Consider the following 71,710-nt stretch of genomic DNA (forward strand, 5'->3'; position numbering starts at 1 on the left):
TTCAACTGTATATAGTTGCAGTCTATCTTTCCTGAGGTCCTAATTTCTGCATTACCTCTCCACTAGCTATTCTCAAAGTTCTCAGTTGTTTCAGTCAAAGACTTAGTCAACTCCCCTAACCTAGGAATCTGTGGATGTCAGATGCCACAGCTCTGAGAAACCTCATGCCTACCTTTTGTGATCAGACATTGGAGCTTAATTATGGCCTCTCTTTGTTATCATTTATTGGCCCTTCCCCAAAATACAGCCTAAATACTTAAATTTCCTTTTGACACAGCTGAAACATGGATAGAGATGCACTCTGTTCCCTTTCTGCTAGGGCAACATAATCTAGTATTCCAACCATTCTTTCTCATCACAATTTTCTTATGACAAGTTATTTTCATGAACTGTTTGTATAAGAGCTGATTCCAGTAATTTTGTATCTTAATTGCAGTGCAGTAAGTGCCAAAGTCTCTGCTGATTCAAGGGGCCTAACATACCTCCTAAAAGTAAAAATACTTTCTCATTCACAATTTTTTTTTTTACAGCAGCTTTTCCTTTTGTTTTCCACCAAAGGGGCAATACAAAACACTAGGCAACAGAGACAGTTTCTTGCTAAGGCAGTACTCTTTGCATATTATCCTTCTGGAAGAAAATGAAACATAATTCCCCAAATTAATAGATATAATATTATTTTGAATACTAAAAAGATTTTCTGCTCCCGTAACTCCACCAGTAAACCAGGCCACTGAGAATGCCCTTTGTTTATGAATAGCAAATCTTACCAGACAACTGCAACAGTTCTCCATATTCTGGAGGAAGTCTTCAAATATTATTTGCATGTTTACCATTCTTATACTTAAAATAAATGTACATATAGAAAAATGTGAGTTTATAACTGCGGCGTGGGTTTTTGCTCTCCCCGGCTGCACGCGGCTCTTGGGAGCCCGGCTGTGGCGTAGCTTCCATGTGCTGCCGGGGTTTGCTGCCGCGGGTTCCTGGACACGGCTCCGTGTCTCGGGTGTGTGGGCTGGCCAACCGCTGTTACCGTGCGCTAGGGACCCAGCAAAGAGGAAGGAATTTGTCCATTTACTCCATGCTTGGCAGGAACGGTTTATTGGTCACGTGGCGCGGTTCGATGGAAAGACGCGACCGCTCCGGGCGCTCGCATGGGAGAAAATGGCGTCTGACTGCCGGCGGGATAGGGCTTTATGGAGGGGCGGGGCGAGAGGATCCACGGCCTGCCGGCCAATAGGAGCGGCTGCCGTGGCGGTGACGCCAGCAACAGCGACCAACCAGAGAACCCCGCAGGGGCGGGCACCGAGCCGCGGGCTGAGCGGGATCCTGTGGCCAGCACGAGGTTTCCCGGGGCCGGATGGCAGGGTGGTTACAGGAGCGGCAGAGGGGTAAGATCCGGCAACAGGCAACATGGGGCCAGAAACCGCGGGGGGGGGAACAACGCGGGATTACAGAATTTGACTTATTTTAACATAAATTAAAAACCCTAATCTAAACCCAAACTCCGGGATGCAACATCTCCCCGCTTAATAAAATATAAAAAGAAAGCAGTGGCGTTGATTCAGTCTCTCAAGCGGTGGCCTCTTCTCCCAGCTTCTGCTGCTGCAACTGTGGTGACTGCTACGCAGGTGGAGAGGGCCTGGAGATGGTGCTGGGGCTGGTTCTTCTCAGGGTGTTTAGGGATAGGGAAACTGGGACAACTTTATTACAAACACAGGAACTGGGCTGAGGTAGCTGTAAGGGAAGCATTGGTTAGAGAGAGGTAGAATCTTTTCCTTCCTTGCGGCGTCTGCGATTGGATGCAACCCCTAGGTTGGTGGGATCACAGGTTGCATCCACTGGCACCGTATCACTCTGACTCACTGACTGCTCTGTTGTGTAGGGTTTAACATGCCTCCTGGGGATCCACCTGACTCCTGAAGGCGTAGACACGCAGGCGTATCCCCGTCCCCAAGTCAAAAGTGGAAATGGACCCTGGATTTCTTTAGAGTCCGGATCCCTCACTAACACTGGAGGCTGCTCCTCTGGCTGGAGCTCCTGATGTTGATTGAAATGTCTCAGGGCTGGCGGTTCTGGTCTGTCAAAGGAACAGTTTAGGAAATTGATGGTAAACAATGCTTTACAGAGCCTCTCGTGCGGTGACAGCACTCGCACATCCTTTCGCTGCTTTTTGAGGACTTGCTTTAGAGTCTGGTGGGTTCTCTCTATTATGGCCTGGCCGGTGGGGGAGTGGGGAATCCCGGTCTTATGCTGAACCCCCCAATCTTGCAGGAAGTTGCGGAACACCTTGGAAGTATAGGCTGGACCATTGTCTGTTTTAATCGTGGTTGGGACCCCTAAGGTGGCAAAGGCCTGGACAAGATGTTTTCTGACGTCTGTGGCCCTTTCCCCTATGTGTGCTGAAGCAAAAACTGCCCCCGAGAAGGTGTCTACAGTTACATGGACATTCTTGAGCTTACCGAACTCAGGGACTTTGGTGACATCCATTTGCCACACCTCACAACTGCAGAGACCTCTGGGATTCACACCTGCTCCCAGTGTTGGTAAAGCCGCCTCCTGACAGTTGGGGCATGAGGCCACAATTTCCCTGGCTTGGTCACGCCGTAGATTAAACTGGCGTACCAGCCCCGGGGCATTCTGATGGAACTGCTGGTGGCTCAGCTTGGCCTGCTCGACTATGCTCGGCTGGCCTCCCAGCTGTACTGGGGCTGCCAGGGCATCTGCTCTGCGGTTCCCTTCGGCAATAAAGCCTGGGAGATCCGTGTGTGATCTCACATGTACTACATAAAAGGGATGCTCACGGTTAGAAACCAGGTGTACTAATTTTGAGAGCAACCCAAAGATGACCTGATTTGGCACCTCTTTTACAACTGCATGTTCAGCTCTAGACACTGCTCCAGCTACGTATGCCGAATCTGTTACTAAATTAAACGATTGTTCAAACCTCTCAAAAGCTCTCACTACAGCATCCAACTCAGCCACCTGTGGGGAACCTTCTACTACCTTAATATCTGATTCCCACACCTGAGTCTCTGGGTCCCTCCAAGTCACCACTGACTTGTGGGACTTCCCTGACCCATCCGTGAATACTGTTAGTGCTCGGAGGGGTTTTTTGCTCTGTAATTCTTTGGGTAACAATTTGAATTCAGTATTGAACAAATAATGGCCAGGATGTCCGATCTTAATTTGGCCTGAGAAGCTGTCTAGAGCGAACTGCAAGTTCTCATTCTGCCTTAGCAGGTGTTCAAAAGCCTCTTTGGTCATCTTCCCGTGGATGTTTTGATGGGGAGATGGATACATGTAAAGTCACAGCCAGCTAGTACTTGCAGACGAGCCCTGGCCCGTATTATGAGCTGCGCCATCAGCTCCTGTGGCCTGGTGATACTCTTGGACTGCCTGTGGCCAAGGAACACCCACTCTATTATTAAGAGGGGGTCCCGTTGACCCTTGTCCCACTGAAATATCACACCATACAAATGGGGCAACTCACCCAAGACGATGAATCGGAAAGGCAGCCCTGGTTGGCAGCGGTGGGCCTGCCTGCTCGTGATGGCTTTCTGGACCTTCTCGAGCGCTGCTCTGGCCTCTTGGGTCAGGACTCTCGGGGAACCTAAACCCTCATCCCCCTCCCTTTCTGCTAACAAATCAAAGAGAGGGGATAATTCCCCCGTAGTGAGTCCTAGCCACGGCCTGATCCAATTTAATGATCCGCACAGGCGCTGGAGATCATTCAGCGTCTTGGGGTTATCATTTATCTGTATCTGTTGGGGTCTGATTGTCTGGTTGTTAATTTCCAAGCCCAGATACTTCCAGGGTGGCAGCAACTGTACCTTTTCTTTCTGTAACTCAAATCCGCCATCGACAAGGCCCTAACAGTGTCCTCCAGTGCTACTTGCAGGATCTCGCTGTCAGGGGCACAAATCAGCACATCATCCATGTAATGATAGAAAATACAGGATGTCCACTTGGCACGCATTGGGGATAGAACCCTAGCAACATACCACTGGCATGTAGTAGGGGAACATTTGAAACCCTGTGGTAGTACCGTCCAGTGGTAGCGCTTCATTGGGGCTTCTCTGTTGATGGAAGGCACAGAGAATGCGAAACGGGGAGCATCATCCGGATGGAGTGGGATTTGGAAGAAACAATCTTTAATGTCAATTACAGCCAAATTGTAATTCTGGGGTAGCATAGATGGAGATGGCATACCCGGTTGGAGGGAACCCATATCTTGCACTGCCTCATTAATTTTTCTCAAATCGTGGAGGAGTCGCCACTTGTCTCTCCCCGGTTTTTTTATTACAAACACAGGAGAGTTCCAGGGGCTGTTTGTTTCTACAAGGTGTCCTTTTTTTAACTCTTCGTTAACTAATTTGGTGAGCGCCTGCAGCTTTTGCTTACTCAGCGGCCACTGCTCCACCCAGATAGGCTTATCTGTGAGCCATGTTACTTTCTGTGTGGGGCGCTCTTCAGTGGCCGCACCAAAAAATGCTGGGGGACCGGAAATTCTAATTTGGCTCCCCACTGCGACATGGCATCCCTCCCCCATAATGTAAATTTGCAGTCGATTACGAACGGACGCACTGAGGCCAGCAGCCCATTCGGACCCTGAATTTGGACAATGTTTTTGGATTGTCTTGCCGGCCGTGGCCCGCCTAGTCCTAAGACTGGTGTGGCCACGCTTTGCAGATCCCAGTGTGACGGCCACTTGTGTGGTGGAATGACTGTCACGTCTGCCCCTGTGTCCAACATCCCCTGTAGGTGTACAGATCGCCCCTCGCATTTGAGTTTGCACCATACCAGGGGCTTTTCCTCTCCCAACTTCCCAGCATAAAACACAGAGAGCTCCAGGTCATTGCACAGAGCACGAGGAATGGGAATTGCTTGTGCAATTACCTGGCCCTTAGGCAGGAAGAGGGGGGGGTGGACACAGCGTGCTGCGAGATAGAAGAGCCTCGGATTGAGGGTGGAGATTACTGGAGGGACTTCTATCTCCAGTGGAGTGCTCTTTGTGTCCCCTACAACGAGGTACCTGCAATTTAAGAGATCTTCTTTTTTCCTGGTCTCACAGCGGCAGATGTGCGATAGAAGCTCTGCATCTGCTATGAAAAACTGCCAGTCCTGGGAACGGAAATGAACAGAGTTAGTGAGTCGGAGTCGATAAGGCTCCCGGTTGTCACTAGTTGAGAGGCAGCCGCTTACTGATGGTACTAGATGGTGCATTGCGGCTCCTCTTGCAGCACTGCGACTTGCCTCATTTTTGTCTGAATGCGCGGCAAGTGCGCGTTCATGGATCAGTTTTTTTGGACCGCGGGGTTCCCATTCCCCCTCCCCCCTCCCGCAACTCTGGGTAGCGTAGTCCCTAGAAGTGGGCATTGAGCCTGGAAGTGTCCCTCCTGATGGCAATGGTAACACCGGCGTGTGAATGGAAGTCGCTTCAGTGCTGGGTTCCTCAAAGGAGCAGCGGCCGAGGCAACTTGCTTGTCCTTTTTCTTTGGAGCCTCCTCCTCTTCCATCAGGTGCGCCTTCAGTGTGCATTCCTCGATGATCTGGCTGAGGGTTGGCGGTGGTGAGGCCGGCATTGACATGATGACTCTTTTGCACATGGCGTTGGCATTCATGTGCACCACTTCTAGGATCATTCCTTCCCGGCGTTCAGGTACTTCTATGCGTCTCTCCACGGCTGCCCGGACCCGATCTACAAAATCTAACATAGGCTCCCCCACGGCTTGCTTGACTGCCGTGTAGGGTATCCCCGGATCCCTGGCGGGCATGCCCAGGAACGCACGCTCTGCTGCATTCCTGGACATGTCCAACACTGCTGTGGGAATTCCCCGAGCTTGCAGTTGCCCCTCACTCCATTCTCCCTCGCCCACAAGATGGTCTAGGGTGATTTGCTCTTCCGCGAAATCCAGGCCATAAGGACCCTCGTGGATTTCGGGAAGCAGGTCTGCTGCTAGCCTTTTCCACCTCCTCTCCCACAGGTCATATTCAGAAGGGAGAAGCAGGCAGTTGAATAAACGCTTAAGGTCAGCCGGCACTACAGTTTTAGATGTTAAAGTGGCTTTTAGAATCCCTTTAAAAAAGGACTCTTTTTGCCAAATTTTTGCAATGTCTTGCAGACCTCTTTGAGGGAATCGTAGGAGAGGGGTGTCCACGCAGGGTTTTCCCCTCCCCTTGTGTAGGGGACTGGCGTGTGGATCGACTGCTCGACTTCATGGACCGGGCTCCGTTGCACCCCCCTCCTCCCCCCACCCCAGGTCTCCGAGGAGCGGGAGGACGCGGGGGTGGAGCGCGAGGGAGAGGACGGACAGGGCGGGGAGAATCCTCCTCTTCGGAAGGTGGGAAGGAGGCTACTGAGCCCTCCCGGCTGGGAGAGGGCGGGGCTGCTGACACGGCAGGTAGAACATGCAAGGAGGGAACGCCTACGCGTACCCGAGGAGGGACAGGGGGAGGGGTGGTAACCCGATGCCTTGAGTGGGCAGTTCCCGCGCCCACCGGGAAGCAGGAGGGGATGGGGTCATAGGGAACAAAGGGAAGAAAGGGATTGTGGGAAGGGGAAGCCTTGCCATGTGGCCGCCCTCCATCTTGGGAAGACAAAGAGATCGACCACGTGGCCTCGGCCTCCTCAGGGGGGCAAAGAAAGGGGTTTAAAGAAACAGAACTGCGCGGGGTAGCGCCGAAACTGGGATTTTCAACTGGGAAAAAGGGATTGGAAAAGGGGTTTAGGGTCGTGGCCTCAGCGAATCGACTGATATCGCTAAGGCAGGGACGCCGGGATGGCTTGGGGGAGCCAGGCGCGCGGTCCACATTTGTGGAGCTGCCCTGCGTCTTAGATCGACGGGGTGCTCCCCCTTGCCCACCCGGGTTAGGGGAAGAAGGGGTAGGAGAAGGGGATGGGGAAACAGATTCAGAGGGAGTAACAGATTTTCTGGATGGTTCTTTCCTTTCCCCAACCCAGTTTCGCGCGGGGTCTGATTGTATCACATCCGTGATCAACAAATGGAATTTAGGGAAGCAGTCATCTATGGAGGGATCCCTACCGATCCCCTCTGCTAGCCTTTTTCCCACTTGCTCCCAAAATTCTGTTTTGCGCGCGTCCTCGGTAGACAGATGGGGGAAAGCAAAGAACAACCACCGGACAAATTTCTTAACTAAATTTTTTGGGTATCGGCCCTTCACCAAAAAGATTTCTTTATCTTGGGAATAAAATTCCTTTTGTTGGGCAGATAGCACGGTCCCCATGCTTCTTCCACCCAAACCACCTCACCCCTGGGGCAGTAAAAAGGAGAAAAAAAGCAAAAAAACGCAGGCGACTCCAGCGGCTGCCGTTCGTGCTGCGCGCCGCATGTCCCAACCTCGGGAACACGGCCAGCCCTCCCCGTATTAGCTGGACACGTTTCCACGACTAATACTTACCAGACTGAAGTCTCTGCAAAGAAAAGCTGCCACCAGGGTCCGGGAGTCCCGGGAAGTGTTCTTTCTGCTGCCCTCCTGGCTGCGAAAGTTTGCACTTCCTGTCCCACGCAGGACACACTGTCTGGTCCCTCGTGGGCGACGGAGACTTCACTGACGTACTTTGGAGAGCCCCTGCTCTCGGTTTCCGTCCGGCACGGAGCTGTGGTCCGGCGCGGACCGCTGCCCGCTCTGGCTTGGCGGCGGCGCTCCCCCCTTGGCGGCGGCGCGGCCCTGGCCGGCGGCGGCGGCTCCCGGCGCTGTTCCTGGAGCTCCGCGGTGAACCTCCGTCCACGCGATCAGCTCAGCGCTGGCCTTGGCACCACGTTGGGCGCCAATTGCGGCATGGGTTTTTGCTCTCCCCGGCTGCACGCGGCTCTTGGGAGCCCGGCTGTGGCGTAGCTTCCACGTGCTGCCGGGGTTTGCTGCCGCGGGTTCCCGGACACGGCTCCGTGTCTCGGGTGCGTGGGCTGGCCAACCGCTGTTACCGTGCGCTAGGGACCCGGCAAAGAGGAAGGAATTTGTCCATTTACTCCGTGCTTGGCAGGAACGGTTTATTGGTCACGTGGCGCGGTTCGATGGAAAGACGCGACCGCTCCCGGCGCTCGCATGGGAGAAAATGGCGTCTGACTGCCGGCGGGATAGGGCTTTATGGAGGGGCGGGGCGAGAGGATCCACGGCCTGCCGGCCAATAGGGGCGGCTGCCGTGGCGGTGACGCCAGCAACAGCGACCAACCAGAGAACCCCGCAGGGGCGGGCACCGAGCCGCGGGCTGAGCGGGATCCTGTGGCCAGCACGGGGTTTCCCGGGGCCGGATGGCAGGGTGGTTACAGGAGCGGCAGAGGGGTAAGATCCGGCAACAGGCAACATGGGGCCAGAAACCGCGGGGGGGGGAACAACGCGGGATTACAGAATTTGACTTATTTTAACATAAATTAAAAACCCTAATCTAAACCCAAACTCCGGGATGCAACATCAACTATTTTTTGGACATATATGCAGAATTACCACCATTACAAGCAAGTACTAGTCATACATATACAAAAAATAAAGCAGCACTTCAGCATAACTTCTGAATAACCTCCTTTTGGCACAGTATGTCAAATTTACACGACAAAAATCAATTCAGATAGTCACAAACATGGTTTGATGCTGCTGTGTCCACCCAAAGTCTACTTTGGTCAGCCTGACCAGCGATGACACAGCTGGCGGCAACAGACACTCTCCTATATTCCTGTGGAATTTGGAGAGCCTCTCAGGGCGGAGCGCTCATGCTGTGAGCCCAGTTTGGAGGAGCGGCTGGCAATGACTGTGGAAGGAAAACAGGCTGACTCTCTTCTGGGGCAAAGTCCAAGGTTATTTGAACGCTCGGAGGAGCTGTGAATCTCAGGACCTCAGGAGAGCAACCAGACAAGAGCCCTGAGCGGCAAGGTGCAACAGTTTATAAATCAGAGAGGAGACAAGGGAGGGAATCACCCCACGACCAATAAGGGATTTTAAGGGAGTGGAAACTGGGGAGACAGATGGATACAATCCCCAGTGGAAAAGGCAGGGAGGAGGGATCCCTGGCCCTTGCCCAATCACTCAACACCCTTAGTGGAAGGTTCCAGATAGATGTGATGGGGAGCTGAGTGATGGACAAGGCACCAGGGAGGGGACAGGGGAATGATTCAGCAGTTTTCTGCTGATTGACTCCAGAGGAGGAGGCGAGAGACATATAAGGAATGGGACAGTTAAGGGTAAAATCATCGGCGAATATGGGGGTACAGGGGCAAACCATTACAGAAATAGGATACGAAAACACAATACACCAGTTTGAAGATGAGTGTACTTCTACATCAGATCTTTGTGGGTCCCCCTCTTTGAAGAGACTGTATGCACATAGCAGCAATCTAGACTTAACAACTCCTTCAGTGTGTGTGGTGCTTTCCAGAGATGTGGTCCATCTGTGCACCAATTGCCTATTTGTTAGTTGCAAAATAAACTCTTGAAATGTGTTCAAGGAATCACCACACACTAAAACACTGCCACTTACACATGATACAGCACAGGTTTTTAATAATTTCCTACTTAATCTTTTAAAATATTTAAACAACTATCCTATCAATCTTTTCTTGCTATACCAAGTTTAGTTAATCCCTCAAATCATCCGTCAATGTTCATAGAGCAATGCTGGGATATGGGCAGTTCACCTTGGAGACATTCTGTGAATATGGGTCCAGTCTGACATGGACTTTCCCTTCCCCTGGATGGCCACAGGCTGTTGAGAACTCACTGGGCACTGTCAGAACTCTCCCTGGAGCTCCTGATGGCTTCTCTGGGATGGGTTACATCAGCACACTGGGTGCCTTGTGACACCCATTTGTGCCACTCTGGATTTGGTTATCTGAGTCCATCACTCCACTCTAGCTGGTGAAGAGCAGCAGAGATCACGAACCTGTTCTGAACAGCTGTTCACAAATCTGTTCTGAACAACTTTTGCCTGTTGTTTAGGACTGACTGATCTTGTTCAACAGCTGACCCCAAACCTCAACCCTTGCAGGCCTTTTGAGGAACCCCAGCCCCTGTGTGCCTTACTAGGGACTCCAAACTCCCTGGATGATTTCTGAGTTGTGAGGACCCTGGGGGGCTTCTCCTAAGTTAAGGAGACAGAAGAAGCTTCCCTCAAAGCTGTTAAAACCCCATTGGCTCCTTCCCCTGTTCCTATGTCTGTTCCTATGTCCCTGAACCACTCCCTCCCTATTCCCTGATTGACCCTCATCTTTGTACTGCCCTGAGACCAGGTTCATCTCCAGACCACTCCGGAGAGGGAGGGAGAGCTGAGACATATGTCTGCTGGGGGAAGTCTGAACATCTCACCGGGTGGCTGAATCAAACATCTGTAGATTTTATGCAAAGGCCCTTTCTGCTTCTTTACCATAGACTTTACTTGTAGCAGTTCAGGCTGCTACAGAACCCGAACCCATGGGTGCCTTACTAGGGACTCCAAACCCCCTGCATGATTTACAGGGGACTATAGCCCCCACATGCTTTAGGAGAGACCTCAATCTCCCCTGCACACCTAACAGGTGACCTCAGTCCCCTGTGCAACTTGGGAGAGACCCTAAAAACCCCTTTAAGTGTGCCTTTTGCTGATCAGGCTGTGCACCTGTCACAATCCGCTTAGAGAAGTAGGGTGTCGTGATGGTTCATTAACCGATCCCAGAAGTGCAAAAAGGCAAACAGCAGGGTACTATCAGTTTAATCACAACAAATGCACCTTTATTTTGGTACCAACAGAGGTAATAGAGGGGACAGAAAAAGAAATAAAGAATAGAGAGAAAAGAGGGGCTAGGGGATTATAGCTACCACCATCTGAGATGAGGTCCTCAGTTATCCAGCCACATGGATTCGTCGTTGTCTGTGGGGGTTAACCAAAGTCTTGGTTAACACAGGGGTCTTTTATAGTCATCTGCCAAGTGGGGGGAACAGGTACAGAAAGTCCATGTTCTGAAGCAGGGCAAGTCAATTTCAGCAGTGAGAGGGACCCATTGTTTTCTTGGTCCAGTGAACATACTTGCAGGCAACAATTGGCAAACATCCTGCTTCAGTCAGGCCAGCCCTCCTGTGTTAGGATTATAGAGGTCTCAGTCCTTAGGAGGGAGCTTCAATCTCTGTCCATCACGGTGGTTGTGAGGCAGATGAGGGATCTTCCGTGGGAGATCACCAAAGTTACTCCAGAAAGGTCATTTGGCCAAGAGGTGGAAAAATTCGTGGATTGAGCAGGTATTGTGAAGCAGGTGTAAGCATGTAGAACAAGCCACTCCTTGCCAGGTCCTTGCCAGGCCCTGCTTGAAGCAGTGGTCTGTGGCAGTACAGCAAACACACCTGCGAACAATCACTTGGCAAGCATCCACCTCAACGAGGCCATAACTCTTAATTGGGGTCTTTAGGATCTTAGTCTCTGCCATTGCGACAATCGTGACGCAAAAATGAGGGGAACTTCAGACTGTCTCTTACAGCACCCTCACCTTAGTACTCAACGCACTAACCTAATTTCACCAACTATGTACATAATGCTGCAGGAAGGAAAAGTCTGAAATAATTAAGAGAAATTTATTAAAAATAGTTTGAGATCCTTGTAGTTTATGTTGAATATACTTGGGGAATTTTAGCATTCATCCTTTGTATCCTCCCTGCTTCAAGGATCTCTGGTGAACTCACACAGTTCCCCAAGAACTCCATGGCAGTTGGATGTTTGAAGAAGGGAGGCTGTAAAGGTGGTGCCTAGGGTCCCATTTTGATTGCTAAACTGTTAAGAAACCTTCCCTATTGGACCATATCATGACCCATTTGGCTGGGGATGTGACATTCACTGTAAATTCTTTGTTCCCTTGAACAAAGACAACAGGCCACATGTCAGGGACTTTTATCCTTTTACCATACAGTCACCTAAAATCCAGCAACCAGCCCTTCCAGCAATTCTATATAATTGCAGAAGTGTTGGCTAGCAAGCTCTCAATTTTTACAACTAACACCTGCCAGTCCTCACCACAGACTTTGGTACGGAGCAAGGGGTAGAATATGTTAGCCATACTTTGCCAAGACTTAAGAAGAAAGGAGAGAAATAAAGACAGAAAAGAGAGAGAGAAAGAGAAGGAAAATCTTGATGACTCCGTAAAACATTCAAAACAACAAGGCTGAGGACTGCAATATTACCACCTACACTGAACGTTATTCAATGAAATCGCATGATACCTGACAGGTATCAGCGCTGCTCTTCAGTCACGGCCGACTGTGAGACTATTGCGCAACACCGATTCGACGACACAGTCTGTAAAACCCTGTCGGGGCCAAAACCACCCCAGGCACTCCTTCCGTGTGCGGGGCGGCTCCGCCCCCCGCAGCGGCCGCGCCGGTGCGATCTCCGCCCACAGCCTCCCGGCGCTGGGCATACGTCACGGCGCCGGGCCCGCCCGGCCCTGCTGCTCGGGGGCAGCGTCGGGGGCAGCGCCTGTCGTCTCCGCGTGTGGCAGAGCCCCCGCTCTATGCCGGAGCCATGTCGCGGCCCAGGAGCGTCCCGCCGCGGCAGCACGGCGCGGGCACAGCGGGCTCGGCCGCTCCCGCCGCGCCGGGCCGCGGCCGAGGCGGCAAAGGTCTGAGGGATATCCGCGTGGACGAGGAAGTGGAGATCGCGGTGAACCTCGCTCTGGAGCGGTTCCGCTATGGCGAGGACACGGGTGCGTGGGGGAACCGCGCGGAGCGGGGCGGGCGGGCAGCCGGGCCCGCGGGCTCTCCCGGGCAGGAGCATCTCGGGCGGCCGCGCTGCCTCGGGGTGCACGGGTGCCGGGGAACAGCGCTGCCATCAGTCCCGCTGTGCATGGAAAGCGTGGTGGGTTTGGGGACTGACAAACTCGTGGCGCCGAGGTCATACGTCAGGGATACTGCCTGTTGAGTTTTTGTGCTCGCGGTTTTATTTTTTAAATTCTCTTTCCAGAAATGGAATTTCCGTCTTCTTTCACTAGAACCGAAAGAGCGTTTGTTCACCGGCTCTGTCATTCTCTTGGACTGATATCAAAGAGTAAAGGGTAAGCTTGACTTTTATTTTTATGTATTATTTTCTCTTTTTTGGTGCAAATTTATGGGATTTTGTTATCAGTGTTAAAACTATCTGTATTTTTAACTTATCCTGCAGTGTCATGGGGAATGGTACTAGAGAAGAAACTTTAAAAAGTATATATAAATGTCTCTGTGCTTTGCTTGATGTCTAAGTAAAAAAATGCATGGCATGCTAGTTTGTAATGCAGTTTTGAGGACTTCATGTGCATAAGAAAGATTTCTCACGAAGATCCTTCCTGGGTTTTTTTTTCCCTGCACTAAAGTGTTTTCAAAGGTTTTGCATAGAATCTCCTGTGTTGACAGGTAAAGTGCAACTTAGAATACATGTTTCAAAAGAGTGCTTCTGTTGGGAAGCATAGTAATGGGTTCAAGCGTTGCTGGCAGGCAGAGGGAGGTCATCATTCATGTCTACTCAGCACCCATTAGGCTACACCAAGAGCGTTGTGTCTGTCCAGGGCTGGGATCACCAGGAGGACAGAGAACTAGACTGGTGAGAGTTTAGTGAAGGACCAGCAACTTGGTGAAGGGGATGGAGCATCTCCTCTATGCAGAAAGGGCCAAAGTGCTGGGACTTTTCAGCCTCCAGAAGACAAGGGTCGGGGGGGGGGCGGGTCTCAACAGTGTGTGTAAGTACTTGAAATGAGGATATAAAGAGGACAGAGTCGTTTTTACCAGGGGCTGCTGGAGATGGCTGTGCCTCTCCTCACAGAGGCTACCCTCACCAGCACCTGCATACCTGCACCAGTCTTCCACCCTTGCCAGGGACAGGTCACTGGGCTCTTTGTGTGACCTTCTGTTCTTACCCTGAGAAGTTGTTTTGAAAGTGGTGATCTGTCAGTTGTAGCCTAAGCACATGTTAGTTCAGTTTCAAGTACATTTACAATATTTGTTTGCATTTTGGTGTCAAGAGTTCAGTCTGAGAAGTAGATCAGTGTTATGGTTAAGTGTTTTGGCTCCATTTCTACATAATAAATCTTTGATAATGAACATCCTGAGATCTGGTAAGTTTTACTGGATTTTGTTAAGGTTTGGAATGCCACTAGCAGGGAGCTTTTTTGTCTATTCGGATCATTTGTTGATTTTTAACTTCTGTATCTTTCAAGTTAGTCTGAAAGTCAGTGTGATGTCATAACTCTCAGTATTGATTGATAAAACGATTGGTAGAGCTGACTGTATTTTGGGAGACAAATACAGTGATAACTGGGGCATATTAGTCTGATGCCTGCACTGTCTGTTCTGCAGTACCTCGCATGAATAGAAGCTGCTTTTGATGATGACTATTGTGAACGTTGCATTATGCTACTTAGGATATTATTTGGAGGATTCTCGTTATGACATTATGTTTGAAAATAAGCTGAAAGTCACATTGAAGGAATTATTGTCAAAGATCGTTACATGGAGGTAACTAGTTTGCTTATTCCTGAAATGCCTTTTTTCCTTTCTCCCAGAAAAGGAGCAAATCGATACCTAACTGTAAGAAAAAAAGATGGATCAGAACTAAAGCGTACAGTAATGACTTGTGCCTTAACTCCTGGTACAAAACATGCTGTTTGTACTTTAATTCGAAATTTTCCTGTCACAAATAAAGAACGAACAGAACTTCTGCCAAAGACAGAACAAGGAAATGCATATGCTGTTGAATCTGGTATGTTCAGTATGTCTTATCATATGGACTTGTCAATCAACACTACTTGATAAAACAACCCATAACCCAAACCCCAAACCCAAAACAAGCCCCTCTGTTTTCTATCTCTTCTTTTGTCCTAACTAACTGACACTCTTCTTTCTAAACAAACCTAATGATTTGCTTGACTTGTAATTGTTAATAGAGGGTCTTTTAAAACCTGTGTCATAAGACTGTAGTAAGTACTATACTTACTACAATAAGATGCTCAGGCAGTCATGTCACCCACATTTCAATGTCTCCTGTCTCCCCTATATCAAGTTAGTTTTGATTCTTTGAGACAATTTCAACTAGATTTTTTTTTTAAATACAGTTGTGATTAATCAAATCTGTTGTGATACAGACTTGATCCCTGCAAATTCCATGGGGTAAGATTAAAGAGACAAGTGTTACCATCACCCTGTGTAAGAATACCCTTAAGAGAAAATGAAATTGTCTCTTGTGCCTGTAGGAATTCATGTCCTTAATAAAATAAGGAGTTCATGTTTTGTTTTGTCATCTAAAATAGATTCGGTCTGTAAGAGCTATGAAGTAAACTTGGGCTATTATGTAAACTCCTAGATTTCTAGAGTATATAAAGTCCTTTGGAAGACAAACTTCTGATATAAGATGGGTTTTTTAAATAACGCTTTTAGCGTGGCTGTTGCTTTAAAGTTGTGTTTGTAAAAGATATGTTGTGTTTCTGTGTACAAAGCTGGGTGTAGTGAACAGAGAACATAGCAGTATGCTTTCTTTAAGTGGGTATTTCTGATTCATTGTGTTAATTAAGTGCTTCCTTTGCTGGTTTTCTTTCTCAGTTCTTTCATTTGTTTAATAAGATTGTTTAGTGAACAGAGGGAAACTATAATAAATGTACCAAAAAGCAATTTCTTAGGGACGTAGGGTATAAATTAATGAATAGTGTAAAATTTACTTTTTACATCTCCAGAATGGTCTTTGGCTCTTTTAATCTGTTAGTCTGTGTTTGTATTGGTAAAACAGTGTTTGGAATTTAATGCATGAATCTGTTAATTGCATTAAATAATGACATTATGCCTATATAATTGCATTAAAATTGCATTGAGAGTGAGCTTCTCATTTTTCTAGAAAATAATTATTAAGGAATTACAGAGTAGCATTTAACATACTGATGTTGAAGTAGCCTCCTCAGAAGACTGCAGGTTTTTTAGCTACTTGCGCATTGCTTTCTGATAGATCACACTGCTGTGTGGCTCTAAGGCTCTCAATATATCATGTTTCAATTAGTACCTGCTAAGACAGGTCTTATGGACTAGGCTGTTAGGTTATGTAAGACTGACTGAAAGGAGATCTTGAAAGACAAGGATATGAAAGAAGGCATGTGAATCACAGTAAAGTTGTCTTTTTGTTGGAAAACACAATTAGCACTTTGGAATAACTTAAATGTTTTACTCTGTGGTGGGTTTGTGTAGGCAAACTCTGGAGATGGGAATGTATAAATAGATGCAAAGGCCAAGGCTTTTTTTCTCTGATTTAGTTTCTATTTCTCTTTAAGCTTTTCATGCCTTTTTTTAGCTTGAGCAATGTACTGTGATAATGCAGTTGTGTTTAAAATTTCTATGAAAGTAAAAAATCCTTTGAACTATATTTATTTCAAGCACCATAACACAATGTGTTACCATGAAAATAATTTTTCAATTTGTCATGAGTTTCTCACTTTATCAGCAGGGGTGCTAATAAAATCAGAAGCGTTCATTTTAAGTACAATTTTAACCAGTGTTTTAGTGAGCTTCCTTTATAATTTATTGACTTCTGTTCACAGAAAACAAAGAAGTGAAGACAAGTGGACGACTTAGTGATGGTATCTCCCAGGTTCCTGTGAAAAGAGGGGAATCAGAGCTTGATTTCTTCAGGCAATCCCTACCAGTTTTTGAAAAACAGGAAGAAATTGTTAAAATAATAAAGGACCATAAAGTTGTTTTGATTGTTGGAGAGACTGGATCAGGAAAAACTACTCAAGTACGTTTTAGTGAAATAAAAAACATAACAGTATTTATACCAAACTGATGCCAAATCTGCAATATTTCTGTAATAAAGAATTTTTTATCCTAGTTTTAAGGCTTTTGTTTTCCCATGTGATTCAGGTCCTAGTGTTCCAGTTAACTTTCTTACTTTTACAATACTAAGCCAGCAGATACATATTTAAAACATAAAATATTCTGCACAATTATCTGATGGATATCAGTTTGTCTTTAAAATAATCATAGAATATTGAAGGAAAAGTAGCTACAGTTTTGTATACCCTTTTCCTTCTAAAGCTAGTTTCTAGTATCCAGAGTATTATTGGGTTACAATGAAAGATAATTTACAGGTTTTTTTACATAGATTTCCCTGAAGTAGGAGCGAGAAGCTTCAACTTTTGGTTGGTTGGTTGCGTTTTGTTGTTGTTTTTGTTGTGTTTTGTTTGAAAGAGATGAATATTAATAGATGAAATTGATTTTTGTGGCCTTTTCTGCCACTTCAGATACATTTGCAATGATAATCCTATTGTGAGTAATTTTACAATGTGTGCGATATTGAGGTGTAGTTAAATTGTTTCATTGTGATAAAAAAGTTACAAGTCCATCAAACTAAGTATAAATTTAAACCACTTCTTCACAGATCCCCCAGTTTATTCTTGATGACTGTCACAGAAATGGAACTCCCTGCCGTATATTTTGCACCCAGCCAAGACGTTTGGCAGCAGTTGCTGTGGCTGAAAGAGTGGCAGCAGAAAGAAGAGAAAAGATTGGCCAGACAGTTGGTTATCAGATCCGATTAGAAAGCAGGTACTGATGACATTTCTTAAAGTCAGTTGATCTGGTATTGGTGTTTTGTGTTGGTTATTTAAACTGCAGTGTATTTGGGATGCAGCCCAGTAAAATATCACTGTGTAAAGCATAAGTAGGATGTGTTATTTTGGGTAATGAATGTTTAAGAGTTGAAAAGGATGGTTTTTCTTCTGTATTATGCAGAAGAAAATAAGTGTCCTTTTCCCCTTTCTTGCAGTGAGTTGTTCTATAGAACTAAACTGCAGGAGCTTTCTCTTGATTTCTTCTAGGGAGTATGTGTGTGGATATCCTTGTCCTCTCTAATTTTAACACTGATAAATCCAAAAGTTCTGCAAGTTTTGAAAATTGCTAGGAAGACCAGCATGCTGTGACAAAAGCTATGTGGAGGGAGTTTATAGGGCACAGAAAAGGGAAAACAACAAAATTGGAAAGTGAACAATGATGAGCATTAACAATCTACTTTGGGTTAAATTTACGCTGTTTCATTTTTTATGTTTAAAGCAAAAGCAGAAATTCTAGATGACTTGAGGAATTTGCTCCTAAAACAGAGCAGGGATGGATAAAATTCTGTAGATTGTGTGTGGTTTCTAAAATCTTTGAATTGTGTAAATAGTGGGATTTTCAGGAATGGGGAGCAGCTGGGATACAAGTGAGAGGAAGATGGCAAAATACATGGCTGGTTATGTTGCTTATATGGATGACGATAATACATTTCTAATGCAAATGAATGCACTTGAACAGCAAAGCCGAGTTAAAGAATTTTGTTATGCATACCGAAGGTCACAAGGCTAGAAGAAGAGCATTAGAAGATTAGAGGAGCAAGTAAACATGAGTTTCAAGTAAAGTGGATGATCGTTCTGTAGAAGAATTATGCTGAATGAAGAAAAATAAAGTATAGGTCAGATGGAAGAATTACTGGAAACAGTGCAGAAGAACCAAAGAGTTCACGTGAGAAAGAGCAAAAGGGAGAGATGGCACTGTTTCCGTCTTGACAAAAAATGTTGGATGGAAGTGTTTGCAGTAACACGGAAATTTATTTTTTTTATGTTTTACTGTCTATTAGACAGTAGGGGTGATTTCTAGAAGGCTGATGAGAAAGAGAGACGAGATTAAAAAAGTAAAGCACTTCCATCTGGTATGTGTTCCATGAATTTAACATGTAGGAGTATTTTTGAAGTGAAAAGAGAATTCCAAACTTGAAATAGAGACATATGTATGTGTATTCCTTTGTTTAGTACTCTACAGTTTTTTGTGGAAGTTTTCAGTACTTAAAGTGTCAATGTTGGAGGAAGTAATTGCTGTTTTTGCTTGCACAACTAGCACTGCCACAGGCAGTAAGTACTTTCAAAGAATTTTAGATTCTTGAAAAAATGGAAGCATTTGGAAAGGTTCAGTTTATTTATTTGAGATTCAGTCAGGTATAGTGTATTTGGTTTGTATGGCAAAATTTTGGTAGTGAGGGGGGTGTTTTTTGTGAGAAGAAGCTTCCCATGTGTCTGATAAAGCCTCTGGCAGTTGGCTGTAAGAGAGACCCACCTCTAGCCAAGCCCATCAGGAAAAAGAGTGAGTGTGAGTCTGGAGCAGCATATTTGAGAAGAAAATCTGTACAGCAGTACAAAGAGAGGACTGCGAATATTTGAGAGGAATAGTTCTGCAGATGGCGAGGTCAGTGCCAAAGGAGTGGCAGGATGTGCTCCAGGTGCCAGAGCAGAGATTCCCCCTGCAGCCCGTGGTGAAGACTATGGTGAAGGAGGATGTTTCCCTGCTGCCCATGGAGGTCCACAGTGGAGCAGTCCACCTGCAGCCTGTGGAGGACCCCAATACCAGAGCAGGTGGCTGCCCAAAGGAGGTTGTGACCCTGTGGGAAGCCTGTGCTGGGCTAGGCTCCTGACAGGACATGTGGCCCCACAGAGAGTGGAGTTTTCACTGGAGCAGTTTTGCTGGTGGGACTTGTGAACCCATGAGGGTTCCATGCTGGAGCAGTCTGTTCCTGAAGGACTGCACCACATAGGAGGGACCTACACTGGAGCAATTTGTGAAGAGTGTGAGAAATCCCCCCCCGTGAGGAGGAAGAAGCAGCAGAGACAAGGTGTGGTGAATTGACCACAGCCTCCATTCCATGTCCCCGTGTGCACTGAGGGTTAGGAATTGGAGAAAAATGGAAGTTAAACCTGGGAAGAAGGGCAGGGTGAGGGGAGGTGTTTTAACATTTGATTCTATTTCTCATTATCCTACTTGGATTTAATTGGTAATACGCTAAACCAAGTTGCACAAATCAAGTTGTTTTGCCCATGATGGTAACTGGTGAGTGATATCTCCCTGTCCTTACCTTGACCCTTGGGCCTTTTGTTGAATTCCTTCTCCTCTGTCTGGCTGAGGAGGAGAGGGATAGAGCAGCCTGGGTGGGTGCCTGGCATTCAGCCAAGGTCAACCTACCACATGTAGACAAAGACTATATCTGAGGGTATTTGCAAGAATTGTAACCTGTTTTTTTCAAGACAGTCCACACTGAATTTTCCAGTAAATTAATACAACATGGTGAGGTTCTTAAGATTCTGTGTCACTTGCTTGTTAATTTAGAAAAAAATTAATCTCTCCTTGTTAATTAATCGCTTCTCTGAAGTTTTTGAGCATTAGCAGTAAGAATCCTTAGGAACTCTTAGGGAACAGGCATAGTTTATAAACAAATAGTATGTGTGAGCTCTTTGGTGACAGAACTGTGATTCCACTTCTGGTGAGGAGCCGCTCAATCTTTAATTTTCAGTAAATAGTGGGAAGCTAGCAGCATTTAAGTGGTGAAAAAAAGCTGAAGCATCTTTGTTTGCTGTTCACTAGGATTTCTCCAAAGACACTGGTAACTTTTTGCACTAATGGCATACTGCTTCGCACACTGATGGCAGGAGACAGCATCCTCTCCACTGTGACACATGTTATTGTGGTAAGGATCTTGTATTTGAATGGATATGCTTCTTCCACTTAAGAAACAATACATATGCTCCATCTCACACTGAGATGGAGCATATGTATTATTTCTTAAGTGGAAGATGAGACCCTAGTTTTCTGTATTAATTTGATGGACATTTAAGGTGTTTTTGTTGAGTTATAATCTGAATTAACTTTAAAAAGTTAGTGATTTTTTAATTGAAATATGCATATTTTTCTAGAGCTTGTTGTTTTATTTTTTTTTCTTGTAAAAGCATCTTATATTAGGTTTTTGTCAACGGTTAATTTTGGAATTGTGATGTGATTGTGGAGGGCAGAGGTCAAAATTTTTATGAATTTCCTCTGTCAGCAGAAAAGCCTTAGGAAGGCTTACATGCGTATGGTTCAATGCAAGTGTGCCAGAATTTCTGTTATCATGTATTTGATTTTGCAGTACCAAGTTAGCAGTTCCTTTGTTTACCCAATGTTTTCAGCATAAAATGTAGTCTAATTTCTAGCAAATTATTTGTGTTCATGTATGATTATGTGAACTTCCTATTGTGGAATTTGATAAGTCAGTGAAACCAGGAAGTTTACTGCAAGTTCTCCACTGCTGATAAAGAAAAACGTGGTAATTTTAGGTGCATGTCTGTTTACTAAGGAGGAAAAAAGCAGAAGAATGGTTTGTGCATTCTTGACTTCAGCCTGGAAATCTTGTTCTTGATTCATACATTCAGAATATAAAACTAAACAGAAGATAGGCAAAGATGATTAATCAGACATGTGCCTTAATGTTAAGCTTTGCTCATGATTTAATGGATCTAAGAAATATATCTTTTTTTTCTTATTATGTGGTATCATACAGTTTTTTTAATTCTTACCAGTTGTGAAAGGTAATTTTATTGAAATAAATTTTGCCGGATTTGCAGTTTGTGGCTTTATCTTGAAAATGAAATTCAAGTGCAAGAATTAGAGAAGTTTCAGATGTACATTTTGGTCTCTGAAATTAAGGTCTGTGGTGGGTTATGCATTACAGTGCAGTCTGCTCTGGTACCATTATAAAACTTCTTAAAGTATTTTTTTAACTTTTGGATAGTTTAAAAAAATCCTTCTTAAGCTAAACTTAAACATTTTAATACCTTTGCAATGCACCACCAAATTGCATGTTTTAGTTTAAAAAAAAATCATGTTTGTGAAAATATATAATCTTGGATCTGTGATGTTTACATGTTCTTTTGTTTTGTTGTTTTTCTTTCCATTCCTACAGGATGAAGTACATGAGAGAGATAGGTTCAGTGACTTCTTGCTAATAAAACTGAGAGATGTGTTGCAAAGCCAAGCTAATTTAAAACTAATTATTTCTAGTGCTGCTCTAGATGCAGATCTCTTTATTAGGTATTTTGGATGTTGCCCAGTAATACACAGTAAGTACTTAAGTAAACTTAAATCTCAGTTTACCTGCCCTGAGTCTCACAGATCTTAACTGAACTGTACCAAACCATTCTGAGTAAAGGCACGTGATAAATACACTTACAGTTACCAGCAGTAGTCGTTCCTTGTTTACTGACGTTTGTTATTTCTTAACTATTTGCATCTACCTCAGAAGGAATTGTTTTTATCAATGGACATTCTGTAAATGCAGGGATGTCATGGCCCCCTCCATGTTCAAGTCAAGGAGGAAAAGGTTCTTAAAATGCTGGTCTGCATAGCAATACAGACCCTAGGGTTTACAAGAGTGTGATATCTATTAGGATATTCCAGTAGATTCTAGTTCTGGCTTTAGAGATTGCTACTAGTTAGAGGATAAAACTCAGATAACTGTCTATTCATTTCAGAAGTGCAGTCCTAGGCAAATTGGGGTTTATGTTTTAATCATATTATTCTTCAGTTTGTTTAGAATTTTCTACACAAGTCATTAGTTAATTTTAGGGGATATTAATGAGAAAGAGTTATTTTTTCTCATTTACACATAAAAGTGTTAATTTCTGGTTTTCGGTTTTAAATTGTTGCCTAGGAGAATAAGGCTTACAGCTTGTTTAATATTTGGCAATATTTTTCTGGAGGAGAAAAACCTCATTGTAATTTTTGTGTGGCTTTCCAGTTTATTTTTTTTGCAGCTTCTCATCCTTTTAGATCAATAGATTTATTTTGGAAATTCCAGCTATTGTCTCTTTCTTCAGTTTACTGCAGGGGTTATACTGTTACTGCATACTGGACTTCACAAGTGAAAAGATGCTTTTTCCAATTTTGCTAATTTAAGAATTAAAAATTAATATAATGAAAAAGGTTTGATTCTCCAGCAGTATAGCTGACACAATCACAGAATCACAGAATAATGAGGTTGGAAGAGACCTCTAAGATCATCAAGTCCAACCTATGCCTTAACACCTCAACTAGACTATAGCACCAAGTGCCATGTCCAGTCTTTTTTTAAACACATCCAGAGATGGTGATTCTACCACCTCCCTGGGAAGACAATTCCTATACTTTATTATTCTTTCGGTGAAAAAATTCTTCCTAATATCCAACCTGTACCTTCCCTGATGTAGCTTGAGACAGAAGCCAACATTTTTTAGTTGTGGGTTTCTTTTGAAAACAGAGTTTGTGATTAGTTTTAGAAGCTTCTAAAAATATGTGAACTGTAACTTGTTCTTTCTGAAGGAAAGATAGTCTTAGGTGATCTGAACTTAGCTGTTTTAAGTGCTAAGTAGTGCTAAGGAACCAAAAATGGATAAAAATTCTTCCTATGTAGAAACATAATTTAATATCCAAAAATAAGGTCTAGAAAACAGTGATGTTAGAAGAGAAATCAGGGTAAGTTCTTAGGAAAGTAGTCAGTAAAGAAAGCCAAAATTGGCTGCACTAATTGAGGACATTTAGAGAAGTCCATCTTCTCATGAAAGGAGGTAGTTGAATACAGACATGCCAGTCTGCTCATGGGATCTTATGATAAAACTTTCTTTAATTGCTCTTATGTTGAGTAATTCAGGTGGCTTACGCAGTGAATTCTTTTTTGTTCACCTAAACAAAAGTGACTATTTTCTTCTTCTCATTTGGTAAAATTGCAGTAAATAACTGTCAATCTTACATCTCTTGCTATTAACACTTAATAGAATTGAAGAGGTTAATGAAAAACAAGGTATGCACCTGGCATTTCCTTTTTGAAATTTTTTTTGTGGCTTAAAGAAGATAAACTCAACTGAAGATACTCTTACAAGACTTTCCAAGGAATATAGTAATTCATAAAATCAGGTCCTAATCATGTTTAATTCACTTTCTTGTCTATAAATAAACTATTTTTAAGAACATCAGTTCTTAAAGCAAAGCTTGGGAATATCTAGTCTTTCATGAATTATTTCTGCTTTTAGTCCAAGGAAGACCTTTTGAAGTTAAAGAGATGTTTTTGGAGGACATTTTACGAAGTACTGGGTATACAAACAAAGAGATGGTAAAGTACAAAAAAGAGAAGCAGCAAGGTTGGTGGACTTGCTAATTGTTATGGCTTGACAATGAGTCTCACTGATTGATTGATTGAACAACAAGTAAAATGATTCTCTGTTAAAATTTTAAAGTCAGATTTTTAAATGAGACACAATTAGATGACAGCACGTATCTTTAAAACTCTGTGCTTACGTTTTTGATGTAAATTGTGATTGAAAAAATTATTTTTACTTTCAGTGGTTATATTCTTACTTCTTTCAGTTGATAAATATTTTATTTTTAAAATAAAATAATTATGAAGTAGAATTACATGCATGGGTTTTGCCCACGTGAACACTATAAGATACAATATGCTGACGTTTAGATGCGAAATTAAGTGCAGCCATTAGAGAAGGCAGGATTTTGTACGTCTTGCGCAGAAGTGGTTTCTGCTATTAAAATTTTTAAGTGCGTTCTTCAGACATGAATGCATTTAACGTATTTAGGTCAAGGAATAGTAACACACTTGAACCAAATATAGGAGGTTCTTTTCAATTTATTAACTGTTGGGCTATATTGATCACAGTATTTGAGAAGTTTTCCTGGCAGCTGAAAGTAATTATTCTCATGACTATTAAAAATAATTTTAAAAAAGCCAACCCTGAAGCTGTAACATAAAATCCTAACTAAACATTTATCATGGTGCTCAGCTATGATTCCTGTGGGCAGAAAAGCTCAGTTGGGGCACTGATGACTTCTACTGTTTATTTCACTGGTACACAAAAAGTTGTTACATGCAAGAGCTATATCATTGCTCTTTGGCATTTCACTTCTGGAGAAAGATCTGGATTGAGAATTGTGTAGAAGTTACTTAGGAATCCTGTTTGAATGCAGCAAGTTGCAGGCTTAATGGGGTTAAGTAACCAAGTGATATTTCTTGCCTTGTTCTTACAGCAGATTTTTTGCAGTGGTGCACTATGGGTGCCCTTAATCATGGAATTTATGTTGAACTGGTAACAATGTTCTAGATTAAATAAGAGATCAAATAGTTTTAACTTTGCGATTAGATACAGCTATTTTTTTTAAACTGAAATTAATGGATAATTAGGATGATGGTAAAACTTTTCATGGTAATCCTTTATGCATTGTAGAAGAAAAACAGCAAAGCACTCTTACTGAATGGTGTTCTGCTCGAGAAAATAATAGTAAGCTGGAACCTGAGAGACCAAAATTTGTCCAAAGGGCAACTGAAGAGTGTAGTCTGTTGGGTGATGATGGTGACACAGTATTTAACCAACTGGTAAGTTTTTCCTTTTGTTGGGAGATATGTTTAAATCTACTTTAAAATCTGTTTTCTGCAGATACTATTCCTGTAGAATTTCTTGAAGGATATTAGCATATTTTATAGAATTTTTTTTTTTTTTAATTGTCAAAAACTACTCTAGCCAAAGTGTGCTTTTCACTTACAATGGTTTGTACACAACTTTTCTTCAGCTTAAATGGCCAAACTACCATTGTTTAAAGTACTTGCATGGTACAATAAATGCTTTAACTGGTACCTGAATGCTGGATTTCTGATTATTACTTGGAAAAGCAACTGTTCAATTTTTTCATATGTAATATATAAGAATAAAGATAAGCATTGGAAGACATCTATCTTTCAATACTGTTTTTTCTCTTCAGACTGAAAAAGATGTGAATTGCCTTGAACTGTGGTTAATAAAAGAAATGGATTCCTGTCTTTCTGATATCTGGTTGTGTAAAGATATTGATGCCTTTGCTCAGGTGTTCCATCTCATTTTGACTGAAAATGTCAGTGGTAAGTCTATCATCTTAATGCATAAGAAAAAAAAATAACAAAACTACTTTAATTTCTGTGTCTGCTTTATCTCAGTTTCAAACGTTGTTGGGTTTGAATTCTGATGCCTATTGGAAAAGTGGATAGAATTAACAGAATTAATGAATTCTTTAGTTATTTTTTGTTTGTACTTGCTTTGAAGTATTAGCAGATGCTACTGTTTTGTCTAAAGTAGTGTTAAATTCATGAACTGAGTGGTGGGATGAAGTCAGAAAACAAATTCTGTCTGCCCTGGATTTTAAAAGTCATGTAAGCCACATTCATACCATATTTAGGTAAAAAAAAAAGAATGTTTTTGTTTGGTTTGCTGGTTTATTTGTTTATTTATTTATTTATTTGTAATTCTCAGTTGATTATAGGCACAGTGAAACCACTGCGACTGCGCTGATGATTGCTGCAGGGAGAGGCTTTTTGAGTCAAGTAGAGCAGCTGATCAGTATGGGAGCAAATATCCACTGCAGATCATCTAATGGCTGGTAAAAACAAACAGACAAATCAAAACATAGATTTATTTGTCAGCATACAAGTGAGAAAGAATTTTCTTTAGCATTTAAACTAATTGCTAACTTAACAGACTACTGTAAGCAATAGTAAATTTTGACATTTGAAACATTCTAAATTCTGTTTATCACATTGTATTCTTGAAATTATAAATTGAATTCTTAATTCAGAGTTCTCAGGCTGTGTGTCTTTTGAAGCAAGAAGTTTAAAAAAGATTTCTGGGTACTCTTTCAGGATGGCTGTGGACTGGGCTAAGCACTTCGGACAGACAGAAGTTGTTGACCTGTTGGAATCCTACAGGTAAGCTACAGCTACTTTCTAGAAACAGTTAAAGGGAAACGTTGAAGGGAAATTTGCATTTTGTCTTCTAAGCAGAACAATTTTTAGCTTTTTATGCCTTTAAATCTGACCTAAATAGCAGGATTTATTTGAGACCAGGAATATTTCAAAAACATGCTTTTTTCAAAAAAATTGTGTTTGTATTCAGTGTATTTCATTGATAGTGTTTGATTATCAATTTGCACATTGATTATGTGCAAATCCTAGGATAAATGTTGTTAGAGTGGTGTAGACTTCTTTCATATTATTATTTTTTTATCATTTTGATGTGGGCATTGCTATCATGAGTATATGTCTAGGCAGGATATGAGTATAGTGACTTAAGTACAGTGACTTAGATAAATAGTTATAATGATTTTACTATGTACCATTTTAATTTCAAATGCTTATTTAGGAAACAAACCTGTTGTGTTTTTATCTATACATTGTTGTCTATACACAGTAGCCATATTAAAGAAACTCAGTAGAAATAACATTTATACTAGGTCATTCAAAAATTGGTTTCTGATTAACTTACAGTTACAGTTCAGTTATCATTTTGTAGAGACCAGTATTTTTAGAATACTTTTTAGTTTAGTTTCCGTTTGCGTAGTACCTGCTTATGGGAGGAAAACATTTGGGAAAACGTTTCTTTTAAATACTTTTTATTTAACAGGTAAACAAGTAGTGTCTTCATATTTCGAGTTCTGACACTAAGCTTATGGCTGTGTTTCAATAAAGAGTAAGAAAATTAAAGTTACGCTAAAAATTGAAGTTTCATGCTTTGTTGGATTACACTTAAACCAGTGACCAGTAATAGTGTTTTGGAGGTGCTGTTCTGCTACACTTTAAAATTAAAATTTGAAAGGAGTACTTTTGTTTGTGTTGATCTAAGTTTAGTTGGTGTCTGAATGTACACCTGAAACAAACAGCCTTGATTCTGGTCTATGCATTTTTCTATTTTAGTGCTTCATCAGGTTTTGGAAACCTAGATGAAAGTTCCCTGGTCCAAACAAGTGGTAGTGACCTTAGTGCAGAGGACAGAGAACTGTTGACAGCTTATCATCATAGTTTTGATGATGAAAAGGTGGATCTAGACCTCATTATGCACTTACTTTATAACATCTGTCATAGTTGTGAGACCGGTAAGTATAAACATACACTCCCAGTAAATTATTGTACTTTGAGCCTTTGATGAATCTTGCCCTTCTTTTGGAAACACTAAATATGTAAAACCTTCCAAATGCTACTCTGCACAGAACTGATGCACATTTTAAGTGAATTTGCTGCTTCACTCTGCAAACCTCTTTCTTTTTCAGGAGCAATTTTAATATTTCTTCCTGGATATGATGAGATAGTTAGCTTGAGGGACCGTATTCTTTTTGATGACAGGAGATTTGCTGACAATGTGCACAGGTAAAGCATCTGGTTCCTATGGTTGAGGTGTTAATTGCATCTTTTAAAAATACTTAAATGTGCTCTTTGTCTTGCATTAGATATCAGGTTTTCATGCTTCATTCAAATATGCAGACTTTGGATCAAAAGGAAGTGCTTAAAAGTCCACCTCCTGGTGTGCGCAAAATAGTAAGTTTTAGAGGACTTTGTCAGATATTGTATTAATCTCTTTTGTCTTTGCTTTTAACTATAGTTTTGGTTGTTTTATTTACAGATTCTTTCTACAAATATAGCAGAAACCAGCATAACAGTCAATGATGTTGTATTTGTTATTGACTCAGGCAAGGTGAAAGAGGTATGATTGGTTAAAACCTTCTGTGACAAGTAAACTTTCTAGTGTTAGTCTATAATATATAATAGGTAAATTTTAGAGTACAATTTTCTTCTAGTAGGCTGACAGCAAGTGCATGTCAAGTAACAAAAATCACAGAAGTTTTGACATTCTTTTTATGACAAATACTGTAAATAATGAGATGTTAATAAAACTATTGTAGATTGAAATGTTGATGTATTTTTTTTAATTTACAATTTCTTTTGTTTTAAAACAAGTCCGTCTGTTTAGACCGCCATATTACTGAGACTTAAGAGAGCATTGGGAGTTCCCTTTGTCCTACTATTGTGTCAAGTCCAAATCAAATCCATTAAGTTTTTAAGTATTGCTTATGTTGTGTTGAATGCCCCTTCCCAAATTAAGTGTGAAGGAAAGGAGAGATAATATGATGAAGTAGTTTAAGACCTATATGTTTGAAAATGTTGGATTTCATAGGGCAGATACATGCCAAATTTCTGAAGTTCCTATGGTAATACCATTTTTCTGTAACTTTGCATCAAATATAAGAAAATAAGGATATGGTTTCCAAGTGAGACAAAGAAGAAGACTTTAATCAATACAATAACATGTTTTTTCCTGATTTGTGATAATTCAAAATACAGTCCATATCTTTTATTGACTCAAAATTACCTACTGAGACTAGAAAGAAAACTTCACGCTAGGAAACTGTAGCACAAAGATAATGCAAAACATGTATTATAAATTCAATTGAAAGGAGGTACTTCAGAGCGTACCTTTGTGCCAGAAGCTGCTGGTGTTTGTTAAAATTACTTTTTTCTGCTTTTTAAAGAACTTCTGTTAAAAGCTTATTAATAACTTTTTAATTCATGTATCATGAGTAATCATGGTTTTATGTTGCTCTGCTTTTATAGAAGTGTTTTGATGCACTGAGTTGTGTTACAATGCTGAAAATGGTGTGGATTTCAAAAGCCAGTGCTCTCCAGAGAAAAGGCAGGTAATAAATGCTTGATACTTATTTTTATTTTGCAGATTTCAACCATCCTGTATCTTAAGAGTAAAGTGCAAACCTGTAGCAGCCACACTGGATAATATTTCTAGGCTAGTCCAGTATCATGGTGAACAATGGCTAATACTTCTTCTCTACAGTAAATAAAGAGTCAGCATGTATTTTCTTGGAGTAATTTCCCAAGATACAGAAAAACGGCACTCAAGAATGTCCCAGAACTTACATTAGGTCTAGGTTGTTGTTCCCCCATGAACTTAATTCCTCTTTCTGCCATGTAGCACCAGCAGCCACATTAGTTTGTCTGTGGGTAAAGGACTGCCTACTGCTAGTTTTTAGTTGATATCTTGGCACCCTTTCTTTAGAAGTGACACTGAGCAGTGGATTCCTTATTGACCATCTCCAAAGTGTTCATGACTTTGCATACTCATCAGGATTCTCAGGATCATACTCTTCTTAGCGTAGTGAGGGCTGAGAAGTTATGTGTGTAGATAGCAACAAATGCCTGTTTGGAGATAAAATATTGTCATTATCCTCCAGGTTTTTGAGCGTGAATTGTGAGCATTTACTGTCTCTGTTCCTTCGTTCACACGTCTTCATTCTACCATTTACATCTAGACTTCTAACTGGGGAATTTGAAAAGGAAGAAACAAAGTTTGCAACTTAGCTTTCCGATGGCACAGGATGGCTGAGATTTGGATTGATCTCAAGTTAGCAAAAAAATTATGTCACTCTACTTAGATAGGTCTTACTTCTTTTTTGTCCAGATTTTTCAGTGTAGGGTTAAAATTATAATAACTATTGAAAGTATTTTCTTATAATAAAATTATATACATTTCTATACTGTCAAAAATAATTAATGTAGTGGAAAACCCTTTTAATTCATATGAGGGACTTTCTCTTAACAAAATTACCATTTTCTTGGACCTCCTGCATTTGCATTCTAAGTTTGTGTGGGTTGTTTTTTGTTTGGTTGGGTTTTTATAAAAAAGAAACTCTTAATTTTCACATCTTCCCACATTTTATTTTCCAGGGCTGGGCGCTGTCAACCTGGAGTCTGTTTTCGTCTCTTCAGTAGGTTGCGGTTTGAGAATATGTTGGAATTTCAGACTCCAGAATTTCTAAGAATGCCACTTCAGGTACGTGTTCACTTAGAAGTTACAACTTTTAAAAAATGTATTATCACCAGACCATACTAATAACTCCAAAAAGGTGTGTAAGTATTTTCTCTTTCCCAAACCTTAATAGTATTTTTCTTCTTCTTAATTTACAGGAGCTTTGTTTATACACAAAACTTCTGGCTCCAATTAATTGTTCAGTTGTTGACTTTCTTATGAAAGCTCCTGATCCTCCACCAGCTTTAATTGTGAAAAATGCTCTGCAAATGCTCAAGGTCAGCAGAGGAATACAATTTAGATGGGAATTGTGTTTAATTAGTATTTGTGGTGTGGTAACATATCTTACTGACTTTTAACTGTACTGAAAGTTTTGTTCACTTACTTAAGGATGCTTTGAATTTTTGTTGGTTTTCATTTTGTGTATGTGTATGTATGTTAAGGGAAGGGACTACTGTAGAATCTTGAACTGAAACTAGTTTGACTTGCTTCTTTAGTGTTTGGGAAAAAAACTAGGTAATGTCCAATATTCATATCCTTTCTGCTTTCATTGTAAATTAATTTTGCCCCCGTTTCCCTTCTTCCCCTTTGCCCTACATCCCGACTGTTTTTCTTTTTTCAAACAGACTATAGATGCCATGGATCCTTGGGAAGATCTCACTGAGCTTGGTTATCATCTCACTGAATTACCAGTGGAGCCACACCTTGGTAAAATGGTGCTGTGTGCCGTTGTTCTGAAGTGCCTGGATCCTGTTCTGACCATTGCCTGTGCTCTTGCCTACCGAGACCCTTTTGTGCTGCCCACGCTGGCCTCTCAAAAGCGTGCAGCAATGCTGTGCAGGAAGCGTTTTACTGCAGGAACCTTCAGCGACCACATGGTGCTTCTCAGGGCTTTTCAGGTATCCTTTCAGAATGAGAACTATTTATACATCAGAGTAAATGACCTACCAACCAAGCTGGGCGTAGAATCGTAGACTATGGCCTTCCTATATATTAGACTTACAGATTTCTGAGGGACACATTTTGTCCGACCTTTTCAAACCTGGTTAAATTCTGTAAATTGCAGCAAGATGCCACTTCATATCAAGTTACATGGATAACTTAAAATAGTGACCTTGACATAGTGATCTCTATAATAATATAATGAACTTAAAATAACATAATTATTGTTATGTTTTGGTTAGGGAATGGGGAAAAAATGTCTAGTGGTTAAATAGGTCAGGTTAGATACATTTACTTTGATTAGATTTATTGATGTAAATGTAGTTTTTAGAACTCTGCATATTTGAATTTTAGATATTTAAATTAGTAGGCAAATGTTAAAAAATTCTTCTTTACAGGCGTGGCAGAAGGCACGCAGTGATGGCTGGGAGAGAGCCTTCTGTGAAAAGAACTTCCTGTCTCCAGCCACAATGCAAATCATCGTAGGAATGAGAACACAGTTGCTTAGCCAGCTTAGAGCTTCAGGTAAGTAGGTTGAAAAAAGTTCTAACATAATTTTAGAGTTAAGTGTAAACAAATTGTAAGGAAAATTGTCATTTTCCTTCCTAAGTTGAAAAAGACCAGTACATATTTATGCTGGGCATGGGGTATATGTTTGGGTGAGAAAATATGGCTGGGGAACAGCTGTCATAACTGAAAGTACCCTGACTGTCTGACTGTTCAACGTCCTGCTGTCTTGTAGTGTGAGACATGTATCCTTTTATGTTTGTATGTTCTAGTAAATTTTTTCTTGAGGCAGTTGTTCAGATGAGTTCAGACCCTAGGTTCTGAGGCAGAGTCAGTTAATTTCAGCTCAAGCTGGATGTCCCTGGAGAGAATCCTGAATAAAGAAATCCCTTTCTTTCTTTCCCCCTTACTGATAGTGTGCCGTGCTTATTCCCTGCATACTTCTCTTGATCCAATAGCAATTTATGGTCTGAGGTCTTCCACTGCCTCAGTGTGGACAGCCCGTTACCTGCTGTTATATTCCAGCTTGAGCCAGCCTTGGGGCCCTCCAAGGTCTCATCCTTTATCCAAAGATAGCTGTTACTTCACCTGTTTAGCTGTTCATGCTAACAAAGAGTTCACCTACACTATATTTAAAGTTCACCTACTGTAGATTTTGACCAGGGTCCACTCACACTAAGTTGTAAGAAAGTTGCAGTTAAACTGCACTATTTCTAATACTCTGTTAAGCTAAGAAGTATTATAAAAAGCAATTCTATTCTACACTAGTATTAAATCCCTTACCAGGAAGGATTTCAGTGTAAGGGTTTCTTCTTGGTGCTGTTAATGTTGGCAGTTGTGAAAAATGCAACTAATTTGTAGTTTATTTCACTTTTTTTTTTTTTCAAATTCTTTTTGAGAAGCAAAAAAGTAGATTTTAAATACAAGCAAATATAATACAGTTTTGACCTCTTTATTTCTTCAGGTTTTGTTAGAGCCAGAGGAGGAGCTGATATTAGAGATGTTAATACTAACTCTGAAAACTGGGCTGTAGTTAAAGCTGCCTTAGTGGCTGGGATGTATCCCAATCTTGTACATGTAGACAGAGAGAGCCTGGTTTTAACTGCACCGAAGGAGAAGAAAGTGCGATTTCATCCAACCTCTGTTCTTAGTCAACCTCAGTATAAAAAGGTAAAGACACTTTGAATTTCTTCAAAAATATTTTTTCTGGCAGGAGATAGAATGAAAATTTGGAGTTGGTTTATTTTTCCAGTATTTCAGTTAGTCCTGCTAAGTGGAACAAGACAAAATAGTAAAAAGAAAAAGCTAGTTGTAGAAGTATTTGGATGAGGTAACAATCTCTGCTTATGGTTATGAGGAAAAAGTTCTGCTCTGAAGCTCATATTTCTTTAGATCCTCTTTTAAAGCAAAATATTTTCATTTGAGATGATAGGATAACTTTTAAATCTGGTTGAATATACTTGTGCTTTTTTAATTCTTGAGTATGTAAATATATATGTATTTATTTCTACATACATAAAGAACTAAGTTTAAAATTTATTTTAATTACACACAGACAATAAAATAGCCTATTCTTACTTGCTCCTGCACAGATTCTCCCAGTGAATGGCCAAACTGCCGCTGTTCAGGCACTCCCTACAGACTGGCTGATATATGATGAAATGACGAGAGCTCACAGAATAGCAAACATCAGGTGCTGCTCTGTTGTAACACCCATCTCTGTTGCTCTCTTCTGTGGGCCAGCTAGGTTACCAAGTAATGCTTTACAGGCATCTTCATCCTGTCAAGGTATATGGGAGTCTGGATTTGGAATGTTTGCATTGGTATTATACTAGTTCGTGATTTGGAAAACTTATTTTTCAAGTCTATTTTCTACATATTTTGGCTAATTCTTAAAATGAAAGAGCTATATATAGTTCCTGTAGCTGTACAGGAATAATTTATAGGCTGTGTTACAAATGTCTTGAGTTTTGTGAATCCTTTTAAGTTCGTAACGTTTATAGTTCTGGAATCTCAGAAATTACAGTATAGTTTTCAAAAAAAATAAAAAATGCAACCAAAATATCTAAAGACAGTACTAATGCTGAGAAGTGTAGTATGTATATTTTTTCTACAGCCTAGTTTATTTGATACTTTGAACCAGATGATTCAAACTGAATAATGTAGTTACAGTTAACGTGGCAAGTAATCATATTGCTTTCAGTTGACACATGCATTTTAAAGACTATTTTCTACTGATAACTTTTAATGTCGATTAGCCATATTATTTGCTAGAAGTAGTAATTTATTAAAATTTCACTTTTTCATATTTAATTGGGTACTGCAAGAATAGAGGCAAAAACAATCTTATCTGTTGTCAGTTCTGTAGAAATACTAGTTTGAAGTAAGAGTCTAAGCTGACTTTCCCGACTGCTACTTTCCCGACTGCTCTGAAACTGTTACCCTTAAAATAATGCTGATTGAGTTGCACTTTGAAAAAGGAATCCTAAATTACCATGTGCATTTATAATTTTTTTCCCTTAATTGTTATACTAAGATATAAAGCATAGAGCGATGTGTGGTTTTACAAACAACTTCAGGCAGAAGTTTGATAATGGCTTGTTATTGATGAAGGTACATGGAGGAGTCAGATCACATCAATATAGGTGTTTATGTAGTAGGACCCTTAAGAGGTCTAGGAACTTGTTCTCCTTACTGAAGCAAAGAACAGTTAGAGCTTCTGGGGTGTATATGCAGAAATGAAAAAGTGTGCTTACAGATGTTTACATTTTAAGTGAAAATTTAGAAGGAAAATCAGCCTATTGCTGGTAATATAGTAATGTTCAAATTTTTGTATGTAAATGTAAATAATACAGAAATGTTAATGCACTTTTTATACTTAATTCAGGAGACAGGGTATCCAGTGATAGCAGTGACAGTGAGATGGAGGACAGAACAACTTCTAATGTATCATTACTGAAGCTAGATGAATGGCTTCACCTCAAACTGGACTCTGAAGTATGTAATCTATCACATCCATGCCTGGTTTGTGTAGAAGAATATCTATGCCGTACCATCCTAAAAAGATTCTCAGAACAGTTGGATAACCAAAAATTTACTGTAAGAATGGCTGTTATGATCCCTTCAGATCTCTCAAATTTACAGGAAAAAATACTAAATGAGTTAATGTTTATTTTGTGAGTTCAGTAAGAAATATGAAAAACATACAAACATGGACTCAATCTCCTTTTGCCCAGGTTAGTCAGTTGTGTGAATTCACATATTCAGCATCCAAGTTGTAGGGCTTCCTATGGATTGTAACAACCCATGGTTCTTAAATTTTGCACCTGCAAGCAAAAAGGAAGAAACAGTTAGTTACCTAGCCAACTGCAAGTGTTCATCCTTCTTCCTCTGTCATGGTGCAGCTGTCTCACATATCACACTGGGAAGCAGGAAAGCCTCAGCAGTCAGCTGCTGTTGGATCTGCTTCAGAAGCACTTTAGGTAAGCTGATGCTTTATAATTTCCAGCTTGGCAGTTAGATCCATTTCCCTAAGTTAGGAGATTCTGAAGAAACTGCCAGACAAAAGAAAATGGCTGCAGGGAACAACAAACTGCAGGAGGTAGTGGCTGCATAATGGCCCTTCTGCTCTTTGTGGTCACCTGGATTGCCTGTGTGGTGCTCCCAGCACACAAGACCTTAGCTTGAGCTGGATTACACAAAATTTGAGGAGGACTTGAGAGAACAGTAAAAATGGTATATTGTGTATTTCTTTTTCTGAGAGGATGATTAAAGTTGCTTGACTAAAATGGAGCACCTGAAACTGGAACCACTGAAAGAAAATTGCTGTCAGATTTTATAAAAAGAAGAAAAAAGCCCCAGCCTTTGAAGATACAAGTCTTCTGGTTATTGCAAAGCTCTGATTGTGTTTGAAGGTAGAGTAACCAGAGGTCTTTTCCATTATGTCTAAAGAGCCCATAAATACAAACTGAACTGGCAGGAAGGGCATTAGATGTGAAAAGACTGCTTTTAAAGAAAAGTTAAATTTTTAAAGTGAAAAGTGAAAAATCCTGTGTGTTTACAATAGAATTTTAAGTTTTGTGCAGTGCAGCATGAAATGGTTTAGAAATTATCTTGTATCTGAGGAAAGAAAAGATAAACCTCACATTTAAATTATGCTGTTTCTTCCCCTCCCTGAGACCTTAGTCTTGCCTTTCAGTTTGCCGGAATGCCAGCTGCTGCCTGATAGGAAAGATGTAGGATACTGTTTGCCTAACTGATACATTTTTTATTAGTCTTTAACAGAACTGAAATTCATTACAGGCTGCTGGTTTGTTGTTGCAACTCAGACAGAAGTGGCATAGCTTATTTCTGCGTCGCATGCGAGCTCCTTCTAAACCATGGTCTCAAGTTGATGAAGCAACTGTAAGAGCAGTTGTAGCTGTTTTAACTGCTGAAGAACAGTCTGCAGGTTTGCAGCAGCCTTCAGGAATTGGTCAGAGACCAATACCTGTGGCTTCTGAAGATCATCTTGTACCATCTACATGGAGGTCAACTAACACCAGGAGAAGTACAGTAGAAACTGAATTCTGTGACTCCTCTAATGCTGAAAAGTAAGATGTTCAAATCTTCCAGAGACTGTAATTTATCTATAAATATCTAATTTATTTATCTATAAAAAACATCACTTGAATTTCTGCTAGTATTAAGAAAAAAGAAACAATACAAATACAGCTGAAAGCTTTGATACTGTCCTATGCTGTGTTGTAGTTGTGATTTCATTGAGAACTATTTAATATATATGCTGGGAGAGCAGTCAGAAATAGTGTTCATGAATTGTGCTCCTTGAGAAGTAGCAGAAGAGATTTAACCATAACACTCAGAATGAATGCATCCTTTTTTATTTAATGTTTAATATGTTTTGGAATTACTGTAATATATATATGGTCATCCAGTAGGCTGATATGTAGATATAAATTGTTCTGTGACCTCTTGCAAACTCAGTCTGTTGTGTATCTACCTTTACTTTTTAGAGTTCTGATGCGGTCTGCACGTCCCATACTTCATAAGCCAAAGAAATACAAACGAAAAAATACTTTGCACTCCAAACAAATTTCAGATGACAGGTCAGATCGATCATCAGTGAAGTCTGCAGACAGCAGTAGCTTCCCTAGCCCCTGTGCTAGTCCATCTTCTCCAATATCTGGAAAGGTACAGTTCTCATAAACATATTACCCTGCTCTTCAAAATTAATAGAATCTCTTGCTGATATCTTTCAGCAACTATCAGGTGTTGTATTGATAAATTAAGAACCTAACTTAGATTTTCATTGTTAACAACCACATAATATTTATTTTGGAATTGAAAATCAAGAATAAATATCCTTGTTATACTAGTGTAATACAGTAAGAATGTTATTCTTTGCAGACTTCTGAAGTACAGCTATTCAAAGTAGGAAAAAAATCCAATTTTGAGGTTTTTTTTTTTTAACTTGGTGTAATAAACAGTGACAGTGTATACAGTACATACATTTATGAACTCTGTTTCTGTTACAGCATACATTGGTACTGATTGTCTAAGTTTTGTGTTATCTGCCTCATTATGACTGCTTGGCAGTTTTTTGATGATTATTTAATAAAGCATACATTTTTAGTGAGGTTATTTTCTCCCTGTATTTTTTAAATTCAGCCAGTGTTACAGGGAGAAAATTTGTTTCCTGAAAATGGAAATGCAAGTGTGCTGCAGGCTACAGTGTAGAGTGATTAATTTTGTGTCATCTGAAGCTTTCTCAGACTTCAAAAAATTGTAATTAATCACTAGACTCTGTAGGCATGTTCTGTCATAATTGCTTGCTGCCCCTCATGAATGAATTATAATTTTGAAAAATGCTTAAAAATGTAAAATAGATGTAAATATACTTTCAAGTCAATTCTGACAGGAACTGCTGATAGTATATTTCTTGTATAGTCTTGGACAGTGGAGGAAGAACTTCTTGAAGGGTCTGTCTGCATGTGTGTAGAACTTCAGAGCTAAAGCTTGGTTTATTTTATTGTATTTATTAATTTAATTTAATTCTTTCAGGCTTCCAAATCGCCTTCACCAAGACAAAATACTCCAGTTCGGTACTTTATAATGAAAAGTAGCAACTTGCAGAACATTGATACTTCTCAACAGAAGGGAATATGGTCCACTAGACCAAGTAATGAACGAAAACTGAATGGAGCCTTTTGGGAAAGCAGCATGGTTTACTTAATATTTTCTGTTCAAGGCTCTGGACACTTCCAGGTGAGTCCTTAGCTGATACCAGTTGTTGTTGGTGGTTGATGGTTTAGGAGAGTGCAGCAAATGGCTGTGTACAGCATGGAGGGCTTTGCTTATGACTTCTGACTTTCTAATAAGTAGGGTATTGTGCCAATGTCTCCGGTTGTTGAGGGAGAGTACTTCATTCTTCTCCAAAATAGTCCCTTTTGATGAACTCAGTTTTCCCCTCAAAGGTTAAAACTAAGTTGTCTCCAAACATAATGAGTCAGAGTAATGTTTCTACCCTACATAAATGCTTTAAAACAGCAGCAGTGGAACAAACAAAGAAATCCATACAAAGCAGAGGATTGCTGCCTTTTTCTCTGCATGCCAAAATAAATGTTGTAAGTGAACAAGAAGATACAATCAAGTCACAGCTTTCTAAAGCCAGGAAAATCCTATGTCTTTAATACAAATTTTAATAAAAACTGTTCTGCTGGAACTGTAGTTTCTCAAAGTTAGGAAGCTGGAAAGTCATGGCCATGTTTCTTCCAGAGCTGTCTTGAGTTCACATTTAGTGAGGTATTTGTCAACAATTTGGAAAAATTTGTGGCCAGTTTAAAGGTAAAGACTTGACCTGCTAGTGCAAAGTTGCAGGTTAACTGTGTTGTAGAGCCTACTAAACTCAATTGCTCCAAGTAAAGAAAGTTCAATTTACCTCTTTATATATTAAAAACTATTAATAAAAGTCAGCTGAACTTAAAATTTAATGGACTAGTCCAAACATAGTATTTTCTTGCCTTAGGTGTCTCTACTTTCCACCTATATTTTTCCTCTATTCCTTTTATGAATTTTCACTGATTTTAATGTAAGGCTTGAGCTGTCTAGGACTGCATGATTTAGAGCAGCAGCGTGTACTGGTAACTTCAGGCAGTGCACTGCATCTCTTGGACTCCTAAGTCATAACTTAGTAAATTTGCCTGAACAGTTGATGCATTGTGCGTGGCTTGGGTTTATTTTTGGTTTGTTTGGTGTGTGTGTTTAAAGGGTATCTTTAAGTAAGTTAGATACAATCTTGGATTTGTGGTTTCTTTCATTTCATTTATGAATATTTGTCTTGTTGGAATTTAATTTGGCTTCATTAAAAAAGGAACTTTAAGCACTTTGACTTACTTATTTGGAGAACAGCTCCACGTTTTTAATTGTATATGGAAATTTGTTAACAAAGAGGGAATAAGGGAAAGAAGGATGGAAGGAAGGAAGGGATTTTTGAAAGAATTTTGTACAAGTAGCGAGGAATAGCTAATGGACATAGAACATGCATCTTGATACCTGGCACTTTTTACTACAGCTTTTCAATCTCTGTTACAAAGCTTAAAATAGCCCCTTGAATGGTAATTGTGAGAGATTAATTGAAAGACATCCTTTATGGTCAAATTCTAGAAGGTATATTTGAAGTGGGAAAAACAAATGATACTTCTAACTTTCTAGGTGTAAACATTTTGGAAAATCCAGCTTCATGTGTGTAAGTGTTTGAATCAATCACTGAAACTTAATTTGAAAGTTTCATATGAAGTCTACTCATTTATTTAATTCCAGCATAAATAGATATGCTCTAATTATGTCCATTCTTTCATATTTAAATTTTTCTTCCAGGGTTTTGCTAGAATGGGTTCATCAATAGGGTGTGAGAAAAGTCAGGACTGGGGATCTGCTGGATTTGGAGGTGTATTTAAGGTGGAGTGGATCCGAAAAGAAAGCATTCCTTTTCAGTTTGCACATCATTTGCTCAATCCTTGGAATGACAATAAGAAAGTACAAATAAGCAGAGATGGCCAGGTAGTTATTCTCTTCTAAAGTCTTCTTTACTTGGTAGAACTGTGTTTTCTTCATTAGCTTGTTCAGCTTTGAATTCAACTGTGCTCATGTATGTATTAATCTGAATCACAGTTTCTTGGTGCACATTGTAGCTTCTGCTAATGCAGAATTACTCTTGCAGTAGTGGATTTGTTAAAATCAAACCAGTTTTATGCTTAATGTTGTTTAAAAAAAAAGATTTAAAGCTGGATTTTTCCAAAATAAATGATGTGTTGTTGGTAGGTTTTTTTTTATTTCTGGAGGTTTGTTTCCTGTTTGATTCAGATGTGTTCCCTGAGATAAAATAGTCTGTCATACCCAAATAACTGTTTATAAGAGGTTTGCATTTTCAGTAAAGCCTCAAGATAATCTTGATATTTGATGCAGAATAAAGCTTAGTACTGTTCTCCATTTTTTTAAAGCTAAATGCAAGTACAAAAAGCCAGAAAAGAATTTGCAGAAGATTTCTCTGTGGCAGTTTTTGCATTCTCCTCAGTCCTCCCCTAAAACATCTCCTTGATATAAGATTCTGGAGCTAAACTTTTTGTCTTGTCTTCTCACTACTTCCCTAAAACCTCTTCAGTTGTAAGAATAAGGAAAGGAGCATACTGTAAGAACAAGGAAAGGAACATAGCACATGTTTGAAGTTGACAGTGCTTTTGTTCTAAGTGGCTCCTAAGACCTAAATAATGTGAACAATATAAAAAATGAGTGATTTATATTAATGTCTATGATTCCACCAAGAGCCACTGCATTATCTGTGACCTGCCTTTCCTCATTCTCCACTGCATTTAATGGAATTAAACCTGAAAGATGTGGAGAATAATGATCTTTAGTTAATAAGGAAGTGACCTGTGGAAGGCACAATTGTATGGTGCATCCATTCTAGTGATGGTATCTTCATTACAAATTCTTTCTTGAGAACTGACATCTTGCTTGAAATAAAAAACTCCAAACAACTGGTAGGCGAAGATTGCTTATGAAAGTTTCTAATCTCCTGTTGACCCCTTGTATGGATAGTTCTAATATAAGTCACAATAGCAAAAGTAACAATTCTTTCAGAAAGACCACCAGCAACCTCTTCTAAGGATTTTGTAATAAATAGTTCTTACATACACAATGGCAGCAGTGCTAATAACTTTTCTAATTTCCTGATTGCTTCTAGGAGCTGGAACCACAAGTTGGAGAGCAGTTGCTGCAGCTTTGGGACCATATTCCTTTGGAATGAAAAAACTTAACTGATTAAGCATGTCAGATAATGAGATAGAGGTAGTTATTATTTAGTTAATTGCATTCTGGTTTTATGGTAGAGTAGAAGGTATCAACATACACCATATCATTACAGTACTGTCATTTGTAGCTTGTGGAAAAACAGGTACACAGAGAACTAAATGTTTTCCTCCTTTTGATTTTTCCTAGCTGACATTGTTGAAACATCAGCTCTAACCACTAGAACGAGCAGCATGCCTACAATGTCAAGATAAGGAAGAAGGCACAACAAACTAACTCCTGAAGCTCTTAGTCATGCTAGCTCTTAGCTAGCAGTGGAAAAAAGAGGGACTTATGTTTGTTTCAGTGTTTCCTTGTTGTAAAAAATGTCAATAAGGTTATCCACCAGTCTTTTTTTGGCCGAATTATTTTTTCTACAGTAGTGTGCAGATATTTGAAAATGTGGTAAAGTTCAAAACTAAGTTTAAAGCAATGCACTATATGTAAGTTGTTTGTGGGTTTAAAATAGCACAGCAGACAGTTTACATTTTAAAGCTTTCTCAATCCAGTAAATGTATGAAAGAAACCAGTTTAATGTTAATTATTCTTGCAGTTTGATTAAAATAAATAAATTGAGAATAGATGTCTCCAAATATGTTGGGAGATTCCGTAATTGTTTGGTGAACTTCTGTATGCAGAGTACAAGAGAGAAGGATGTAGTCAATTACAAACAGACAGCTGGAGAATGCTAGTTTTTGAATTGTAGTTTAAATACAGAATGGAAAGACTCATGAGACTTTTTTGAGTGTGGATTGGTCCAGTGGTATTTCTGGTTTCAGTCTTTTTGAAAAAAAAAAAAAAATACTCACACTTTGACAAGCTGAAACAGTCTTTCAAAGGCCTGTGGCCAAATGGTATTCTAATAGTTCACTAACTTGAGCATTATTACAAGATTTCTACTTCTTTTATAAAAAATAAATAACTACTGGTACAACTTGCTTAATCTTTCAATGTAGTTTTCAATGTTCCTTTCTATACCTTGTCTTTCAAGTTCATTTCTTTCTTCTGTACTACTGTTGTTTTGGTTTATTGGGCTTTTCCTTAGTCATTAACATACTGTAATGTAAGGCTGTTACAAATTCAGTCTACTCACTGTCAGTAATGTTGCTCATTCTTAGGTTAAATGGAGAGCTTTTTCTACTTCTGAGCTTCTACTTAGTTTCTTATGTCCTCTCAGGGATGTTCTCATAGTTCAGACTATCCCATGTATTCATTAACTCTGGCACAGCATCACTAGAAATTTAAGTTAGACCTGAAACAGGCTACTGCAGGACCTGGTGAAGTCAATAAAAAAGCTGCCAAGGGTATGAATGGCTGTGAAAGAGAAGGGAGACGAAAAAGGTATCCAAAAATTTAAAAGAAAAGGGATTTTTAGGCATTAAAAAAACAAACATTAAAAAAAATATATTAAAAAAAATGTTTTCATCTTGAATCTAGAACTGAAGACTATTTATACCAAGTAGTGTTCTTTAAAATCCATCTCTCATTTTTTTTTTTTTTTGGGAGACACTTATTACTTGTTTAGCACTCTTAATTTATATAAAAATAGTAAAGATAACTTACAAGAACCCTCCTCTTAGAAAACAGTCAGATTTTTGGCATGTTGCTACTTCTCTCTGCCAGTCAAGATGCAATCATTTCATAAACAGGCCTAGGACAAGCTTGTCATGTCCTCTGACATGACCCTTTTTCTCTACATGATCAAAGTGGTCATTGCTGTTTATTAACGTGGCATTTGGAGGAATCCTGATTACAAGGACCCTAAGAAGTAAACTGATTTTTTTGTAAGAGTAGAAGCTGGAATGTGTCTTCTTTTCCCTAGATCTGAAACTGATGGAAGGGAGGGAGAAAATCTGTATTAAAATGTTCAGCTTCTCAGTGTTCCCATTGAACAAGGTACTTGGCATAAACTGGATTTTGTGGACTTGGTGCCTTTCTCTATCCTTCAGGTTTTTTTCTTTTTTTAAATTGTCTTTGTGTTTTTAAATAACCTGTATGAAGAATTGTGTAACGAAACAGTAGATAAAAGCTTTTGTATTGATCTTGCCTGAAGTGGCTCTGCAGTTGTTCTGCAGTCTCCTGGAGCATTCCCAGTGCCTGTGGTTCAACTGGGATATATCTATTTACTGTTTAAGGGAGCCATTAAAGTTTGGGTTTGGTTCACATCTACTGGTGGAGAGAAGGTGGTGAGTAACAGAGGTAAAACGAAATAGTATCTCTGAATTTGGAAGATTATAAGGACCTCCTTGCTTTAATTTCAAGTGAGGATAAGTACAGCATGGAGCTAAGATCTGGATCCAAGCTGGAGAGAAGCTGAGTTTCACAATGGTTTCTGCTGATTGTGTTTATTAAAATAGGTGTCTCTGTCTTTCCTTTCCTTGCCTGTAGTCTGTGAATCCTGCTGCAGCTGGGCTTTTATATTCTGTTTCACAGGATTACAGGTAATTAGTACCAAATACACAAGGGGTAAATTTGGCTGATACACTGCTTCTGGAGGTCTTAAATTAGAGGAAAAAAATCAGCTGTCTACCATTTGGTGGTGATCTAAGGCCTAAATGAAGTGTAATGTGAGAAGTGGCCTACTGTGTCAGGCAAAACAAACAGACCTTCTTAGAGAGGTGTGGTGAAAGCTTAAAAAATACCTGCTAAAGGATCCTCAGGATTGTATCAGGTGTAGAAAAGGGTGCCAGGTCCAACTGGGAAGTAATGTCTGGGAGGTAGTCCAAATGATTAGATCCTGGTAGTTACTTGTGAGGAATATTTTCTGTGATATAGCTCCAGTATTTGATATAGGTCTCCTGGGATGCACAACAGCCTACCTTGGCTACTGGTCTTCAGCACGTGTGAAGGCTCTGTCTGGTAGATGACACTCAGATTCTTCTCATTCTTCTCAGGGCCTGACAGACATGTCCTGCTAATGTTCTCCGTGTTGGGCAAAGGCATTTCTGGGTCCTTGTCCAGGGGAACTGCCACAGGCATGCTGTGTGCCTGGTCCTGTGTGGCAGTTGACTGCTGGCTGGGCCTCTGGATCCCAGTGGAGACCACACAGGAGACTTGTACAGGAATACGGCTCCTGTGCACTGTGTATGTGCCATGAGATGAGGTGTGGCGCAGTGCAGCCCCCAAGCTCAGAGAGCTTGTGGCACTTCCCTGCTCACTGTGGTTGCCCCAACAGTTGCGGATTGTGTTCTCCTCCATGGGCATCTCTGTGGTCCTCTTCTGCAGGACTAGTCCAGGAGATGCCCAAAAATGGGAAGAAGAAAACATCTTGAGACAGAACTTATATTAGTGTGTCCATGATGAAACCACCCCCTTGTGAACCCCCCCATTATGGGGAAGGAAATGTCCAAGACTCGTAAATGTTTGTGATCAAAAGGAACTGCAAAAGTGACAGAGTCTGCAAAACCTCACCAAGTTTTATTAGTAACTTACACCTTAGCATGTAAATTGCTGTATTAGTCCATACCCTACCCTATACACACAAGGTAGAGGGTTTGGGAGAAAGGGCAGGGTGAAAGGGAAAGGAGACAAGAAAACATGAATTTAACTAGGGAGGGGAAGAGAAAGGGGAAAAAAAAAAGTGTGTGAGAGACCACTAGTCCTGGTTCTAAACTACGCACTTGGCATGGAAATTGCCATGTCAGTCCCTAGCCTACCCTATATACACATGGCACAGGGTTTGGGAGAAAGGGGTATGGTGAAAGAGATGGGAGAAAAGGAGAGGTGAGTTAAAGAGAGGGAGGGAGGGAGAGATAAAGAAAAGGGGAGAGAAAAAGAGATCAGCAGTACTGGTTCCAGCATCAATCCAGATGATGAGATGTTATTCCTGGTTCCATTGTTGATGCAGATGATATAGATGTCCATGGTCCTGGGAGCATTGCCCAGAATTCAGTGAGGTCCCTTTTTATGGGTGGGTTTCCCTGCTTGGAAGCCAGGTTTCTTGCTTTGTATGCCAGTTAGTTGTCATGCACAGTTCATTTTTTCAGATCTTTCTGGAAATGGGTCAGAGGCTTTGTGGTGGTTCTTGCATGGTCTTGACTCTGCTCTACAGCCCATGCTCACTTCTTGGTTTCATTCCTGCCCTTTTGCTGTACTGCATTGTGTTTACCTCCAGTGACTAGAACAAGGATGTTTGTCCCAGAGAAGTGATGTCCTAACTCCACATGGCCCCCTTCTCCAGTCACAACTTGTTCTTTCTCATGTGCAGTTATAACCAACAGTGCTGGGATCCTCCCAACAGCTCTCACATGTTTTTACCAGGAGTCCTTGGCTGCCTCCACAGACATGCAGCTATCAGTGTTTGAGACACACATGCTGGCCTCTTCTCTTCTGGCATTGTCCACCTGTGTTGCTCCCGTGGGATGCTGAGCAGGCTCAGGGCCAGCCAGCATCTCTGGGGCCCAACCTGGTGCTGGCAGTGGGGCACTAATGCTTAGGCTGTCTGCCCATGCAGGGACAGTGGCCCAGCCTTCTCAGAGCCCCGAGTGCCTGACTGAAGTGGGAGGGACGCTGGCTGGAGAACAGCCTGAGCCCTGCTGAGGCCATGGGCTGCCCTCTGGCAGCCCTGCACTGGCACCTTGCCAAAGGCCTGTGCCTCACAAGGGTTGAGGCCCTCTCATGCATCAGTACTGAGGCTTTGCTCTCTCTCCCTTTGCACCTTGGCTTGGTGTGTCTTGTCTCCCTTTTGGACAGTTCTTTGTCACCTCCTGCTTAGGACAGTCTTGGACTCCTTAACCTTCCCCTTGCTACAGCTCTTTCTTGAGATTCCCCCTTACAGGCGTAGAAAATATAATTGATGAAACTCCAGAATGGGGCCTGGAACTGAACTTTACTGGCAGGAAAGGTATAAATATGATCTTTCCAATGCACTTCTAAGCAGAAGAATTTGGGAGAATAAGCTTTAGCAAGCATTTAAAGAGGCAAAGCCTTTATGAATATTCTGAAATGAACTTCCTGAAAAGAGACGGTTTTGTTGAGGTGATTCTTCCCTGGTTAAACAGACTGCAATGTAGTTTCATTGTCTGAATACTTTCTTGATTTTTGCCCAGATTTGTGTGGTATGTTTCCTTTTTTTTTTTAATATTTAGAAAATATATACCGAGTTAGTCTTTATTTTGTATTTCTGCCTTATAAAATTACTTCAGAGATGAACAGAGTATAACTGGAGTGGTGGTATTGGTCTCACAGAAAGAAATACTTTGTGATTGCAGTACTAAGTGATTTGTTTGGGAGAAGCTTATCTACAAATGAGACCTACATTTTGATTCTTAGGTATATTAGAGCCAAAAAAAAATCTGAAGAAACATATTCATTGGACTGTATGAGATGCTTGTAAATATGGGGTTTAATTCTATGATGTGTACTAGCCTAGTTTTAGGATATAACTGTAATCAAGATGCTATTTCCACTTAATAGCTCTCACTACTGGGAGGGTTTTCCTGAAAACGTCTGAATTTCCTCTTTCTTAATATTTTACACGTAAATTTAATTCTAATTTTATCTGATATTAATGAAATAAATTGATCTGTGATAGTGTTGACTAAAAGGATAAATTTTCTTACCCAAATAATATTGCTACTTAATTCTTAATCAATTAATCAGTCTCTAAAAATTTTCTTACATTTCTTTAGCGCATCCTATTTAATCTTCCTTAGGAACTGTTCCCAATCTAAATGAAAAAAGGATTTTTCCTCACTTAAATTTTCTTTTTCTCTTCCCATCAGCCTTCTGTTTTCAGATTCTGATCAGCTTTCTGGAAGCTTCTGTAAGTGCACATGATCACTAGGTGGTGATGTTCTACCAGAGAAAAGCTTAAAATGTGGGAACTACGGATTCATGAATAAGGGATGAAAAAGGCCAGAGAATGCAGAGGTTACAATTATTTAGTTATTGTAGTTTTTTCTTTACACTTTTGTAAAATTTTGTGAGTTCAGGGGGGAAAAGCTTCTTTTCTGGTTGATTTATTTCAAATTTATTAATTATTTGTTATAGACCTTAACTTGAGTAATGGCTTTGTACATGAATAATTACATCTTCTATCACCAGGCAGTTAACACTGCTGATGTAAAGATCTTGGGACAGTTGGTGGCACCTGATACTACATTTTCAAATCTGAAGTTTTAAAATATGCCTGGAGTTGATATACGGAAGGGAGTAAATAAGGTGCTGAGGTTAACATGTAGTTATGAGACATTTCTGCTTTCATAAATCTATTTGCTTTGTTTTATGTTTTCCTAATATATAAGGAGGTACAAAAGCATTCCTTAAAACCAGGATAGTCCTCCCTTAAATAACAGGATAATTGTTTCTTATGTCACAGGCAATAATATGCAGAGTACTTGAACTTTCAGAAGAATCACCTTTTCATAATTTTGAAACAGATGTTAAAGCCTCTTCCATTTTTTCCCAAATACCCAATTTCTTGTTATCTCCCAAAATTTTGACCAGATGGGTAGAATTTGCTTTTCTAAAGTATAACAGAAGTCTTGGTCTTTACTTCTATATTAAAAAGAAGCAGAAAAGACATATTTAGTTATTTTCTCTCTGGCAGTTGCTGCTTGCAGCTTAAGTTATGAAACTTGCAAGAATACAGAGCATCTGTATGCTAAAATAAGTGAATTCACATATCTGCCTTTTGATATGTGCTTCTCTATTGCATGACTCTCCTTTTCCCATGAATACAAATACTTTAGTGTGACTACCATTCCTACCTCTGCAAAATTGTTTGTCTTTGCAATCTCCTTAATGTAGATTAAGAAGGAGCAGAAACACACTGGAAGCTATGAAATAATATAAGAATCTTCTGGATAGTCATCCTTGCTCTTTTGGGTTATCAAGAATTTTAATCTATGAGCACAATATTTTGGACTGGATAGGCACAAGGGGAAAGAAATAAGTCGCCTTAGTCCACCACAACCTGTCTTTGAGGATTGTGCATGTGTGAAACGGCAACCAAAATTTTCCACCCAGATCCTATTTCTGCCAATTACATTCCAAAACTAGTTTCTGAGGTCTCATTAAATAAAAATAAGAATTTAATTTTCCTCCCTTGCCTCTTCCCCTAAGCATTTTTAGGAGTGAAAATCAAATGCCCAGAGAACTTATGGCTACTTCATAAACAACACAGTCAGTTATGAAATTACCTCTCCAACAGAGGAGGGAGAGGGAAAGGCATTGGGACAGGTAGGTGCAAAGAGCTCTTCCAAGTCTAGTGATGACTGTGAGGCTTGTGGGGTAAAAAATAAAATAATTGTCATTTTTATACCAGCAGAGTGAAATGCAGCTCATTCTCACAAACAAGTCAATACAGTTTATTTCATTTATGGCAATAGTAACAAGTTGTGTTAGCATAAGCAGTCTTGCTGTGTAATCTGTATCTGTCTTTTGGGGGGTTCATTAACTTTCTCTGCTGTAGACCAAGCCTTTTAGAGGAGCTTCTTGCTTACTTACTGGCAACATACAAAAATAAGAGAGACATTAGTGACTTCAAATTTTCATCTGATTAATAGGTTCTATATTCATCCCTTTGAAATGTTGTGACTATTCCAGCATTGCTTTAGATACTGATGGAACCCCCTGATACTGAGGTGGCTTTTAGGCAAAAATCAAACCACACTATGATAGCTTGCTTTTTTCTCAGCAGAAAACATGCATCTGTAAAAAGTTCTGCAACTTCTACTACCCCATATAAAAGCTTTTGTCTGTTCTATGCCATGTCTAGTCATGCTGCAAAAGGAAAATCTTTCCGGAGTGGAAAATACCAAGATTCTATTACTGGTCATATCTTGAAGACATGAGTGCTGTTAGAGAGGCAAAACCATCCCAACTCTATAATATTGAAATCTTAAGAAACTGCTGGAAAACCAACAAGATGCTGTGCAATTAAATTAGGAGACAACTATAAAGATACCTCTGTTTATTGCACATATTTTTAATTTCATGGTCTCATTTTAGAGTCAAGTACGAAGTTGTATCCAACAGGACAGGGGGAAGCTTATCTATCAGCTTACCTAGGTTTATCAGGTCCAGAGGATGAGTCCTTAGCATTGCTGGTGAGAGGAGCATTTAGCAGGAGTCTGTGGTTATCCAGCACATTTTTTTTTGTTTAACCAGATATATTTAATAAGAAAGTGAAACAGCGCATTCTAGCACATTCCTCTTGTAATGAAACGTTTTTTTATCCACAGGCTGCTGGCATTTAGTCCTTTGAAAAGCTAATAACCTTTGAAATGTCCTCATTCATAAGGAAAATCTATTATATTTTCTAAAAAAATAGGTATTCAGCTATGCTTTCCATATTAAATATTAGCATTTGGTTGAGAAAACAGGAGTCATATTTCTATTTGAAAATTGTGATTCCTCTGTAAAGGTCTCAATTCTGTAATAATATTTGAGTTTTATAGATTTTTAATGCTGCCACTTAGGAACTTTGTAAACTCCACATTTGGAAAAAATGCACATAATCTGTAATCATGGTAATCCTTTAGGTTAATTTTGCTTACTCCTGACAGACAAATTTTAATATATTTAATTATGCCACACTTCTTTTATTGTGAACATCAGGAAAAAAAATACAGTTTAAGTTTTGAGGATCCTGCTTGTACTCTCAGTAAAACAGCTGTGCTTCTCTTGTAGGCAATCATGGTAGATCTCAGTAATAGCAATATTTTTTTGGGTTATATTGCAAAGTAATAAAATGCTGAAGCCTGTTAACTCTGTTGGTGATGAATTCAGAATGGCATCCATTCTTTCAACATTTAACTGATCCTACTTTTGAGTGAAAGGAGATTTTGGGCATTCAGTTAACTTCTGGAACTGGAAACAGCCATCAACAGCACTCTAATGCCAGAGTTGTGCACAGGTAACTGCTCTTGCTTCAGTTTTTTCAGGCAATACTGGGTAAAATTACTGCCGAAAATCAGTCATAAAGTGCTTTTTCTCTTGCTGGGTGAGTTGTGGGATTAGCATAAAAGTTATTTTACTTAGTTTTTCTAGTTTGGAAGATTTTCATTCATGAAGGCCCCTAGAGATGTCTGTGCAGTTAAGCCATTCTGGTCATGCCAATCCCAACCTCAACAAAGCCATTGTGGGGAGCCTGTGTGTGCAGGGGCATTCTGGAATACCTGGTTGCGTAAGACAGACCTGTGCCCACAGCAGAGCTCTCTAGCTGCAGCAGGAGAGTGAAATCAGCATCAAGTCCTTTAACTTGTCAAAACCCACAAATACAATGAGAGGGTAGCATAGACTCTTTGCTGACTGGGAAGAGAAACCTTGTACTACAGTTTACAGTGGCCAGATTTTGCATTTGAGAGAGGCACTCTCTTTGGGTTCAGGATGGGTACACCTCTTAACTTTATGTCTTTTTGTGTGATTGTGATCAGATGGTGGTACCTCTCTGTCCTTTGATAATTCAGCACTTTGAACTGGTGATAGAAAGATAAAGAGTTCACATCAAAAACTAACTGTTGTCTACTATGTTTTGCACAGCTAATCAAGGTAAATAATAGAGGAGTTTTAAGGATTATGGCCATCTGGACATATAATAAAAATACACGGAGAACAGTTAAGATCACTGAGCTATAATGAGATAGTGTTTTTTAGGTATTTTTTTTTTAATAAGCTATGCTGGTTGAAGGTAAGCCAGCAGGAGAAGTTAGCCTCACACAAATACCTTGCAAGAGATTTTAAGTCAAAGATAAAATTTAATAGAAAGATTACAATAAATTCAATGAATACAGAAGACTGGCTTAAAACTACAGGATACAACATGGCCCCTGTGAGTCAGGGTGGTGGACTCAGTCCAGTTAAGCAGCAGTTGCAGTGCTGTTGAGAGATTATTGCAGTCTTGTCAAAAGAGGTGGTCCTGTGGAAAGTCTGGTCCCCCTCCAGATGTCCAGTGGTAGTGGTGGTGTCCTGAGCCACAGATTATATACAGGCAGGAGTGTTTGTTACATACTCCAGGGTGGGCATTTTCACAGATGTAATCCTATGAGTCATAGGATATTCTGGGGAGGCCTTGATGGCTCATTGGCAGAGATGATCCCCCTTAAGGATCATCATGTGAAGACAAAGAAAACATTACAGCCAGCTTATATGTGGGATGTTGCAAGGGACATCTTCTGCAAATGGCCCACTGTTAACAGTTCATCAGGAATAATGTAGATGGGCGTGGAATACATAACTTTGGCTACACTCATATTGGTAATGTTTCTCCTGTAACTACAACATAAGATAACAAAACATTTTACAAGGAGAAAGTGGTATTGGTTAGATCACAGAGTGCATCTCGCATTTCCACCCTCATTTTATTGAGGAAAAAGACTTCTAATTTTGATTTCTTTAGCTCTGAGTGTAAATTGTGTATTACCCTCTGGCCAGTAGCCAAGAGTTAAGAGAGGTGACAGTCAGTAGACCTATAGCATAGCAACAGGTATTGTGGAGAAAAATATGAATAAATCTAGAGCAGTAAGGGGTTTTTTTCCCTAAAATATCCAAAATCTCTACTTACTAGAGAATAAGTTTTGTTGAAGGTCTGGAATGAAGAGAAATACTCAAGTATTTTGTGTATATTACTCTCAAATTGAAAAACTGCTGTTGCCTTGCCTTCCATAGATATGCCCTGTAAGCTTTTGCTTTCTGACAGTAGCATTGATGTTAGTGAGGCTTCTTTCCACACTGAATTGCTTCTCTGGAGGTGATCTTTTGCAGTTAGAGGTGGTACCTCTGATACTGTAGTGATCAAACCCATATTGACCATACACCCTATCTTTTCCATCTAGTGCTTTACCTCTATGAGATTGGCCAGTCTGTTGCACACTAAGAAACAGTGAAGCAGTTCTTGCAGGATGCTATCTTGTATAGAGGTGCTGCTGTGGCAAAAAAAATTAATCAGGGTCTGGGTTACTTTACTGTCTTGCAAAGTAGATTAAATAATCCAGAACAATTTTTATGAATTAGCAATGTTCAAATAGTAGTGTTGCTTAATCTCTCCCTCTTGACTCTTGTAAATGAGACTAGCAGATTTTGTTTGTCTTCTGCTTCAATTCATTTTCAAAATATTATTTCTGTGTTCTACTATTTACATATACCCAACAAAATAAACAATTGCAGTAAATTGTGTCATAATGTTTGCTATGGGTACCAAATAAAATCAATATTCTTTTGTAATATTTGGTAACTATGACTGACTTTTACTTTGGGAGTCTCAAAAGTTACATCTCAATCAGTCGTTAGCTATAAGTGGTGTGTGTACTGCTTCGTTTGCTGTTTACTGGTTATTGCTATTAACAAATCCGGGTCACATTTCCTTTATGTCCAATGCTTTAACCTTATGACTTTAAAGTAAAATTTGGAATCAAGCTGCAGTAAAAATATGGAAGTGTAATTGAGCATATCCAGGCAGTGCTACTCTGTTTAGTATTCGAAGTATGGTGTCAGCTTTTGACCTTCTCATTTTATTGGCATAAATTTCTTCCTTTACTTCCCTGCTAAGTATTAGTGATATGAAGGTTCCCAGCTAAGTGTTTCCCCATATCTCCAATCTAAATCACATTAGGGAGGAATCCACAAAGCTATGTGCCCACAACAGACTTCAGTGGTTTTGCCATATGAGGAGAAAATAAAAGAAAATTAAGGATTTGTTTCCCTCCTGTGTATGTACCAAGATATGGGACACATTTTCACCATCATCTCAAGGGAACATGAAGGGACAAAAAGACAGCAGAGTCTGCCTTATTGTTGTACTTGTGGAACTACAATTAGTGCAGCAGGATGAGAGTTGAAGGGTGGCTCCTGAAATACGCTTGTGATGTCTTAGGGACTCCATTGCTACTAGGTTACCAGCACATGCTCTTTACCCATCTTGGCAGGACTGACACAAATGTCAGTTTTTCATGGAATCAAATAGACAAAAAAGGATAGGAAAAGGCAAAAGTCTGGACAGGGAAATGTGCTGGAGGGAAAGAGAAGGTGAAGATCTGGCTGCTGCAGGAATTCACAGGGGAATTTTTATGCAAGATGTTTGTCAATGAGGATGGTAAACTCATGGCTACAGGCATTCTTGTAACCTGAAAAGCTTTTGTGTTTAGTAATTGGAGACTTTTAAATTTTCTCAATGCAGGTAGGTACCTTTGTAACACATAAATACCTACCCAAAACATAAGCTTTCATGAGCTTTCAGCTTCACTGGGACTTCCAGCCCTTTGTGATATCACCAGGCAAATTTGCAAGGTGACAGCACAGCCCCCAGCAACTCTCTGCTCCCCACCTCGAGGAGAATTTATAAACAAGGCAACTGACATGGTGAGGAGGGAACGTCAGGACATCAGATCGCTTTTGCTGATGCCTGGCTCTTTTGAAGCTGATTCCAACAAAGTGATTATTTATGTATGTCTGCAGCATGACTGGCATTTCTTGTGAAACCTCAGGAGGTGCAAGTCATAATAAATGTGAGTGACAGATCTGAATTATGAAAGAAGACAGAAAATTTTCACAGGGGGCAAGGAAATATTTTTTAAAATGCAAGATATATTTTCTATAAGAGACTAAAAATACTTTAGTGTTTAGGATAATAGTTTCTCTTAATATATTAGTGCATTGCTTGACAAACAGTCTTTGCACTCAGTTTGGAAATTATTCAGAGGAATCAAAATAATCTTATAAGTACTCATTTATTCATGAGCCTCTCCTTTGGGTGATTCCCTCTGCCACCCCCCTTCTTTCAGTCTGCAGCAAATGAAAATGTTCAAGGTTTTATATTGCACTGAACAGTATCACCAAGAAACAGACAATTGATAAGAGGTTGCCTGGGAAACCCTGTGCCCATTGATTTTAATTTTGCTGTATTATGTACTTGCAGGGGTAGCTATTTTCAGCCAAAAAAAATCCCCCAAAATTCTTCCCATGTAATCAAAGCAGTGATGGGAAAATTACTTTTTATTTCCTAGAGAATTTAATCTTAGTTTCTCATTTGATTTTTGATCATCTCTGACAACAGGGGTGTTTCATGTGTGTGGGTGGTGAAGTAGTAGAGGTCTTTTTGGAAACTACTTGCAGCAATAGAAATTCTGCTTGAGAAAGCAATATGGAAATAAACTGCTTTAAATGCAGCTCACGTACAAAACATAGTCTCCCTGCCAATGGAAAAACCCCACCAGCTCTCAAGAGAGCCCTGCTCTGATCAGTCTGAGTGGATTATTCCTTCAGCTTTAATAATTCAAATTCCCTGTCTGCCTTACAGCGAGTTTTCCTCTCGCCTGGAAGACACATGATGCTGACTTGGGAGATCCCCAGTTTGCTGCTCATATTTTTAATGATAGGTTTGTTCTTGACACTATCTTCTTAAGGCAAAAAAAAAAAAAATCTTTTTCTTTTTAGTAGGAAAATCTGTATGGAATCTAAGAGATTTACATGGACTTTCACTCTCCAGTTACTTGGGATTTTTTTCCCCCCAAGTAAGAGGAAAAATTCAAGGTTAAATATTTAAGTTATGCTAACAGTAGAAGACTAATCAAAATCAAGATCAGCCTGTTTCACCTGATGTGGTATTCTGAGCATCTTAATATCCATTCTGTATTAAGTTAGTACCCAAATAGTTTGTGCCCAAACTATTTTCTTGATACAAGATTTGATGCTAGGGTACTAACAAAGAAATAAATCAAAACCTGATTCCATGTTCTGCATATCCACTATGCAATTTGATGAGTTCTCTGTGTGTGTGTTCCTCTGGTGGTGTTGGCAATACTTTGCTGACTTTATGGCTGCAAGGTTTTAGCTCTGAAAACCATAGTACTAATGGTGAAATCCCAGGAAGCCCTGCGGTCTATCTGTGGCCTCTGCCCTTCTGGCAGGATGGGTCTCCCTACCCTGGCTGAGATGAGTAAGGGCAGTCAAAGTGTCCAGGAGAAGTGGCCATTGGCCATGGGCACAGCATCCTTCCCTCTAGAAGGGAATTAAGTCTGACAGACAGCTATATTCAAAGTAGGAAAAAAGGTGGTAGTAGTGGTGGAGGAGCTCTTCATCCATCAAACTAATTTTGGTAGGTCAGTGTCCTTCTGGAACTGCCATAGGGGGGAGGTTTTCAAGGGCTTAACCACGGCATTGGTGGACTGCCTCCTGGTGCTGTCCATGTACGCTTTGTGTGGGCTGTTTCCACCTGGTCACAGGAGAAGTGACTGAATCTGCACAACACCTGTATGTTAACAGCAGGGCTTGAATATGTGGGGCAGGAGGGAACAACTGCACTCTGTGCTCATACGGAATTTCTTCACTCACCTCGTTCACGGAGCAGCAGCAGAGCAGTTCAACTTGCAAAGCAGCCTCGGGTGGTGGGGTGGGGAAATGGGGTCAACCGAGGTCTGAGCAAAGACTTGTTTCTGTAGGTTCTCATGCTTCTATGTGCTGTCCTGCATCTGCAATGCTCTCTCATGCCAGTTGGGGCTCTGATACTGCATCATTCTGACTGCATGCCCTTGAAAATTTTCCACCTGGGGTGAGAATAGCAGTCAAGTGAATTCAGAGCAATGAATTGCTTTTCTTAGTTGCTTTTCATGTACACAGTGGGAGTGATACTCATACCTTCAGGTGACCATGGACCAATGCGGTGGCTGAAAGCTGCTGCAACAGTGTGAGAGAGGGCCATTCCAGAAATGAGGACATCTATCTTCATCCTCTTTGTGGAGCCAATCTGCCAGTGGGGTCAAACAGTATACCAGTGAGTGCAGTACATCAAAAGGAGAACTGGGTTCTTTCACCTTTTCTCTCTCTCTCTCTTCTTTCTTGTCCACTTTTCTTTTTCTTCCTGTAAAACCTAATTCCTTCTCCTAAGATTGCATTTCTGTCAAGCACTCACTTTCCTTTCCATCAAACGGTGAAAAGAATCAAACCTCAACTTTTACATCAGTTACTTTTATACCAGATGAGTAGTAAAAGCAAGATATTTATGTTTCAAAAAGCTAATAGCACAGAATGTAAATACAGCTGACTGTCAAATTCACTTCTGTTGCTATGCACAGATTTTGATTCAAGGTGATGCAGCTCCAAATACTTCACTAAAAGAAGTGATACTTTTAGTTGTTTCAAGTCCTTGTTTTCACATAGCTGTTACTTCCATTTATCCAATTTTTTAACATACATTTTCTGCAATAGATGTATATTTGATTTCTTCTTGGCAATGATGCAATGCTAAGATTTGGTTTCCATACAAACATATTACATCTTCCAGGAGAATTTCAAATTGCTAACAACATTGCTTAAGCACTGAAATTCGTTTAGTAAGACAGATTTATTGGAGAGGTACTGAATTAGTTAACATAATGTATAACCCACAGTTTGATATTGCCTTCTGCCCTCTCAGCTTTACCAATATAAAGTAGATTAGCTTGACCATGCAATAAGCTATGCCTGCAATTTCCTCTTTTATGGGGAGGTTAAATGAAACAAAACAGAACAGTTGTGCTGACTGTGCTCATAGAGCATATTTGTCTGGACAAAATAGAAGTATTTTATTTTCCATGCCTGTACCCTACTCCAATGATGACACTTTTTTTTTTTTTTGACACCTATTATTTTACAAACTGTATGTTTTCAATTTACATTTCCAGTTAAGTATATTACTGCCTAGTATATTACAAGTTAAAAAGTAACTGGGTTATGGCAAACTGTTTTTACTTGAAGTGTTCTGCTTTCTCTTAATAAAATATATGTGATTAGGTTTTGCCTTATTTAGTACTCTTTTGGTCTTATTTCTCCAAAGCAGAATGTCACCTTAATTTTCATATTTCCTATCAGAAGTGACAATACTCTGCTATGGGTAAAAAATGTTAGCTAAGAATCCAAATGGTAGAGAAAAATAGAAAACTTTAAAATACTGAGTTTTGAAAAACATACAAAAGAGAGTAGGAGATGACATATAAGAGGATACAAAATTCAGCTATTTCTTCAGCTCTCAGTAATTTTTCCTTAGTATAATAAGAACTAAACCACTTCTGCTGTTCCTGAGATAGATAGTGGCTTAGACATTGCATCAGGTTATGTTGTTTTACCCTATACTAGTAGTCTGCCTTGGGTTTGGTACCCAGCAAGCCTAAATTTTCTTGAATGTGGAAGAATACATTGCCAATATATACATAACCTGAATCTGGCTATCATAGTGTAACTTGGATAAATTTTTGAGCATCTGAAATGGAGATGAAGGTCTTTGCTGCTACTGCTGAAGTTGGACCAGAAATTCAAGGGAAGTCTTTTGCTCTGTGAATTAGTCATTGAGATACCAGGAAATGAGGTCCACCTAAAAATAATTTGTATTTAGTAAGACGCTCTAACTGCAAACTGCCTACAAATGTATTTTGTGCTAAGATTTGAGGCTAGTACACTGATGGGAATACTGCACATCTAAAGAAAACAGACAGCAAACATTTGTAAAAATTGAATACTGCCGTTTTCTATCCCTTATGTTCCTCAACCACACCCCCTAATCATGGCTCCACCTCATCACTCTGAAGCACCATTCAACCATAGAAAAGTGGTCAAGAAGACATCCAAAGTCAATTAGAGGTGTCTTTCTCTTAGCATGGGTCCCATTGTCCTGAGCTACCTCCAAATCTGAGCAGCTGATGTCAGAACTTCCTAAAGGTGCAAATTATTGAAGGTTGGTCCTGCCAGTGCATCTCACTTAAGTCTCTGCTTTTGCATGCCTCTACTATAGGTCTTCCCACTAGGGTTTTCACACTGCTGCTGAGAATAATTCTGTTCATCTTCAGTTCAGTTTCACCCAGCTGAGACTAGTTTCCATCTCTTTCCCTGGCCTCCACCATTACCTCTTAATGGTCTTCATGTACTTGCAGTTCTATCTGTCAACCCTTATGGGTGGGACCTGAGATTCATCTTTTCCCCCAAGAAGATAAGTGAATTTTCTCACTTTTCAATAGCTCCTAGAGGGCTGTTTGGCCTTAGGCCCTTAGGCAACAAATCAGACTGCAACAACAGGCATTGGGAAACCCGAAGAATTAATGATCCATGAGCTTTTACTTTTAGCTGACTGTCAAGCTGCTCAAGCCTCTCAGTACTCTCTAGCTGCTCTTTATTTTTAGAAGAATTATAGTAATGTGCTTGCTCAACAATGGCTAAGATGATATTGGTTTAAAAGTCAAAAAATTAAGATCTTGAACATCCACACAGTAGTTCAGATTGTCTCAAAATTTGCTACTTCTCTGGTGACAAGGCAATTATCAAGATTTGGATACTCTGAAGCTTGTTGCCTGCCTAGAACATGGTCACCACAACCCATCAGTTCCTCTTGCTTTGTGTGCACAGTGGAGGCTAAAACTGCTGTTTCACTTCTCTTCAATGGGATCTGTTTTACTGGAGATTTACCTAGTGTCTGGTAAAACAGCAGAAACTTCTGCTTTGGCAAAAAAAGCACAGTAAATGTAATGAAGGATGAAATCTGTAACACCAATGAGGATGAGAAAAACAGTGGAATGGGAGACTGGAATGGGTATGTGCAGCAAAATTATATCAGCAGAAGTTTCTGTTGACAGCATCTTACTGCAGACCTGAGCATCTCTAGGCAACTTGTCTATAATTTCAGAATCTCAGCTACATTTGTGCTTTATGAATTTATAACTTACATCAACAACTTTCTGTATATGTGTGTGGGGAACTGCCCGAAATGAGACCGAAATGAGTGCTTCTAGGCTGAAATTTCCAACATACTCTACAGACCACAGGCTCACCCTGATTACATGTTAGGAGGAAATGGGCACTGTCAGCGACTCCACACCTGAATGGTGAGGGTATTTATTGTGGCCCGTGCTTTTGTATTGCATGTGATACGAACATCCCAGGAGCGGTAGTTCAATATTATCCAGTTCTTTCTCACTCAGCGAAGAAAGACGTTACTTCAATCATTATAATTTGCAGCTCTTGCAACTAGTTCCAATCTATTTTCCAATCTTGCTCCTAGGAGCTTTTCTTTTAGTGTAACAAATGAGTGGAAGACAACAGGTTAAGCTGGTTTAAATTATTTTTCGTATGTTTTTTCTAAGTAGGTCAACTGAAATCATGATTATTTCTTTCATCAGATGAGGATCTTCCCATCCCATAGTAGAGCTAAATAAAAAAAGACATCTCTCCTCCATCACTATCTTTCTTATAAGAGTAGATCAAATGAAGAGTATTCATTTAAATGTATTCTTTAATCTTAGCAGAGACTTCAAAGAGACTGCATCTATTACTGATATAAAATTCAGAAAAAGTACAAATCAAATGCATCTCACTTTGCAACTGCTGCTAAATCACATTGAAGTTGGGGGAGCATTGTAAAATAGTAAATGTTCACCCCAAATGCAAAGCACAAGTCAGTCTGGTTGGCAGGCTCCTTCTCACCTGACTGTGATTTTTTTTCTTTATCCCCTCATGTCACTGCAATAGTAACAAAAATTAAGGGACATCTAAATGGTAGAAAGAAACCCACCTATTCCAGATATTCAGAGCAAAAATCAACTTGATCGATGATGTCCTTATGCTGGAGGCAATGCAAACCCATTTGCAATGAAGACCAGAAAACTGAATGAGTGTGGTGCATCCCCTGTGTTATCTGAACAGCTTGTTGCAAGACAATTCACAGAAGAACAACTGACTAGGTGAAGGGAAAACAATCTGGGGCTTGGGAACAGCCATTATTGTCAATTTAGCTGGTAATAAAAGTATTTTCTCGTTAAAAGAGGCTTTTCCTGGAGTCCTGCACAAACAGGAGTTTTCCCTTTGGAACCTAAACTAAGTTATGAAATGGATTTTAAAAAAAAAGACTTATTTTTCTTTACTTTCAAACAATGCTGTACTTCAGCATTTGAGTTACATTGATGTTTGGGCAATGATCAGCTTTTATATAAATAGTTCATATTGACACACGATCAGATATTTCTGATGTGTGGAAAAAACATGCTGCTTTTTTCTCTTTTTTGCTTTGTTATTTCCCTGCTTTTAAGTCACGACAGTCAATGACCTTAATAGCCTGCACTTTAATTATGTTCTGGGGAACAAGGACTTGGTTTTCTATTACTTTTAAATTTCACAAGGTGTCTTCCCAAACTGTATCCTCATCAAACCTGTTAATTACCTGTTTATACTTTTTGTTATCATTCTTGTACCATTTCTTTTCAGCAGCTGTTTGCTTTCAAGGCTCAGGTAATCCTCATCTATTTATCTTTTCTTCCTTGAAGAGCTGTTCTGCAACACTGATCAGCTACACCACCTTTTGCTGTATCTCTTCAATTTCTGCAATATTCCTCTGAAAAGAAGATACATTTTTCTAATATTTTTGAGATAGTATTATATATTATATGATATATGATATGATATTTTATTATATTATTTTTAATTAGATGAAGTTGCACAAAATAGTAGCAGTGTGGTTTTCCTGCTCTGTACTTGATTTCTCCTCTTACACTTCTTAACATTCTGTTTGCCTTTTTGAGTATTGAGTGTTAAATGTTGATGTTATGTTTACAAGGAACTGCCCCAAATGCTCTAAGCTTCTTCCTGAGAGATTATGGCTAAATTAAAACCTCGAATTGTATATGTATATCATAAAGAACTTCCTCATTTTCCATTCATGGTACTTCACATTAATGGATGCAGAATTTCACCCCTTGTTTTATTCCTAGTAAATGCGCTGGAGACAGCAATACCCATCTTTAACTCATCTCAATTACTTTCTGTTCTGATTCATGAGAAAAAATTCTGTTACCAGTAGACCCTACAGTACAGCTTTGCTTTTTTTTTGTTCCTAGTAGCTGCTACAGTGCTGTGGTTTAGATTCAGTATGAGAATAGTGTTGATAACACACTGATGTTTTCGCTGTTGCTAAATAGTGCTTACCCTAAATCAAGGACTGCTCAGTTTGCCCATGTTCTGCCAGCAAGTAGGTGCATAAGAAACTGGGAGGGAGAACAGCCAGAACATCTGACCTGAACTTACCAAACACAGAATGCCATGTTCAGTACTAAGTTATTCAGTATTATAAACCAGAGGGAGTTGGCTGTAAGGAAGTGATTGCCTCTTAAGGAGAGGCTGGGCATTAGTCAGTGAGTGGTGAAGATTTGTATAATGCATTGCTTTTTTCTCTAGGATTTTATCCCTCTCTTTTTCCTTTTATTAATATTAATATTAATATTAATATTAATATTAATATTAATATTAATAGCAGTATTACTATATTTTACTTCTTTTCAATTACTAAACCATTCTTATTTCAAACCACATATTTTACCTTTTACCAGTTCTCTCTAACCCACCAGAGGGGAGGCACAGTAAGTGACTGAGTGAGTGAGTGAGTGAGTGACTGCAAGGTACTTAATTGCTGGCTGGTGTTAAACCAACACAGTCTTTTTTTGTGCCCAATGAGGGGCACAAAGTGTTGAGATCATGGCAGATCTGACCAGAACACATTAGAACAAATTTATTGTAAGCCTTAATTGTATAAGTTCAATAGCTGGTCACAATATTAACCTCTTTTGCTCTCAGAGTTGCTGCATTTGTTCCTAGGGTTGTTTTATGTAACAGCTTATTTGCAGTATGTGTTCCTTGTCATAAGCTCCTGTTTATAACCTCCAAGGGCTGGACTAAAGTTAGCATGTTGTTGTGCTCTCTAATACTGGCTTTTGATATTACAGAATCAGTGCTCTTGAAATTAACCTGATATGGTACTCAATGTTGCTGTCATATCTGTACTGCAGGAGCCATCTTTTGGAAACTTAATGATTGCACATCTTACCTTTTCTCCAAGAACCAGCCTATGGAGAAGGTACCTTCACATGTTTTCTCCTTCTTCTCTAAGTCAAATGTTACAGCATTTGAGAATTGTGAAATTTTTGAATAGCCTTGAAGTGTTCAAACTGGCATGGTGCTACTGCTAGGAGCCATGAATGTGCCTCAGATCTTCTGTGGGGTAAGCAACTGTTTATGTCTACTCCAAACCATGGGACAAGCAATGCTTGCCCCTATACATACAAAGAAATGGACATGAAAGGCAGGTTGTTTACTACAGGAGGACAAACCAGAGATACCATGAGGGCAGAAAGAAGATGCAGAACAAGAAGCAACCACTGGATCCTGGTCCCCAAGTGAGCTGTGTGATCTGTGAAAAGGTTTCAACTATTGTCCAGTATGAGCACATTATTACCTGGCTGCTTGGATGCTGGCATTGTGGGGCCAGTAGGCTGGAGTAAAAGGTTAGGGAAGTCAAGCAGCTGGATCACCTTCTAGGGAAAGGGGCATCGACAATGTGATTGGAAAAGGGACATAAGTCTTCAGACTCTCTGAAGGTGACTCCTGTCCAATGTGAAGTAAAGGTATCCCAACAAAGAGGATGTTATGTGACACCCTGGCAAGTGGACCACAGTTGAAAGAGACATCCCATATCTCAGGGAATTAGCCATGCTAGAGATTACACATTTGCATACAAAAAACCTGCAATTACCCACAGATCCAGATCAAGTCCAATGCACATGAGTAATGTGTGGACCAGTACCTCAGCTATTAACAGGAAGCCTTCTCTTGATCAAGAGAGAGTTTATAGAAAATACACACCATGGGGTATTCTGTGTATATGGAGATGATTAAGTGGCATGAAAAATCTACCACAGCCCTAGAGGCATGGGTATCTGGACTTCAAGGGAAAGCAATCACACATGAGGGCTCTTCCAGAAAACTTGCTGTCCAGTCTCCAGTTACTGGGTCCCCTGGCAAAGTGGAAGGATTGATCTTCCTCAATATCACATGGAAAGGAATTCTAATCTGTTTTTACAAGAAGTAAGTGACCTATGACCAGGACTAGAGGGGTCTGACCCCTGCCAGGTGGAGGAGTGGGACACGATTTACTGGACTCTGGATCTGATGGCCTGGTCCATCAGCCCTACAGGTCTTTCTAGTAGACACCAGTGCACAGTGCACCCTTAATGCCATCAAACAATGCAGGGACAGAATTCATTTACATTTCTGGAATGACAGGGGAATCCCAACAGCTACTGTATTGGAGGTTGTTGTCAGCCTGACTGGGACTGAGTGGAAAAATCACCTTATTATGATTGCCTGAGAGGCATCTTTGGTGTAAACTACCTCAGGAGAGAGTATTTCAAGGACCCTAAAGTATAAAAATTGGTCTTCAGTAGAGCTGCCTTGTAGATGAAGGAAGTTAGGGAGCTGTCTACCTTGATTAGTCTCTTGAAGGACCCTTCTGTGGTGGGGTTGCTGAATGCTGAAAAACAGCTGGTGCCAATTGCTACCGCAAAGGTGCACCAGTCAGATGATTGCTGCAACTGAGACTCCGTGATTTCTCCCCATAGGTTGGTTTGCTGACTGGAGAGCCAAGGAGTGATCAGCAGGATCTACTTACCCCTTAAAAGCCCTATATGGGGCTTTAAAAAAGCCCCTATATGGGGCTTTAGGTGTGAAATTTTAACAGAGAATGGAGACTAAAAGATTATTTTGTCCTTGAGGGAAAGAAGGTCGAAGACAGTTTGTTATTCCAGGATGGCTTCCTCAGGCTCAAGAATGAGGAATGCTCATCATCCTGATGAGCAAGAAATTGGGTGAAGAAGTGGGACACCTGCATAGATGAATAAAGAACTCGTGTCATTACTCAAGTATGAGCACAAAACACACAGAAGGTGGAAGTAGGGTCATGCTACTTAGAAATAATGTTGAGAGGTTGTTGGACTAAGTAGAAATGAGACAAGGAAGGTCAAGGCCCACACAGAATTAAGTATGACCAAGGATGTCAAGAACAACAAGAAAGGCTTTTTCAAGTACATCAATAACAGAAGGAAAACGAAGGATAATGTGGGCCTAGGGGATCATGGTAACAGGATGTGGAGAAGGCAGAGTTACTGAATAACACCTTTGTTTTGGTCTTCACTGGCAAGACCAGCCTGCAGGGGTCTCTGATCCAGGAGACCAGGGTAAAGAAATGCTGGAAGAGTTTTCCTTAGTCAAGAAGGATTGGGTTGGAGAACACCTAAGCAAACTTGACATCTACAAGTCCTGTGTGCATGATGCACATAGGAGTGCTGAGACAGCTCATGGACATCATAGCTATACTTCCTTATCTTTGAAAGGTCATGGAGATCAGGAGAGGTGCCTGAGGACTGAAGAAAGCAAATGTCACCCCAGTCTTCAAACAGGGCAAGAAGGAGGATGCAGGGAACTATCAGCCAGTTAGCCCCACCTCAGTCCCTGGAAAGGTGATGGATCACCTCATTCTGGAGGCCACCTCTATCCTCAGGGAAGAAAAGAAGGTGATCAGGAGTAGTCAGCATGGATTCATTAAAGGTAAATCATGCTTGACCAACCTGATTGCCTTCCATGATGAAACAACTACCTGGATGGATGAGGGGAGAACAGCAGATCTTGTCTACCTCGACTTCAAGGCTTTTGACACTGTCTTGAACAATGTCCTTAGGGCAAACTCAGGAAGAATGGATGAGTGGACAGGGAGGCAGATTGAGAACTGGCTGAACAGCAGATCCCAGAGTTACAATCAGTGGCACAGGCTCTGGTTGGAGGCCTGTCTGTGGTGGTGTCTCCTAAGTCTCAGTAGTGGGCCCAGTCTTGTTTAATTTATCCATCAGTGACTTGGATGAAGGGGCAGAGGCCTCCTCAGCAATTTCACTGACAACACAAAGCTGGGAGGACTGGCCGATACCCCAGAGGGCTGTGCAGCCTCTCAGAAGGATCTCATGAGCCTGGAGAGATGGGCACAGAGGAGCCTTCTGAAATTCAGCAAAGACAAATTCAGGCTCCTGCCTGAATTTGGGGAGGAACAACCCCAAGCACCTGCACAGGCTGGGGGTGACCTTCTGGGAAGCAGCTCTGCAGAGAAAAGCTGGGGGTCCTGGTGGACAACAAGCTCGCCATGAGCCAGCAGTGCCCTGGTGGCCAGGGCCAGTGATAACCTGGAGTGCATTAGGAAGAGCATGGCCAGCAGGTTGAGGCAGGTAATCCTGCCTCTTTTCTTGGCCTTAAGGGGGCCGCATCTGGAGTGCACTGTCCAGTTCTAAGCACTCTAGTACAAGAGAGACATGGAATTCCTGGAGTATGTCCAGCAGAGAACTCTGAAAATAATTAAGGGAGCATTTTTCTTATGAGGAAAGGCTGAGGAAGCTGGTGGGCCTGTTCAATATTGAGAAGAGATGACTGAGAAGGACCACATCATTGTCTGTCAGTATCTGAAGTAAAGGTGTCAAGAAGATGGACATAGCCTCTTGTTGGTGTTGCCAAGCAATAAGACAAGAGGCAACAGGCAGAAACGGATGTACAGGAAGTTCCACCTGAATATGAGGAAGAACTTCTTTACAGTGTGGGTGACCCATAATGGAACTGGTTTCCCAAAGAGGTTGTGGAGTCTCCCTCACTGGAGATATTCAAGAACTGTCTGGACACAATCCTGTGCCATGTACTCTAGAAATGTCCTGCCTGCACAGAGACCTTGGACCAGATGACCCAATGGGGTCCCTTCCATCACTACCCATTCTCTGATTCTGTGATTCTATGATTCTGTAATTCTGTGATTCATGCCATCATTGACTACGGCCATACCAGACTTGCTGGAACTGGAACATAAGAACTGGAGTTAAAGGTAACCCAGAGGTACCACAATTTATATCGATGATGCATCTTTCTCAATCCCTTTGGCAGCAGAGTGAAGACCACAATTTGCCTTCAGTTAGAGGGGTGTCCAGTACAGCTGAAATCACCTGCCCCAGGGTGGAAATACAGCCCAAACTTCTTCTATATACTGATTGAGACAGCTTTTGACAGATTGAGTCCAAGGTCATGGTCTAAATTAACTAATTGGACTTTTACAGGGATGGTCCATAGACTAAGGAAATGATACCTATGTGTATAAGTACCAAGAGACAGAAAGGTGATGTGTTGTTAGGAAGTGTTGGACCTGGTATGAAGTAAATTGTATGGAATCAGGGGTGGATACTATCCTTATTTTTGGCTGTGATGGACTTCATTTTCATCTTCATAACTGGTACATGCTGTGTTTTGGATTCAGTATGAGAATAATGTTGATAACACAACAATGCTTTTGGTGTTGCTGAGCAGTTTTTACTCTGAGTCTAGGAATTTTCAGTGTCCTATTCTCCGCCAGTGTGCAGGTGCCCAAGAAGATGGAATGGATCATGGACAGGACAGATGACCTGAACTGGCCAAAAGGATATTCCATGCCATAGAACATCATGTCCAGTGTAAAAATGAGGGAAAGTTATGTGGAATGGGGGCCAATTGCTTTCTGGGCTAGGCATCAGTCTGTGGATAGTGAACAATTGTATTGTGCATCACTTCTTTCTCTTGAGTTTTACCCTCTCCTTTTCCTTAAAATTATTATTGTTGTTATTATTATCATTACTATTATTGTAATTATTGCTATATTTGTCATTAGTATTATTAGGAGTATTATTAAATTTTATTTTATTTCAATAATTAAATGGTTCTTATATCAACCCATGAAGTTTACTTTTTTTCCTTTGGCTGCCCTTCCCACTGGGGCAGAGGGGAGAGATCAAATGTCTGTGTGATTCTTAGTTTCTGGCTGGGGTTAAACTATGATAGCTGGCCAAACAGAAAAGAGGCCTGCTTTCTACCACTAATGCAGCAGTTTCTCTGCTCACTGCATGACAATAATAGACTGGAAGCTACTTAACTTTGCAATTATGTCTTATCCACATGTTCCTCATTTCCCTGTTCCTATGGTCTGCTGCTCTTTGTACAAGTTCTGCTTTTGGAAACCTAGCATCCTGCAGCTCACAGGGAAAGGATGTACATGTTTTGAGAGTGAGCAATGTGTTTTGCTAGTTTTAAATACAACTGGCAAGCTGAAGCACATTAGTCCTACTAACATAATTAGAATGATGAACAGCCACATTTGATATGTATGTTCTAAATCAAATCCTTCCTTTGCTCCTCTCTTCTCTTCTTTGAGTTCACTTGTCTTCAGAAATCACTGAATCCCTTGATACTTCTTTTCAAACTGTGACATCTGTCTGTAGGCACTTGTTCTTCAAAGTAGTAACACTGCAATATTTAAGGATTACTAACTAATAAGCAGAAATATGTAGTTGAAAGGGAATTCCTCTCTTTTGAGTGTTCACACATATCAATGCATTCTCCTATGAAAATTATTAAAATGTTTTTCTGCAAGGCAGATAAATTAATTATCACTGTAATGTTATAAAGTAAAACTTTTATGCAGAGGACTTCCCTCCTCAAACTTCTATGTCACTCTTCCATCGCATTTGACATTCAAGAACCTTAGAGAAGTTTGCAGATAGCAAGAATTTCCTAGCATGGCTGAGAGCTGTAGGAGAATCTTACACTACAGGTGATGAATGCAAGGTACAGGAGAAATTATTTACTAGATATTCATCAAGAAGCAGCTGTTATATGGCAGAACTTAATACATACTAGAAAGGTCAAGAATCTCTCAGTGGCTTCCATCTGTCCAAATGGCCAGGACACACTTTCTGTGTCTGCATAGTCAATTTAACAGCACAAGAAAAAAATTGAAACCCACTGACTGTGCTGCGTACTTCTCAGATTCTGTGGGATGAAGAGCCTTCACAGATACATTATAACTCAGAGACTTGAAACATGTAGTGCTGCTAAGCTTCAAGTAAATTATAGGGCTGGACTCTGCAGCAGAAGAAATGTTTAGGTGTGAAAGGACATCAGCAATACACAGTCTAAATAAAATAATTGGCTACTGCTGAGCAGCAGCATAAATAAATCCTGTGGTCCCCTTCTCTGTGGACAGATCACAGGCTCATATATCAAAGAGTTATATCTGACCACTTCCTGAAAACCAAGCTTGGAGCCTTGACAATTTCCAGTGCTTGCCACCTTCTTTGCGAGGAAGACACTCATCTATACCCAATCTGAACTTTCCCTGATCCTTAAAGCCATTCCCTCAAGCCTTTTTAGCACACACAAGACAGAAGAAGTCAGCACCTCAGTCCCTGGTCCCTGCTTTCCTTCATGACAAAGGTGTAGACAACAATGAGATAATGCCTCAGTCTGCACCTCAACAAACTGGACAAACCTAACATCTTCAGCTGCTCCTCTCTAGTACTTTCAACATGTTTGTTGCCCTCCTTAGAACACATTGTAATTTTTTTTTTTTTTAATTTTGGGAAGCCCAAAACTGCATACAGTACTCAAGGTGAGGCTGCAACAGTGCTGAGTATATTGGGACAATCACTTCTTTTGGCCAGTTAGCTATACTGCACTTCATGTACCCCAGGGTATTGTTGGCCTTTTGGCTGCTAGAGCACATTGTTGACTCCCATTGAAATAACTATAGGCCAAAAACCCTCTATCTTCTTCTACAGGGCTGCACTCCAGAATCTGGTTGCCCAGTCTATACATGCATTTTGAATTACATTCTCCCAGGTACAAAGTGAGATGTTTTTGTTAAATTTTAGATGGCTGGTTGTTGCATCCCGGGTTTGGGTTCAGATTAGGGGTTCTGATCTATGTTAGTTTGCCAGTTCTGTGTACCCCCGCGCACCCCCCATGTTCCCCCTCTGCGGTGGCCCGCTCCGGGTTACTTACCATTGGAGCTCACCATGCCAGTCCTGTAACCACCCACCCTGTCCAATCCGGAGAGTTCTGTGCCTGTCACCCTGTTCCTGCAACCTCATTCGCCCCAGAGCCCCATGTCCATGCCTGTCGTGTTCCCGTTGGTCACCATTGTCTGCGTCACCACCACGGCACCCATCCCCATTGGGCAGAAGGGCTTCTGCACTCCTTGTCCTGCCCCCTATAACATCCCATGCCTCCCCGGTCCTGGTGCCATTTTCGTCCACACAGAGTTGGGAGAGGTTCGCAGCTTCTCCACCACAGCTCCCTGTGGCCATTAAAGCTTTCCAGCTGTCCACGCGGATGAAGTGGACAATTCCTTCACCTCTTTGTCTCGTCCCTCATGCTGACGGCAGAACGCAACCAGCCCGCCCCAGTGCGCAGCAGCAGAAGTGCCCAGGAATCGCAGCAAGCACTGGTCCCGCCGAGAAGCAGGGCCCGAGCCGGGCCCCCCGGAGCTGCCCGGGACTGGGAAAAATAACGCAACGTCACAGCTGGTGATCTCACAGCACTCTGACCTTTTAAATATCCCTCTTTGTAAGGCATCTCTACCCTCAAGGAGTAGAGTTTCTCAACCAGTTTCTCTTCCTAGTTTAGTATTGCCTGCAAACTTACTTAGAGTGCATTCCACTTCTGTGTCCAGGTATCTGACATAAAAAACCATGAAAGCACTATGCTCAGAGCCCTGAAAACACCACTAATAACTGGTCATGGCCAAAAGTTACCCCCTTTACTACAACTCTTGGAACACAATCTTTCATCCAATTTTTCACCCATTATATTGTGTATATGTCCACCTGTATGCTTGACATTTTGTCCAGAAGGATAATGTCAGAGACTGTATCAAAAGCTCTGCTAAAAATAAAAACCCCACATCCACTGCCTTCCCTTTGTCTACTAGACAGTAACCTTAGGAAGGCATGCCCTTCAGGAACATATCTTGGTGTCATGGTTTGACATGGAAGTGAATTTTTTCAGGAAGTTGGTAGTCAAACCAATCAGTGGTCGGGGTTGGATATTGGCATTTGGACTGACCACTGAAGGCATAGGCACACCTCTGAGAACACAGGGTGTTAAAAGCAAGAACTACCAGGAGAACTTTCTCTTTGGTTCCGGTCAGAGTGCAGTGTAGACTCTCCCCTACCCAGCCTCAGGCTGGGTAGGGGAGGGGCAGCCATGCAGCCCAGGCTGAGGTAGGCCCAGGGGTGGAGGGACTGGAACCATGCCAGCCCTCTGTGGATGGAAGGGTGGAGGAAATCTGGGATGTTTGTGTTCCCCCTCTCAGAGTCTCTCTGGAAAGAGAGAGAAAGAGACAGCAACGGTGATGGCAGTACACTGGCAGAGGAGCAGGTGGGGGCAGGGGGGGGAAGGGAAGGTGCCCAGCCGTGGGAGTTGGAGGTCTGGGCAGAGATCCTGGCCGTCCGGAGAATTTGAGAGTTTTAACCCCTTCTTGGATGATGAAAGCATTGTGAAATATTACTCCTCCTTGATCTGAAGGAGATGAGATGGCCTAGGAGTGAGAGGTCAAAAGAAGATGGGGAAATGAAGATGGAGTGGCCTTGGCTGGACTTTTCTTGTGTAGCCATAGTCTGAACCAAATTCTCCTGCAACATTTTTAGGGGGATGCAGTGGTAAGCCAAGAGACCTGCTTCAGCAGCTAAGAGTGACAGGAGTGGAGTGAACAGAGAAAAGCTGAGGAGGGTGTGGTGATGCCCTCTGTCTTCAGAGAAGAAGAAGAGAAGAAGAAGATCTCTGTTCTTGGACCCTTGGCCCCAGGGGGAAATGGGGGTGACTGTGCTCCCAAAATGAGAAACTGAACTGGTGTTTTTCTTTGGTCCTTGGCAAAGCACCCTTGAAAAGAAACCCTATGAGCAGTCTGTCCATGCATGGTGGTGAGAGCACTGTGACATGGAAAGGAGAGTGTCACCATGGCAGATTTTCTCCGGGCAGTGCCATGTGTGACATGGAAACACCAGAGGTCGCAGCTGTGTTTCCTGGAGGTCTATGGCACAGGAGAGACTCCTCTCTCCCTTGATGGACTGAGTAATGATTATCTGAAGGGTGGGAACCTGATTGAGGGTCCGAGTTGTGTCTCACTGTGGTTTGTTGGAACTGGGGCGGGGGAGGAGGAATGTTTTGGAAGTTTTTCATTCTGGATTTAGTGTGTGTGTCTTTTATAGTAGTAGTAGTTTAATAAAGTTTTTTCCCTTCGTTATTAAGCTTGGGCCTGCTCTGCTCTGTTCCTGATCGCATCTCACAGCATTTATTTGGGAAGGTGCATTTTCATGGGGGGCACTGGCATTGCGCCAGCATCAAATTGTGACATTTGGCTTTGATTGATGACTTCATTGTCTTTAAAGTGTTCTACAAGAGCTCCCAGATAAATGACATAAAATCATGAACTAAAGTGAGAGTGATTGAAATTAAGTTTTGGCCACATTAATTTTCTCCTACTGTGTCAAACAACACTTCTGTAATCTTCCTATGTAGCCTCATCTTGCTTCCAAAGTCCATACACTTTCCTTTTCTTTTCCTTTCTGAAAGCCATAGGAATTCCTGACCCATGGTAAATATCAGGTTGGATTATGTGATCTGTTTCCTTCAGTTCCTACTCAAGGTTCATAGTTTGACTGGAAATTTTACTTTTAATCTGATAATATAGCTTCTAGTCTTGTCAAAGGCTGAGAATTTGCTAAAGGTTGTGTAAGCCTCAGATGGAGAAAGAACATTTTAGTTCTAGTAGCATAGTACAGCATAAATTTCTGTATTGCTTACACTTTACAGGCCTTTAGATAAAAACATCCCTATTTCTAACCTCCCACCCACCTCTTATAAGCAGGTTATTGACTTTTGAGAACAAAATT

At 40.7% G+C, this 71,710-nt stretch overlaps 1 protein-coding gene and 1 long non-coding RNA gene across 5 annotated transcripts; one reads left to right on the forward strand and one right to left on the reverse strand.

Moving 5' to 3' along the window:
• The first annotated feature begins 12,449 nt into the window (after positions 1-12,449).
• Positions 12,450-42,142, forward strand: LOC128821940 (3'-5' RNA helicase YTHDC2-like). 3 transcript variants are annotated; one of them, XM_054003365.1, is made up of 30 exons: positions 12,453-12,674; positions 12,932-13,022; positions 14,502-14,698; positions 16,518-16,714; positions 17,357-17,523; positions 20,362-20,464; positions 21,716-21,872; positions 23,817-23,924; positions 25,020-25,168; positions 25,552-25,687; positions 26,076-26,202; positions 26,462-26,527; positions 27,512-27,690; positions 27,865-27,961; positions 28,042-28,129; positions 28,215-28,295; positions 29,204-29,286; positions 30,329-30,434; positions 30,569-30,688; positions 31,037-31,309; positions 31,751-31,877; positions 32,824-33,029; positions 33,452-33,647; positions 34,747-34,856; positions 36,162-36,451; positions 36,872-37,049; positions 37,920-38,123; positions 39,735-39,917; positions 41,101-41,204; positions 41,355-42,142. In XM_054003365.1, exons 1-29 carry the CDS (start codon positions 12,494-12,496, stop codon positions 41,161-41,163), a joined length of 4,263 nt encoding a protein of 1,420 aa, XP_053859340.1. In that variant the 5' UTR covers positions 12,453-12,493; the 3' UTR covers positions 41,164-41,204; positions 41,355-42,142. The 3 variants fall into 3 exon arrangements, with proteins under 3 accessions (XP_053859342.1, XP_053859341.1, XP_053859340.1); XM_054003367.1 differs by lacking the exon at positions 39,735-39,917 and having other exon boundaries at positions 12,450-12,674; XM_054003366.1 differs by lacking the exon at positions 41,101-41,204 and having other exon boundaries at positions 12,452-12,674.
• A 6,377-nt stretch (positions 42,143-48,519) lies between these two features.
• On the reverse strand, positions 48,520-52,943 carry LOC128822543 (uncharacterized). 2 transcript variants are annotated; one of them, XR_008441482.1, is made up of 3 exons: positions 52,864-52,943; positions 51,991-52,069; positions 48,520-48,652 (listed from the first exon to the last, which is right to left on the reverse strand). It is a non-coding gene; the product is annotated as an uncharacterized LOC128822543 (long non-coding RNA). The 2 variants fall into 2 exon arrangements; XR_008441481.1 differs by having other exon boundaries at positions 51,991-52,072.
• Between the last annotated feature and the right edge of the window lie 18,767 nt (positions 52,944-71,710).

The sequence above is a fragment of the Vidua macroura genome, chromosome Z (assembly GCF_024509145.1).
Source record: "Vidua macroura isolate BioBank_ID:100142 chromosome Z, ASM2450914v1, whole genome shotgun sequence".
NCBI classification, from domain to species: domain Eukaryota; kingdom Metazoa; phylum Chordata; class Aves; order Passeriformes; family Viduidae; genus Vidua; species Vidua macroura.

Bases quoted from the DNA above. Each gene is read 5' to 3' on its own strand.
- LOC128821940 (XM_054003365.1), top strand. From the start codon at position 12,494: ATGTCGCGGCCCAGGAGCGTCCCGCCGCGGCAGCACGGCGCGGGCACA. The intron at 12,675-12,931 runs GTGCGTGGGGGA...TTCTCTTTCCAG, and splicing joins CCGCTATGGCGAGGACACGG to AAATGGAATTTCCGTCTTCT. The intron at 31,310-31,750 runs GTATCCTTTCAG...TCTTCTTTACAG, and splicing joins TGCTTCTCAGGGCTTTTCAG to GCGTGGCAGAAGGCACGCAG.